The following is a 71,765-nucleotide window of genomic DNA, read 5'->3' as shown; positions in this document are numbered from 1 at the left end:
TCAAAGATCATAAGTTGTATGCAAAATTCTCCAAGTATGAATTCTGGCTGAATACTATTGCTTTCTTGGGGCATATTGTGTCTAGTGAGGAGATTTGGGTTGATCCCCAAAAGGTTGAGGCAGTGAGGAAATGGCCCAGACCCACGAATCCAATCGATATTCGGAGCTTCTTAGGTTTGGCGGGTTATTACAGAAGATATGTAGAGATTTTTTCTTCCATAGCTGCACCACTTACTAAGTTGACTTAGAAAAAGGTAAAGTTTTTGTGGTCTGACTCTTGTGAGAGTAGTTTTGAGAAACTGAAAGACAAGTTGACTACTACTCCTTTTTTGACTCTTTTGGAGGGTATAAAAGGTTTTGTTGTATACTGTGATGCGTCCTGAGTGGGACTTGGGTGTGTTCTTATGCAGCACGATAAGGTAGTGGCTTATGCATCTAGGCAGTTGAAGGTGCATGAGCGGAACTACCCCACTCATGACTTGTAATTAGCGATTGTGGTTTTTGTACTTAAGATTTGGCGACACTATTTATATGGGGTGCATATTGATATATTTACTGACCACAAGAGTTTACAGTATGTTTTCTCACAGAAAGAGTTGAATCTCAGATAGAGACGATGGTTGAAACTTTTAAAGGACTATGACATGAGCCTGCACTATCATCCGAGTAAGGCAAATATGGTAGCCGACGCCCTCAGCAGATTGTCTATGGGTAGCCTCTCTCATGTTGAGGAAGGAAAGAGAGAAATGGTGAAAGATGTTCGTCGACTTGCAACTCTTAGAATGCGACTCTTAGATTTCGAAGATGGAGGGTTGGTGGTGCATGAGATAGCTAAATCATCCCTTTGTGCAAAAGTTAAATAAAAGCAAGTCGAAGATCCCATCTTGATGCAGATAAAGAGGGATGTGGGTCAGCAGAAGGTGATGTCGTTTGAGATTGGTGGTGATGGCATTTTGAGATATCAGGGTAGGTTGTGCGCCAAATATAGATGGTCTGAGGCAGAGAATCCTTGACGAAGCTCACACTTCGAGGTATGTTGTTCACCTAGGCTCTACTAAGATGTACCCTGATCTGAAATCTATGTATTGGTGGAATAATATGAAGCGTGATGTGGCTGACTTTGTTTCCAACTGTTTGAATTGTCAATAAGTTAAAGTATAGCATTTGAGGCCAGGTGGTTCTTCCCAAGAGATAGGTTTACCCTTGTGGAAGTAGGAAATGATTAATATGGACTTTATTACAGGGCTTCCGAGGTCCTGAAACCAGTATGATTCCATTTAGGTAATTGTAGATAGGCTGACCAAGTCAGCCCACTTTTTACCTGTCAGGACTAACTACTCGGGAGAGGATTATGCCAAGCTGTTCATTGCTGAAATAGTTTATTTGCATGGGGCACCTGTGTCCATCATATTCGATCGAGGTACACAGTTTTCTTCTCAGTTTTGGAGATCTTTTCAGAGAGGCTTAGGAACCCAAGTGAACCTAAGCACTGCTTTCCACCCTCAGACTGATGGGCAGGATGATCACACCATTTATACCTTTGAAGACATATTGAGGTCCTGTGTGATTGATTTTAAAGGAAGTTGGGTGAAGCACTTGCCCCTAATAGAGTTTGCGTATAATGATAGTTTTCATTCCAGTATTAAGATGGCACCATTTGAGGCGTTGTATGGAAGAAGATGTAGATCACAATAGGGTGGTATAAAGTGGGTGAGACACAGATGTTTGGGCTTGATCTTGTTCATCAAGCAATGGAGGATGTGAAAGTCATTAGAGAATGACTTAAGACAACCAAAAATCATCAGAAGTCCTACGTCGATATTAGGAAAAGAGGTTTAGAGTTTGAGGTTGGAGATTGGGTGTTTCTCAAGTTTTCTCCCATGAAGGGAGTCATGCGGTTCGAGAAGAAAGATAGGTTGAGTCCTCGCTACATAGGACCATATTAGATTTTGAGAAGGGTAGGTGCAGTCGCATATGAGTTAGAATTGCCTGTCAGTTTGGGTTTCGTTCATCCAGTATTTCATATATCTATGTTAAAAAAGTGTATTGGAGACAATTCTTTAGTGTTGCCTGTCGAAGAAATTAAAGTGATAGACTCTTATCCTATGAAGAAGACCCTGTAGAAATTTTGGATCGCCAAGTTAGAAAATTGAGAAACAAAGAGATTGCCTCAGTTAAAGTGTTGTGGAGAAACCAAAAAATTGAAGAAGTAACTTGGGAATCCGAAGTTGACATGAGATCTAGGTACCCAAACCTTTTTGACTTAGCGGATGACGAAATAGAAGGTACAATCCTTGCCTTATTCTTTCTATGCCTTAGTATGCTTGAAGTCATGCTTGTCTATGTTCCGCGTTAACATTTGGGGACGAATGTTCCCAAGAGGGGATATTGTAACGCCCCAAAAGTTTCCAAGCTAAAATTTATCCCTAAAAGTATCAGGGATTGGCTTCTAGAGTGAATTGTACTCAACTCCCTATAGAATTCTTTAAACTTTAACTTTTCATTACGTAGGTAACTGAATAAGCTTTCCGTTGATATAAGATTCATCCAAAATGAACACCCGATAAGGGAGTTATGGCTATTTTATATGCTAGTCGTAAAATATCGCCATTCAGGTGTTTACCGCGTTGCGGAGGATCCCAATTTTGTATTCATCAATTTTCAGTGAGACTTCGCAATCGTGGTGCATCGTGGAGTGAGATAATTTCTCAATTGGCGATTTTCAGTGAGCCACCGCAATTGTGGAGCATCGCGGTGACCCATAAAATCGGGCACCAGTTATATTTTTACTCCTTCTCATTAAGGGTAAAAATGGTACTTCTCCAACCCCTCATCATCTCTAACACGAGATTTAATCCCAAGAACACCAAAACAAGTTTATTTTCATCAAAATCTCTCAAGAAACTCCATTAGGGTTTCAGACTAAAAATTCTCATAGCTCAAGATTTAACCGTGGATTTTTTAGGATAATTGGAGATTTGGAATCATCGCATCGTAGGCTCCAAGAATCATCCATTTACTTTCTGAAATAGAGGTACGTGGGGTTGTCCCAAATTTCCTGGGCATGATTTTTGAAAAGAATTTACACAAGACCTTACATCCATACGTATACATATGTTTTTACAAGTGGGGTTTTGTTTTAATATCAATAACATGTTTTGTGATATAGTTTTGAAAGAAATATTGAAATATTATGAGGTTGTTGGCATGCATATATTTCAATTGTTGAATTATGAACATGTGATCTGAATTTCGAAAAGGTGCGATGTATTTGAATTGTGAATTTTATAAATCCCCCATGATAATGTTTTATACCCCACACTATACTTATGTTAAACCATCGAGAGCATGAGTTTTTGCAATTGACATGATATTACTCATAAATGATAAAGTTTCTTGAAACTATTACATATTGAGAACCATGGTGCATGTGTTTGATGTGTGTGAAAGTTTTATATATGTGCATGTTATAAATGGCATGAAAAGTTGGAGAATTGATATGGTACTGTAACTTGCAAGTCAATGGTATGACGATACCATATAAATGTATGCCATGACAGAGTTAGAGTTTGATTTAAGAGAGTTAGATGGTTACCCGAAGAAAGTACGAGTTGAAAGACTCTATGCTAGGAACCGTGATTTGTCGACACGGGATTATGGTACCATGCTTTGTGATCTTGTGTACTTTGATTCATGTCGTCCAAAATTGGGACTATGGTGAGGTGCCCTGCTTTATGATCTTGTGCACTACCATGACATGTTGACTTGATTAGGGATTTTGGCACCCTGTTGTATGATCTTGCGTGTCCCCCTTATAGATACTCAAATCCTTGCGGCAAACTTAGATTGGGGGCTTGACCGCCAAGTTAAGGGCGGATTCCATATAGCCCATGGAATTACAGACTGTAGGGTGTAACATCTAGCTAAAAAGTAAGACAAAGAGCGAATCATGGTTTCAAAGAAATATTTCAAAGTTTAAAATACCCATGTGATTTCTTACTATATGATATGTTTATGAACTATTTTAAATTGCTCTCATATATGTTGATTATAAATGACTATTTTGGATTAGCTCTACGTACCAGTATATATGTATTGACCCTCCTCCCCCTCCAACCTCTCAGGTTCTGAGGCATAGTCTAGGGGTCAAGATAAGTAGTAGATAATTCAGACAACAGAAGAGATTATCCAGTGGTGAGCCTTCTATATTCTGGAAGGCCCAATGTCTTACATATATTCATTATTCTATAGTTTTGGTTTACTGGGGGCATTGTCCCAGACTTCAGATATATTGTTTTGAGATTTAGTAGAGATTTCGCAGACTGAGTCAGATGTTATTTAGATATTGTTGGATTTTTCCTTCATTGTTAAACTAATTTCAGAGTATGACCATGTTTCTGTATTCGATTTATAATTTCGTATTTTTTTTATTACATTAATGTTGTGCACGATAACAGATAGAGTGGGACATCCGGGCCTTTATGGATCAAATGTCCGTCACAGCCGGGCCCTAGTTCGGGTTGTGACATTTATGGGGTAGTCTGATGTATTGCATAGTATAGGTGGGGATGACATTGAGAGTGGCCTTGGCTAGAACAACTCGACCAGTCATGTTTAGGAATTCAGTCTTTTTATGAGCTAATTTGGAATTCACGGAGTCAATGAGGTATTGGAAGTCACAGTTCTTGGGTTTACTGTGAAAGATGGGAAAACCCAGGTACTTTTCAAAGTTAGTGCTGGGGTGGATATTGAGAATGTGTGAGCATAAATTAGCGTGGGAGGAGGGGCAGTTCTTTGAGAAGATGACTTTGGATTTGCTGTGGTTGATGGTTTGACCACATAAAAGACTGAAAGTAGCCACGATGTTGGTAATGGCATGACAACTTTTAGTGTTAGCTTTGGCTAGGAGGGTTAGGTCATCAGCAAAGAAGAGATGAGACAACTTTGGACCTCTGGTGGAAATGCTAATAGGATCCCAGTGACTATCCCTAACAACAGATTCTATGCCCTTAGAAAGCCTCTCTATATACATAATGAAGATGTACGGGGAAATGGGGTCCCCTTATCTTATACCTCTAGTGGGATTAAAGAAAGGAGTTCTTCTATCATTCACAAGGATATTTATGGTAGATGAGCTAATGTAGGACATGATAAGCTTACTTAGGTTGGGAGGGAAACCAAAGAATATGAGCGTATCTTTGATAAAGGACCATTCGAGCTTATCAAAGGCTTTTTCCAGGTCAATCTTTAGGATCATGTTTGCTTGTTTTCCCTTTATCTTAGCAAAGTGAGTGATGTATTCTTGGATGATGATGGCCTGGTCAGCAGCCCTTCTATTGGAAAGGAAGCTAGCCTGGGAGGGGCTAATGAAGTCCTTGAAGATTGGCTTAATTCTGTTAACAATAATCTTGGTGATGATTTTATAAGAAGTATTACATGGTCCAATGGGTCTGGAATTTCTCAGATTGGAGGCATTCCTACATTTTGGTATGAGGCATAAGAGGGTGGTATTATGGATAGCAGGGATCTCAGAAGTAGAGAAGACATTCCTGCAAAAAAAGATGACTTTGGGACCCACCTCATTCCAGAACTTTTGGTAGAAGAGATGATGGAACCCATCAGGTCTAGGTTCTTTAAGAGGCTTAAAACCCTGGATGGCTAAGTAGATTTCAGAGTCTCTGAATGGGGCATCCAGAATTTGGTAGGCTTCAGCTTGAATAACATTATTAGCATGGCTGGGACTGAAGTGGGTATTGGCACTCTGATTGTGGCTAGAGGTGAAGAGTTTGGTGAAGTGGTGTATGATGAGATTTGTGAGGGGTTCTCCCCCCTGACTACTTGGCCCACATCATCAACAAGCTTAGTGATTTTATTCTTTCTTCTTCTTTATAGGGTGCTTGCATGGTAGAAAGCAGTGTTAGCATCACCATCAGTGAGCCAACTGATTCTGAATTTAGTTTTCCAGAAGTTTTCTTCACATTTCAGAAGGGCTTCACACTCATAGAGAAGGTCATTCTCTAATTTGTAAAGGAAGGTGCTAGAGTGGTAATGATTGGACTTTTGCAGTCCATCTAGTCTAGCAGTAATGGTTCTAAGCTTTTTGAAGAAATTGCCAAAGACAATGTGGTTCCAGAGGGTAGCATTTATCTAATAAGAGTGGATGGCTTGGGTGAGGCTGATGTCAGGAGAGAAATTTTTGTGGACTAGGTATGGAAAGGTATGGTGGTTACACCACATAGGCTCAAACTTGAAAGGCTTAGGGTTGAAGCCTTGGTCGTTGAGAGTTAGGGTAAGGAGGAGATGACAGTGGTCAGATTTAGTTTTGGGTAGGTGGGTGACTATTGCCTCTGGAAATCAATTTATCCAGGAGGTATTGGCGATGCACCTATCCAGTCTTTCCTGAATGAGGCTAGTCTTGTTATGGTGCCTTTTATTAGTTCAAATGTATTTGCAACTTTATAACCAGGGTCCACCATATTCCATTTGCTAAGGTAGTCCCAGAGTTAGTTGACCCTTTGGGTATTGATGAGAGACCCTCCTAATTTCTCATTGGCTCTGAGAACTTTATTAAAGTCACCACCTATTATCCAATCCCCTTTGAAGGTAGTTGAGATTTGACACAACTCCTCCTACAGGGTGGCTCGAATACTGGGGTCTGGGCTAGCATAAATAACAGAGAAAAGCCAAGTGTTAGGATGGGTATTTACCTTAATAGTAGTGTGAACTCCTTGAGAGAAGATGGAGAAGTTCTGAAGTTTGACCAGATTCTCTTTCTATATCACCATAATACCACATCTCCTACCATCAGCACTAGACTCCAGATGTGAATCAAACTTGAAGATTTCAGCAAGATTCTTGTGGTTGACTATTTTAGTCTCAAGTAGCACTAAAACGGTAGGGTTGTGAGTCTTGATGAGAGCAACACATTGGCATTTGAAACTGGTGCTATTTTCACCCCTCGTATTCCAGATGATAAGATTCATAGTGTCAGCAGGGATGAGGGGGTTGAGAACTGGGCTCTTGCCCTTGTTTTTTATTTGTGTCTGTCCCTACGTGATATAAGGGCTCAGGAGCACTGCTGCATTCACCCCCTCTGATATACTCCTCAAAGATAGCTTGAAAGTTTTCATCACCTGTGGACAAAGCACTATATTAGCTGTGCTGCAGTGCTCTACAAATTCTTTTCGAATGGGTTTTTTGAGCATGAAGTAGTCGATGTTGGCTTCCATGAATGTTGCCAAGAATTTCTCTATCTCCTGGTTTTATAGCTAAAGTTCCGCTAGAATAGTTGGTTTGGTTCCTTCTTGGACGCCTACCGGTGTTTTGTCGACTTGAGGCTGAAGGGGAGACAGAGTGGTTGGGGTCACAAAAAGTAGAGTGGTCGGCGGTGCTAAAACTGAGGGAGTTGGAGGGTTCCAGGGGACAAATGTTAAGAAATGTTGGGGTAGCATGGTAGACTTTTGAACATGTGGTTCGCTAGGGAGTTGAACTCGTTGGAGTTCATGTTGTTTAAGGACCCTAGCATTTGCACATGTAGCCATGCTTGAGTCCAGAGCTGTTCACTTAGTCCCTTGGTTATTTTGTCCATTCCCTCCTTGATTATTTCGGCCATTCATACTGTATCCTCGATCACTAGAACAATTGGTTGGTCCCCCACCATGATGCAATGCGTTATAGTTTTCCCCATGAGTGCCAGTTCCGCCTATGATGTTGGGAGTCTGTTGGGGGGATGAGGTGTTGATATAAGGATCATTGGTTCTTTGAAAGTTGGGGGGAATGAAGCCGTTGTATTTGCCATTTGGTTTCTGGGCTTCAATTGAGTTGGTTAGATTGGTAAGTGAGTGATTATGGTGTTGATGGGTTGTTAAAGAGGGAGTTGAGAGAGAGCTAATTAACATAACCACATCAGTCATATCAATCGTCTCAGGGTGATCATTAGCTCTAGTCTCAGCTATCGTTAACGCCACAGAAGATGCAGAGGCGGAGGCTTCTATTGAAGCCTCGTTGGTGAGAGAGAAAAGAGGGGTTTGGCAAGAGCTGGCCAAATGAAATAGAGGCTAGTCAGCTGGCCCGCTTGGAGTAGGTGGCAATAGTTTTGTTGCCTTGTTGGCTTCTGGGCCCTATTTCCATTTTCCCTTTTCGCTTTTGCTCCCCAATTTTATTAGAAATGTTTTTATTCTTTTCCAAATCAGTATTAGAGTTATTAATGACGTGGGGTAGGGGTTGTTATTGTTGAGGTAAGGGCATACCTGTGTCATCCATAGCGACACTTACCTGACTGTGTTTTTCTCTTGGTAAATTCTTGCTGTTGTGATTCTGAGAGTACTGCTTCTGTGAGGATCTCCTCTTAGGAAAAGACATCACTTGCCAGTCTTCGGCTTTGATTGCCTTTTGGTGTGTAGATGTGGATGTGGTCGGGGCCTCTAATTCCGTCGTTGTAGTGGCTCTGATGTGGGTACAGTTCCTGATTGTATGTCCCAGTCTTTCGCAACCCGTGCATAAAATACCTTCCCCTTCGTAGGTAACCTTTTGGTGATGGGTGTCAATGGTTACATGGGATTTTAGTGGAGTATCCAGTGGGACTTGGATGCAAATTCGAGCATATCGACCCCGAAATGTGGCGGATGTGCAGGTGTCTATTTTGAGGAGGGTGCCTAATTTTGACCCGATCCGTTCCAGAATAGACTGATCATAGAATTATATTGGCAATTGGGGTAGACGGAGCCAAATGGCGGTGTGGATTTGGGTTGCTTATTGTGGAATAAAATTTGGTTCCCACTGCCTAACTGATAGAAAATGACCTTACGAACCAAGGGCCGCCTTGTAATGCTCTTGCCATGTTTTCTTGCTTACTGAATTTAGCAGTGTAGAAGCCGTTGCCCAAATCTATGAGTATAAGGGATTCCGTTGGCTTCCACGTATCTTGAAGTTTCAATTTGAAGTAATTGTGTGTTAGCCTTTTATTGAAGAGTTTAACAATGACAGAGTATTGCCATGGTTGATAGATTCGAGCTTTGTCTTCTTCAGATAAGTCGACAGTACCATTAGCTTCCTCTTCTCCAATAGGGCTTTAACCCACTCTAGAGTTGTAGTTGTAAAAGTTGTTCAACGAGCTTTCTTTATTAAGGAGTTTATCCTTGAAACTGATTGGTTGAATTGGATTGGGGATGGGGAGATGATGCTCGATTGACATCATGTCAAGTGGTTCCGGCGGTTCCCGAAGATGGGGCGAGGGTGATTCTGGTGAAAGGGAGGCTGAGAGCATATTGATCCTTTGTTTGCCCATTTGTCATCTCCCTCTTTTACTCTCACTCACCTGTATATGTAAATTATGAAATATTTATAATTCCATTGATTTGCAAAGACTAGAAGAATGGATTCTTGGAAAATCGTAAGCTAATTTGGAAAATTATGAGGCAACTACTTATTTCCTTTTTTTTGGGGGGGGGGGGGGGGGTTCTCACTTGGTATTCGGTAGCCCATTCTGAGGTTGGCGCTCTCAATAATTTTTTTTCCATATTCAGAGCTCGAACCCGAGATCTCTGATTAAGGGTAGAGTAGCCCCACCACTACACCACAACCCATGTTGGTAGACAACTACTTATTTCAATACTAGAGAAAACGATCGGTGTTAACACGGGCTCAATATTACTAAAATAAAAGTTATTAATATATTTTTCTTAATAATAATTAGGATAAAAATAGAGAAAGTATGCATAATCCATTTTTGACACAAATATATACATAGTTTATTTACATGCTAATTAAATTTTAAATTCTCAATTATTTAGGAGTACAATAAGCATTGGAGAAAGATGTTTTTTAACATTACAAGTGATTTTATGCGCGTCGCGAAATTTTAGAAATCAATATAATAAATCGGATTGGATCACATCGGACTATTTATTATATTTCCTTACTTAAAATTGTAGATAAGGCAAGGTTTTAGGGTTTACAAAAAAAAAAAAAATCAAAGTAGACGAATAAATTTCTATGGGCAAAATATATTTTACATTTTAAGTTTGAACCAATAAAACATTTAAATGTTTGCTTTGAATTTGGAATGATGTAAATAACTACAAGCCACCAGATAATGGTAAAAATTTATTCGTACCAAGTGTATACATCAAACTCATGTAATTTACCATGATCAAGTGACCAAATAAATTAAAATAATATTAAATAAATTAAAATAATATTAATTAATCATAATTAAGTAATATAAATTTTAAATTCAAATACATGGCATGCATATATTGGCATGGTGTATACATAGTGTGTAGGTAATTTTTTTCCTAATTAACACTCAAATTATAAATTACAAAAATGATTATTTCATCTCTATAAAAACCAACACAATTCTATCATTGCTAGTAATCATGAATAACTCATAGGAACAGTATATTAATTATTAGTTATAATTAATTAATATGAATAATTATTTTATTAAATATATTAAATTTAAATAATTTACTTTAAAAAGAGATGGTATGTAATTACACTTACCATATTCAAAATAAACTTAAATGGAAAATATATGAAAGATGTAGGGCCCACTGCTTATGTAATTTATAGTGACAAGTTGAAAAGTAAAATGAGACTCACCCCCTATCCTTTAATGATATCTGTGTACAGAGGATGGTAGGGGCATGATGGTAATAGAATAGGGGGGTGTTTGGTATGATAGAAAATGTTTTGTGGAAAATATTTTCTTATTTTTTCTTGTTCGATTGTAGTAAAATATTGGAAAAATATTTTTCAAAATAATTCATTTTTCTCTATTTGAGGGAAAATGACTTTCCTCATGGACCAAAGGAAGTTATTTTTCGAAAAATGATAAATGTGGCTTATGCCCCCATCCCTACCCCTTTTCCCCATCCCAACAACACTCATATTTACATAACTCAAAAAATTCACATTTCTAAAAAATTTACATTACTCAAAAATATTTTTCACTGTGTTTTGCTTCAAATTTTTACTGTTTGAAATAAAAAATAGTGAAGCCCGAATTTGGTTGAATGTTCGTTGAATGTATTGTTATTTTTATATGCATCTTTTGCTAATTGCATATTTCATTTTATCATCGATGTAACTTGTTTCATGAGATTAAATAAGCTTGTTTTCCATTATATTTCTATTGATTGTAGTATCTTGAGATTGTCCTGACAAAATGTTGAAAAATGTCTCCTATATTTGCTAATTAGTAGTTGCTTAAATTTAGTGATTGCAATATTTTAGTATTCGATATTGATAGTCTTTGTTATGCTTAAATTAGTTCTTACAAATTTTTGAGTTGTTAGAGATACTGATATACTAGTTCACAGTTAGTAGTATTTTTAAAAAAATATTTTTTCACTCGCCAATCAAACACTCTTCACCAATCAAACACCATAAAATATTTTTCAAAAAATATTTTTCACTCACCAACCAAACATGAGAAAATAAGTAGAAAATCAACTTATTTTCAAGGGAAACATTTTCCATCATACCAAACACACCCTAGAAGAAGTGTGGTTTTCTCTATGGACATAATATGTAATTAAATAAAAAAAGGTGGACTTTTTATAAAGCTTTTAATAGAGTATAAATAACACAACAGAAAGATAATTTTTATAAGCAAATTGATTCTTGTAAATTTCATTTAATGACCTTAATACCCTTAGACTTTTATTTAATATCTACAAACAGACATGTTGAAGCTCTCATTTCTAGGAATACTATAAAGATAAAGAAAATACAACACGATATCAAAACTTATGAACTTTAACCACAACCAAAAAGAAAGATATTAGATTGAGAAATGTTCTATGTGAAGAGCTTTCAAGAAAAATCAACTGCTATAACTAAAGAACTTGATTCTATCAAGATATATCTATATTGCTTTTGAGTTATCTATGGTTTCAAAATGAGATTTTGATTACATTTTTAGTCGATTATTATTGTGTTTTGTAAATGAATTTTACTGTTTGAATATAGTCATCAAAGAATTGATAATTAGGAAATAAAGACGGACACATGTGTGTGAATGAGGTGCACGTGCACCCATTAAATTTTCAATATGTCGCATTTCATTTATTTTTTTATTTTAATTTAAAGAGCTTAAATATAACAAAAGCTACACGTTTGGAATCCCTGCTTCAATTTCCATATTATGCACAACTTTTGTCATTGAATTACCACTCTTAATTGTCTTGACAAAGTTAAACTTCAATCATTAGCTCAGAATCCATTCTTAACTTATATACTTGTATTTTACCATTGCGGACGTCACTAGTGACAGACAAGCCATTATCCTTCAGTAGTCATTTAAAATTCCGCTAATCTTGAAATTCTGACGTCGCCTCTATTTGCAAAAATTACAGTAGGCAGAGACTTGGGTGTTGGGAACAATTCCTTAGATGTATAAAAGGAGTTTGTAACCTTGAATTTCTTACTTTTGAGTTAAGAAAATTCCTTCTGTAATTTTCTGCTTCGTTTGAGCAAGAATTTTTTCATGTAAAAATATCTACGTTAGTTTTAACAATTCATACTTTATCTTCTCGTATTATTTCTGAAAGAACATGAATATTACGAACAATAGTCTTCAATTACTTATCAATTACACATTCAAATTTAAAAAAGTGATTCTAACCAAAAAGTGATTCTAACCATGTTATTGAAAAGAAAAACCTCACAAAAGTTCATCATTTCTTCAAATAAAATACTTATTCCAGCACAAGTTCTAATTCAAATATCATTTTTACAACTTTATTTTTTCAAAACACCACCAAAAAAGGAAAACCAAAATCCAAATATGGTAAGATGAAAAAGCTAAGTAGTACACCATAATTCATTTTTTCTTCCAAAATGAATGTTTAAGAATACTATATAAGTGGAATCTTATAAGGGACAGAGACTGTTTCGCGTGTTGGGTTCTCCCTCTCATTTCCATCAGTAGTAGGAAAAAAAAAGAAGCCTTTTTCAGCAGCAGAGGCAGAGAGGCGGGAAAACGTGAAAAAACAGAGAGAAAATGAAGGGGAGAGCAGACAAAGGCAGAGAAGAAGAAGAGGCGCCGCAGTCGGTGGAGGAGCGTTATACGCAGTGGAAATCACTCGTTCCCGTTCTCTACGATTGGCTTGCTAATCATAACCTCGTTTGGCCTTCCCTCTCTTGTCGGTTCGTATATATATATAAGCACATTTACTCATGTTCCTTTAATAATTTCTATCTATGTATCTAGGGTTTTGTTAACTTGTGCTGTCTTTTGTTCGGTGCGCGCTTGGCTTATTGAATTGCTCGTTGTTAGTTTTGGTCGACTCGTACTATTTATGGTTCGGTGCGTTTGGCTTGTTGAATTGCTCATTGTTAGTTTTGGCCTACTCGTACTATTTATGGTTCGGTTGGTTTTTTGAATTGCTCGTTGTTAGTTTTGTCCTACTCGTACTATTTATGGTTCGGTGCGTTTGGCTTTTTGAATTGCTCGTTGTTAGTTTTGGTGCATTTATTACTTTGTTTGTTTTTCTGATTTTGGCTTGCGTTTAAGAGATTAAACAGGTTTCTGGCCATGTTTGATTGTGAATTAGAAAAAAAAAATAGTCCTTGTTTTCAAAGTGAAATATGATATTTGAAAATTGGAGTTGTGTTTGGCCTTCCCTCTCTTGTCAATTCGTATATATATACTTGCATCCTCATTCCTCTGTTTTTCCTTAATTTCAATGTATCTAGGGTTTTGTTAACTCGTGCTTTTCTATTGTTCGGTGTGTTTAGCTTGTTGAGTTGCTCATTGATAGTTTTGGTGCATTTATTGTTTTCTTTGTTTGGTTTGACTTGACACATCTCTTCTTTTAAGAGATTAAGTATCTATTTGGCCATGTTTCGTTTTCAAAGTGAAAATAATATTGGAAATTGGAGTTGTTTGTCCATGAAATAAATTAGAGTTGTTTTTGAATTTTCGTGAGTAATTCAGAGTGGAAAAACTGAAAAAAGCTTTTGTTGTTTTTGGAACTTTTGAAAATAGTGGAAAAAAGTAAAAAACAGAACTTTTTGGAATTTTATGGCCAACTGTGTTTTCCGGAGTTTGATTCGGGAAAAAAGTGAAAAGTTTTCACGGCCAAACAAGCAAGAAACTTTTGAATCGCGCGGTCTTAAATTAAAAATATGCAGAATGTAATAAATTGTCCTTTAAAGAGTTAACAAAAAGAGAAATATACATTCTTTTTGAAATGGTCTAAAAAGGAAAGTAACACAAATAAATTGAAACAGAGGGAGGAATACTTGGTCTATAGTGAATTGTGTTTTTTTGGCGCGAAGTACTAATTGGTTTCATTAATGGCATCAAAGGGATGCAAATAAGCTACTCCCCTATGTTTTAATTTGTTTGTATGATTTTTATTTGACACAAAGTTTAAAGTAAATAGGGCTTTTGAATCTTGTGGTCCTAAACTAAAGATATGCAGAATGTACCAAAATGTCATTTAATCTCGTGGTCTTAATTTGAAAAGTTGGCATAAAAGGAAAGAGACATTTTTTTTTGATATGGACTAGAAAGGAAAATAAGACAAACAAACTGAAACAGACGGAATACAAAATATAGAAGCAAAAAGTAAAATGTTTGTTGGTTCCTTTCACAAAAGATCATCTAAAGACCGGAGAGCTAATGAAGATTAGGAGAATCTACTGGGGATACATTGGCCCAGCTATATAGATATAGGAGGCGTTTAGCCTTAGGAGTGTGGTTCGTAGTTGATAGACAAAATGTCTTTTATTCCTTTCAATTCATATGTTCGTAGTTGAACATGAACATTTAAAATACTTTTTTAAAAGGTTAAACACACAGATATTTTGTTTTTTGTTTCTATGTTTGTAGATTAATTTTCAGAAACAGCCTCCCCATCTCCAAGAGGTAGGAGCAAAGTTCATACACTCTGCCCTCTCCACACACTACTTTGTGGGATTTCCAATGGGTATCTTGTTGTATTTTGTAACTTATTTGCATCTACTTGATGCCATTAACGAAACCAATTGGTACTTTGCACAAAAAAAACCCACAAATTTTCACTATAGAGATTAGGGCAAGAGTATTAATTATTAACAAATATATCAAATTAAAATAATGAGCAGTTCAAAACGCTAAATACAACGAACAACAGGGAGTGCGAGTTGACAAAAACCCTAGATATGGAGATATAGAGGAATGGGGATGTGAGTGAGTATAAAAATACGAACTGGCAAGAGAGGGAAGGCCGAACGAGGCTATGGTTAGTAAACTAATCGTAGATAACAGGAACCAAAGATTTCCACTGAGTGTAATCTTCGTCTACCGATGGCGGCGCTTTTTCTCCGCCTTTCTTCACTCTCTTTTTCATTTCTCAGTTTCACGTTTTCTTACCTCTCTATTCTGCTCTTATTTAGTACTCACTGCTAAAGAGACTTTTCCTTACTACTACTATTAAAATGAGGGACAACCCAACACGCGGAACAGTATGTGCCTTCTAGGATTCCACTTAAATATAGTAGCTCCGGTACTAGATACACTTATTTTACAACCTAGGGTTTCCTATTCCTCATCAGATTGGATTTTTCTCCTTGCCGTATTTAGAATTTTTGGTGATATTTTGAAAGAAAATTAAAGGTGTTGTATTTTAATAAAATTAATATCATGTGACAACATCGCGTGTACAAGACTGGACTTGCACGTGAAATGCACGTGCCCAGAGACTAGGGGCTTATTAAATAGAAACTCATTACTACATAACATTTGTATAAGAAAGGAAAAAATAAAATGAACATGAATATTTAGAATGATTATTTTAAAAGAACAAATATATATATTGCTTTTTGCTTCTTGCTTCTATACTTCGTAACTTATTTTCGGAAACAACCTCTTTATCTCCAAGAGGTAGCAATAACGGTTGTCCCTCATTCTAACAGTAATAGTAAGGAAAAGTCTCTTTAGCAGTGAGTACTAAATAAAAGAGCAGTGTAGAGAGGTAGGAAAACGTGAAACGGAGAAATGAAGAAGAGAGCGAAGAAAGGCAGAGAAAAAGCGCCGCCATTGGTAGACGAAGATTACACTTAGTGGAAGTCTTTGGTTCCTGTTATCTACGATTGATTTACTAACCATAGCCTCGTTTGACCTTCCCTTTCTTGTCGGTTCGTATTTTTATACTCACTCACATCCTCATTCCTCTACATCTCCATATCTAGGGTTTTTGTTAACTCGCACTCCCTGTTGTTCGCTGCATTTAGCGTTTTGAACTGCTTATTATTTTAATTTGGTGCATTTGTTAATAATTATTACTCTTGTCCTAATCTCTATAGTGAAAATTTGTGTATTTTTGGTGCAAAGTACCAATTGGTTTCGTTAATGGCATCAAGTAGATGCAAACAAGTTACAAAATACAACAACATATCCATTGGAAATCCCACAGAGTAGTGTGTGGGGAGGGCAGAGTGTATGCAAACTCTGCTCCTACCTCTTGGAGATGGGGAGGCTGTTTCTGAAAATTAATCTACAAACATAGAAATAAAAAGCAAAATATCTATGTATTTAACCTTTTAAAAAATTATTCTAAATGTTCATGTTCAGACTCCCCCCCCCATACTATTGTTCTTCTGTAGTACTGTATCCTTAATTCTCTCATCTCTTGAACCTACTCGTCGCAGACCCAAAATGATCCCCTAATTTTTCTCGATTGTGAGACACATTAAATTTGAATCTAAGTCCCCAAAGAAAATGCAGATCAAATAAAGCCGCTTCCACTCTTTTCTTTTTCTAAAAGACAAGGAGGATTAAGAAGGCCATCATTAAGGAAAACAAGGCAATAGCTAAGGTTAAAGCAAATCCCAAAATAGCATAACCAAATAATTGTTTTTCATAATTCTAATTATGTTCAGCCAAGATAAGCAAGGTGTCCCTTCACATTGATTATGAATATGCTCGTAAACAATTCACTTCTGAGACATAATCATAATAGCATCCAAACAACACCCAAAGAGCTTGTTTTCAAAGTCAACTCTTCTTAAGTGAGTTGTTAGAAATATATGCTGAGGAGGTTTGGTAAGTAACTGATAGTTAAGGTAAAATTAGCCAATTTACTAACCTCAAAGTTGGGTAGATCAAAAAGTTTCATGATTTATAGACTTTAGCAGAAGGTACAATTACTTTATCACGATTATAATAAACTTAGCTCGAACTACCACAACACGAACAAGAAACGGTATCATTGTTTTGTAATGGTTCAAGTACTAATATTGTTTGAATAAAGAGAAGTGACAAAGTATCATGATAAAATCTAGTCCTAACATATTTAGTTAAAGATCAATGTGTTACTTTACAAAAACAAAATAATTAGTGTATAATGAATTTTGAAGATAACAAATGACAATAAAATCATAATAAAGAGGATGTTATGCATCATCTTTCCTACATGTACATACCCTTTCTAAGCTTATCTGTTTGAATCATATATTAACGAGAGTTTCAACTTTGCCCCCTCTTTCCATTTTTGGGTGTTTTAGGTGTCTGTGAGTTCATGGGGGGTGGGGGTGGCGGTAGTTCTTTGAGAAGCTACTTTTTGAAAAACTTGCGTTTAGATATTTCCTATCACGCTAGACATCCATGTGAAAATCATAATTAAGGGTTTACAAATGATACACTCAGATTTTACTTATCCAAGTAGTCTTCTCTACATCTGTTTTGTGTGAGGACAGGAGAGGATGTGGGTAGACATCAGTTAAGCTTCTAGTATTTTCTCGATGTTTGTCAAGTGACATCAAATTTAATCAAACTCGGGCCAATCTTGTCATTAAGTTTGACAGTGAAGTTACTCGCAGAATATTGGTTCATTTATTGCTCGGATGTAGGTTGTCTGGCGTATTTGATTGCTGATTCTTTGACAATTGGTTTAGAATTTTATATTTTTCTCAGCACCCAAGGGTGTGGCCTAGTGGTTCAATGAAGTTGGGATGAGCACCATGAGGTCTCAGGTTCAATTCCCAGCAAAGACAAAACACTAGGTGTTTTCTTCCCATCTGTTCTAGTCTTGGTGGACAGAGTTACCTGGTACCTGTTGCTGGTGGGAGGTGGCAGGTATCCGTGGATTTCGTCGAGGTGCGCTCAAGCTGGCCCGGACACCACGGTTATCAATTTTTTTTTTTTTTTTTTTATATTTTTCTCTTTATTTATGAGTCTTTTTTTTCTTCAGAGATTTAACTGTTTTACTGATGCTTCGGCCTTTTCTTGCTGATGGTATTGCTTCTTTGCTTGTTTATCTGTGCATGCTAATAACTGAGATTACTGATTTTTCTCCTTCAGATGGGGCCCCCAGTTTGAGCAAGCAACTTACAAAAGCCGCCAGCGCCTCTACCTTTCCGAGCAGGCAAGATGATCATTTCGTGTCCTTTAATTTTTTAGAATTGTTTTCGGTTTTTCGCCAGGTTTGGACTTGAAGTGCATAATGATCTTTTCTTAGCAAAAATTCGGTACTTTGTCAAAATATGTTGCACTACCATTAGGGAATTTTTCCATGTTGATGGTGGTTCATGGAACATTGGAGAGAAGGATTGATTAGTCTTATTCATGCCAAAGATTTGCCGAGACCTCAGCTATACATGACCAGGAAGTGGGATTCAAGATAGAGTCAATGCCTTGAAAAATGCAAATCAAACTGGGCAGTTTCTATTTGACATTTATATGCTATGTTTTTGTGATGGTAAACATGGTAGATTAGCCAATATTCTTGTTAGGTTGCTAGTAAAGAGCTTGGATGTATCAAGAATATCTGTTTGTTCAGTTTTTACTTTAAATTCCATAGTGAATGTGGTAGTTATTGTTATCACATCCTTACAGTTCAGTCATCTCATGTTTCTCTTACATCACTGCTAAGACCTCAACTTTCATCATAATCCTTTTTTTCCCCTTCCTGCAGACTGATGGTAGCTGTCCAAATACGCTTGTCATAGCTAATTGTGAAATTGTAAAACCTAGGGTTGCAGCAGCACAACACATATCTCAGGTGTTCTTCATGTGCATAGATGCAAGCTTTTTCCTATTTCTTCCTGTTGTTCTTTCTACTTTTTCACGTTTTATGATATTGATTGCCTATTTTTCAGTTCAATGAAGAATCACGTTCGCCTTTTGTAAAAAAGTTCAAGACTATTATTCATCCTGGCGAGGTACATCTTTCTTTGCCCTATCTTACTAAAGGATCCAAAAATGAATTTTTCTCTTTTTTGGCTAAGTTGTGCAGACTCTTCATATTCGATGCCGCACCCGTGTCGTATTCTCCAAAATTACATTACGTTTGGAGAATCCGACACACACCTATTGATATTTTTGAAGAATCCAAGCAACATAGCTTTTTGGTTTATTTCATAATTAGATTTTATTGTTTAGATGTTGTACAACAACAACATATCAAAATCCGTTGAAAAGAAAATAAAGAAGTGAAAAAAAGTCAAAAACAATGTACAAAAGATAATGGAGACAACAAAAACAACAACAAATAATACGATAACTTGAAAAAAAGATAATTTATAGATTATGGGTGTAGATGTTATAGAGGTAATTTTTCATAGGGTGTACCGTTACAATGATGGATATTACCTTGTTGTGTCAAAATTAGCCTAAACCTGCCAACCCGTTTATGTTTGGGCGGGTTACGAATCCACTTATTTTATTAACTGGGCTCATTTTGACCTGCTTGGTTCCGCCCATTTTAAAACTTGGTTCATATGCAGCCCAAAATTGACCCATGAGAAATTTTATCTTAGTATTTCTTTTGAGGATGTTAACAGTTAGTCTATATATATCCACAGAGGCACTACATCCAAAAGATGTAGTACCTATTCAAAAGTATTACATACTACATCCGTTCTTCCTTCTCTATTTATTACATGTAGTCTAAGACATCAAAATGTCTTCGGTTTGCACTAATATATATTGTTTACACCAAAAATAAAATAGAGCTAAGCATTTCATCTTCACACTCTTAATGCCATTTTGCTTGTCTTCAACAGGTGAACTAGAAATATTCTCTGATGCTACCTGGTTTCACCCAGGTAGCAATAAGGGTTGTCCCAGTATGCATTTGGTGGACAATCCTAACTACTACTATTAGAATGAGTGACAACCCTTATTGCTACCTTTTGGAGAAATAAGGAAGATAAACTGGGTGAAACCAAGAATATTTCTATGTCCCAGCATGCATTTGGTGGACAGTGTGGACAGTCCTTCCACACTGTCCACCAAATGCATGCTGGGACATAGAAATATTCTCAGATGCTACCTGGTTTCACCCAGTTTATCTAACTTAGGCAAATAAATAACGACAACAACAACATACCCAGTATATTCTCACATAGTGGTGTCTGGGGAGGGTAAAATATACGCAGTCCATACCACTACCTCCGACGGGGGTAAAGAGGCTGTTTCCGATAGACCCCCGGCTCAGGACCAAGGACTCTAGACCAACAGGCAAGCAAAATGATAAAATAACATAGCACCAATATCCACAAAAATAAAGTATAATTAACCAAAAGGCAAGCATTATGTTAAAGTAACAAAGAATCAACATTCACAAACAAGACGTATAGTTAACCCACCAAGGACCCTCCGTCCCCCAAACCTAGAGCTACCAACCAAGCTACCCTTAACCCTCCTATCTACAGACTACGACTCGACCCCACTCCTTAGCCCTCTAGCTTAATATTCTTCTTCCAAACCTTCCTATCGAAGGTCATGTCCTCAGTAAGCTGTAACTGTTCCATGTCACGTCTAATCAATCCTCTCCAGTACAACTTAGGTCTACCCCTACCCCGCTTGAAACCCTCCAATGCCAACTTCTCACACCTACGAACTGGGGCATCCGTGACCCTTCTCATGACATGGCCAAACCATCTCAACCTCACTTCCCACAACTTATCCTCTACCGAAACTACTCCCATCTTCTCCCGAATAGTCTCATTCCTGACCCTGTCAGCCCTCGTAAATCCACACATCCAACGCAATATTCTCATTTCCACCACCTTCAACCTTTGGACGTGAGAACTCTTAACCGGCCAGCACTCAGCCCCATATAGCATGGCCGGTCGGACCGCAGCTCTATAAAATTTACCTTTAAGCTTAAGAGGCACCTTATTATCGCACAAAATTCCTGAGGCAAGCCTCTATTTCATCCAACCTGCCCCAATACGGTGGGAGACATCCTCATCAACCTTACCATTCCCCTGTATCATAGATCCATGATACCTAAAACTCTCTCTCTTACAAAAAGCCTGTGACTCCAACTTCACCACTACCTCGTCTTCTTGCCTCGCATCACTAAACTTGCTCTCCAAGTATTCTGTTTTGGTCCTACTCAACCTGAATCCTTTAGATTCCAGGGTCTGTCTCCAAACCTCCAGCTTATTATTAACACCTCGGCGCGACTCATCAATCAAAACTACATCATCTGCAAAGAACATACACTAGGGAACCTCCCCTTGTATATCAGGCGTTAACACATCTATCACTAAGACGAATAAAAATGGACTAAGAGTCGAACCCTGGTGCAGCCCTGTCAAGACCGAAAAATGCTCGGAGTCCCCTCCCACCGTCCTTACCCGGGTCTTCGCCCTCATACATGTCCTTAATCGACCGAATATACGCCACAGGGATCCCTTTCGCCTTCAAGCATCTCCACAGAACCTCCCTAGGGACCTTGTCATAAACCTTTTCCAAGTCGATAAACACCATGTGCAGATCCCTCTTCCTCTCTCTATACTGTTTTACCGGCCTTCTCACTAGGTGAATTGCCTCAGTCGTTGAGCGACTAGGCATAAATCCAAATTGATTCTCCGAAATAGGCACTATCTTTCTCAACCTCTGTTCCACCACCCTCTCCCAAATCTTCATCGTATGACTCAACAACTTAATACCACGGTAGCTGTTGCAACTCTGAACGTCTCCTTTGTTCTTATATAAAGGAATCATCGTGCTCCATCTCCACGCCTTGGGCATCTTAGCGGTCCATTTGCAATGTAAAAAGAGATGCTTGATTGTCTCCCTTTGCTCTCCACACAGAAAAAGTATCTTGAGCACAAATGGAATCCTCTTTTGTTGAAATTCTCATGTGTCAAGACAACTTCCTTTGCCAGTAACCAGGTGAAACAATTCACTTTGTATGAAATTTTGGTCTTCTAGATCATTTCCATGGCCGATTCTCTTCTCTGTGGCTTGATAAGTTTAGTGACTTATATGCTGATCCAACAGTGAAAATTCCTGGCCCTTCTTCCTTTCGTACCTTCGTATCCCTTTCGTCATTCAGATTGTTAAATGCTACCATTGTGGAGTAGAAAGTTGCTACTCTACCCACTTCTCAATCGTTTAGATATCTTCTAAAATTTAGGTTCCAACGTTGCCCAGTCCACATTTTAGCTTGTTGTTGTAAACATAAATTGAAAGATCTGGACTCGACCTATCCAATTATCATGCCAGAAGGAAACCTTCTGTCCATCCTTGTAGTTGATCTTTGCTTTCATCACAGGCCACAGGTTCCTGATAGCTCTCCACACTATGCAACTATATGAAATATTTACCATGTTAGTTGCCCAGTTGTCTCCTAACCCTTACTTTGCACAAATCACATCCTTCCATAACATGTTGTCACTTGTCCCAAACTTTCACAACCATTTCATCATGAGACTCTGGTTCTGCAACTTCATATTTTTCATCCCCACCTCTTCGACCTTCTTTCCCACCATCAACTCCTCCCATTTCATTAAGTGGAATTTATTCTTGTCTTCAGTACCTTCCCAGAACAAAGTTTCTTCTAATTCTATCAATCATCTTGATCACACTAGGAGGGACAAGGAAAATAGACATCATATAGGCAGGTGGTGCATCTAGTACACTATTTGCGAAAATCAGTCTACCTCCCCTGTATGAATATTGGCTTTTCCAGCTTGTTAACTACTTCTCACATTTTTCAATGACCCTGTTCCATATCCCTATGGACTTGGTGTTTGCTCCCAATGGCATGCCAAGATAAGTTGTTGGAAGTTCCCGTACTGTCCCACCAAGCTTTGTTGCCACACTTTCTAGTTCCAACACTTCATTATGGGGTAGATGAAACTCTTATTCCACTTGATGAGGAGAAAGGAAACTGCTTTAAAAATTATAAATATGGACCTCAGTATCAAAATGTTCTCTTCCACCGCTCCAGAGAAAATCTGAGTGTCATCTGCATATTGTAGGTGAGTGATTTTGTACGATGTTGTCATCATAGAAAAGGTTTTAAAAAGATAAATTTGGATTCAGGCTGGGGAGAGATTCAATAGGGAGTATTAGCAGAGGCTCCAATATCTGGTTAGATTAACTGAACTTCTGCCAACACCATCTTCCACATAGTCAGTTTCCAATGTAATTGTGCAGCTGTTTTATTCGTCATGATTCTTTCGGTGTCAGTTGGACTTTCTCTTGTGAAGATGAAATTGTTCATCGAACTCTTGCTGAATCCTTTCAATTATCTTAATTGTTCTCCTCCTTTATTCTCACTATAAAAATGGAATGCTGGAGCTGTGTTGCTTAATAATATCAATTACAGATGCACTCATAACATGGAAAGACAATAATCTGCTTTAACAAATCAGTTGACATTCTGTAATATGATTTCAGGTGAATCGAATCAGGGAACTGCCTCAGGATAGCAAGATAGTGGCCACACACACCGACAGTCCTGATGTAAGCATTTGCTTCTGAATATTTCAATTTCATTTTATAGTCCTATCGTACACATTTGTTTCCACCCTGGTGGTTGCTGTTTCTTTTTGACGTCCATATCAGTGTTTAGTTCCATTGAGATCTTTAAAGTGACCTTGAAATTTTTTGGAATCAGGTTCTTATTTGGAATGTTGAGTCTCAACCTAATCGTAATGCTACCTTGGGAGTAAATAATTATTCTCGACCAGACTTGGTGGGTTTTCTAAACAATAGGTTCAGTTTGTCAACTTTGTATTCTTATAAGTAGTAACTGATAGTCCATATTTACTTGCAGGTATTGACAGGACATCAAGACAATGCTGAATTTGCGCTTGCAATGGGCCATTCTGAGCCTTTTGTGCTCTCTGGAGGTTGACCGACCTGTCATTGAATGTTATCTTCTTTCAAGGATTTTGTGGTTAATTTTATTCCAATTATCATCTCATTGTTAGCTGGGCGCTATTAACGGATAATGTATTGTTTTATAACTTGTAGCCAGTTGGTCATACTTCCGATGCAATCTTCAGAACTTTTCTATTTCATTTTAACTTTTCCCCTTAATGGCATGTTCTGATCGTTTGTGGCGGGTGGTGGAGTATGTTTTTTGCAGCTCATTCCTTGGATAGCAATTTTCAGCTACCTGGGTAACCCATATTATTCGTTACAAAACAATCTCTTCTTTTTTGATGCCTGAGCGGATTTAGTGTTGTATTGCTTCTGGCTAGGTAAAATGGGACCTGTATAATGGACACCTTCATCCCCGTAATCGTTCAAAAAGTAACAATATATGCCACAACCTAATTGACACAAAATCAAATCAAGGTTTGATGAAGAACATCATGCTATTATCTAAAGTTGAATTATTAAATGAATGTGCAGTTTCCGAAATATTTAAGAGTTATATGGTGTATTTTGTTTCTAGAAGAGTGTCACATGAACTGTGTTGAAGGGACTATAGTCTCTTCCTTAATGGAGATCTGTAGTGACCTAGGGAAACTTTTGGAACACATCAGAGTTCCGCCTCTTACCATCGTTAATGCCTGCAGTCAGTTGTTATGACTTCCTTTAGTTCTTACCTCAGATATGTGAACTTTTCCAAGCTTGTGTATAATAAAGCTAATGCAGTCATGGATTCATTTTTGCAGGGAAGGATAAATCGGTCGTTCTGTGGAGCATTCATGATCATGTGTCTACTTTGGCAGCAGACCAGGGTGATGCAAAGTCTCCTGGATCTGGAGCAAGTAACCCGAAACCTTCTGCCGATGGCCCTACTGTTCAAGCTCGAGGTATTTTCCAAGGACATGATGATACTGTTGAAGATGTTCAGTTTTGCCCTTTCAGGTAGCTATCACATCTCCCACATTGTATAAGATGTTTAATTTAGTCCTTCAGTTTTTTTGTTAGGAGTTGTGATACTTGATGTTGCTTGGGTTAAAAATCCTTCATGTAACGTGAGCTTGACTGAAGATGAGCTAATACTCGTATGAGCTGTCACGTCACATGTCAGACTTCTTTTTCTTCTCAATCATGTCTTAGAAATTTCAATCTTATGCCATTCTAGTCCTCTATTCCTCTTTTTTACCTGGATGAAGTGGTTTACTTGCCACTTTTCATATAAAAGATACAGGGAAAAAATCGAAGAAGACAGAAGAAAGAAAAGCAATTTATTCATAGCTTATCCTGGCTTAACACATCCTTACTGGATTCTTCTTTTTGGATAAAAGTGCACAGGAGTTTTGTAGTGTTGGAGATGATTCCTGCCTAATACTGTGGGATGCAAGAACTGGTTGGTCTCCTGTTGTCAAGGTTGTATTCGTATCTTTTACTCAAGCACTTGGTAACTTATCTTGTTTTATACCTTTTCTTTGTGGATATGCGGAGAACTTCACTTATTTGTGTTGTGTAGTAAATCTTGGCGATATTTGGTAATTAAGCTTGAGTATAGTAAATCTTGGCGATATGTGGTGGTGAATAGAGCAGGATTTAAGGAGAAATGGCGATGCATAATTGTTAATTATGAGGGGTAGTGATAATTCATATACTTTTTTTGTATAGCCCTTTCAGAAGAAAACCACATAATGCCAAAGCTAGGTACTTGTTGACTTCTGTATTCTATTCCGTCCATCCAATTTAATAATTAGTTTGACTTGGCACACTTATTTAGGGAAGAGTTGGAAATAGGAGTTTAGTATTTGATAGGAGAGCTATTGGCCTGTACATTAGATTTTAATCTTTTCGGAGAATAGATTTGAGAAAATGTTGTATTGCAAAGACTATAATGGGTCCCATGTAATTTTCTTGGTATAGAAAATGTTTGCAACCCATTAAGTTATTGACTCTTCCACTTATCATCAGTCTTTCCATTTAATTATGCTGAAATGTCTCCCTTCTTTTTTTTCTTATCATTTTTATTTCTATGATCATTACTATATTATTTGCTGCTTCTTTTAGTCATTATCATGTCTCTAATTGGACTTGCGCGAACTGAAAATTTTCCCTGCAGGTAGAAAAGGCTCACAATGCTGATCTTCATTGTGTTGATTGGAATCCTCACGATGTAAATTATATTTTGACTGGGTAATGATTGTAACTGTTCATCATGTTGAACTATATAAAGGTGTTTTAAGTAGGTTGATCCTTGAAAATGCAATTAAGCTTTCTGTAATGTTTATGTGATGTTTATCCTTGTTTTTTCCCTGTGTGTGTATGTCTGGTTCCATGATTCCATGGAAGCTTTTCAATTTTTATGGAAGCCTTAAGATTATAGCTATGCCTCCTTCAGGTCAGCAGACAACACCGTCCGCTTGTTTGATCGACGAAACCTAACTTCTGGGGGTGTGGGATCTCCTATACATATCTTTGAGGCCCATACTGCTGCTGTGCTTTGTGTACAGGTTTGAGAGTTACTGACATGTTTGCTTGGGTTTGCTGTTCACCCTTATTTACGTTGATAAGGGTAGCCTATTTGCATGCGACCTGCACTGATGTTTGATAAAAATTGTCTGTTTCAGTGGTCCCCAGATAAATCATCAGTCTTTGGAAGTTCGGCAGAAGATGGTATCCTGAACATCTGGGATCATGAAAGGGTTAGAGATCCTTATCTTCTTATTTCTTTTTTGCTTACCTTTCCATATGGACCATATACTGAGGAAGTTCTTCTCGTTAATGGTGAAAATCTAGTTGTTTGTAATTCTTTCAACAGACACTTTCATGACTTGCATAAAGTAATCTATTCATATTATCCAATTATTTTGAAAACCAGAGTTTTTATGAATAAAACCGAAGAGGCTCTAAATTGATTGCTACTTTTTTTTTTTGGGTATTATTTAAGCACCCTTCTGTTCCTAGTAAGGCGACATTATTTGTTAGGCTTCACGATATTAATAAGCCTTTTCTTTGATCTATCTATTGTCTGTCAATATTTACATGGTTATAGCGTATCATTTGCTTCATTCAAGTGCTGACTTTGTTATGATTTAAGGACTTTGTTCCTATCTAATTGTCAAAAGAAATTATACTTCACTGTCAGTAGTTTTTATGAAAATTATTTTCTCCCAGATTGGTAAGATGGAGAGCTCTGCTGGTACAAAACGCAAAACATCTCCTCCTGGCTTATTCTTTTGTCATGCTGGACATAGGTATAAATTTTCTGTACCATTTTATACCAAATTTTGTTTTTATGGTTCCAGTTCTCTTTTCCTTCTATATCCTTAATGCGTTTGTGGGGATGCTTCTGATTGACTTAGTAAGCGTCTGGCCATGAACCAAAAAAATTTGGAGTTGAGTTGGAGTTGTGTTTGGCCATGAATATAAATTGGAGTTGTTTTTGAGTTTATGTGAGAAATGAGATGGAGAACTTTTTCAAATACAATTCCAAATTGTATTTGGAATTCTCATGGCCAAACCCTACTATTTCACTAAAGTCAAATAATTTTTAGGAAAAAGGTGAAAAGTTCTCATGGCCAAACGCCCTATTATTATGAAAGCACCCACCCTGGGTCTCCAAAAGAAAAGAAAAAAGTGAAAATAGTGGGGTGGTGGGTGTCAGGTGGCAAGTTCTATATAACGAAAAGAGTAATTCCACGCCAGTGATATTTTTATTGTTGTGTGTCAACAAACAATCATTTCATTGACCTTGCACCAAGATGGTGTCTAATTTTTATGGTCGTACATGTACTATAGATGCCCTGCTGCATAGATAAACATCTCTGGTGCAGGCTTCCCTAACAACCTCTGTAGCCATAAGTAGCAATTGCATTCTAGGGATATTTCTCGGCCATGTAAACGGTAAATCCATTGGCACTGTGCAGTGCATCAGGATATTGGCAATCTCCTGCGATCCAGATTGGAAGCTATAAATCCCCTCCGCAAGGCTCGATAAATCGTCCATGACCGAGAAATCATTCTATTCACTTGAATAGGATCTCTTGACCCAGAAGTTCGTAACTGCTCATTCTTCATTCTTTCAATTCTCTTCAAAGTGAAAACTGGAGGAGTTGATTTTCCTCCTCCTTGAGACACAGCTAACCATGCCTGCTTCTGAAGATCGGTATTGTCTTCAATAACACACCTTCCTATTCAAATATAAACTGCTACCCATCCACAAACAATCCTTTCTTGTGTATGGAATGGATTTGTAGCGTTAGAGTTGACTGACAATGATTTGGGTAGTTAAGAAATGTCTTACATATATTCCATTTGGAATAAAACCATCTTGATGCCTTCTGTATTTGTACATTGTGATTATCAAGCTTCAATAACTGTGGTAAAAACATAAAGCCTTCAGTGACAGGCATAGTAGGCTAACACAGTTGTTTAGAGATAAAATCATCTCTGTAGATATAGTAAACTAAGTGCATATGGGGAATCCTCTAATTGAACATTTGGGAAGGTCTGATAAGCGAAACATTGAGGGTAGAGACGAACCCAGGATTTGAAGATGAGGGGGGGCACGACTATCTTTAACATAGTCATGCCAATTACTAGCTACAAAGTTTGGTGTGCAGCTCTCATAAAACCTAAAACTTACTACATAGTCATGCCAATTACTAGCTACAAAGTTTGGTGTGCAGCTCTCATAAAACCTAAAACTTACTATAAATTATGAGCAAAGTAAAAATTCAAAATGATTGAATATCATTAATCTATGTAACAAAAGTACATCGTCCATTGATAGTTGACTTTGATGCACTTTCATATTTTGAAAGCGGTTGGTGGTAATACCTTTGCTTATCTTGTCAAATATGTCCTTGATGCTACAAGCTAAACAATCATTTAAAAATGCATTACTAATACTGCCTCGCAATTCATTCTCGATATGCTTCGTGGATGAGATTGCAGTATACTGCTACGGGTAAAATTAATGTCAACTCCACAAGTACACAAGTGGATTAATTAAAAGCAGAGTAGATTCTCTTTTCTCTTTTGTTAGGGGAGCTCAGAGAGTTCTCACTTATATTTATGCCTGCTTATTTTGAAAAAGAAAACTACGTAAATTAATGCCTACATTCATTTATACTCTATGGATGGAGTTCTAACTTTGTGAATGTAAATAGGGATAAGGTGGTCGATTTCCACTGGAATGTGTCAGATCCATGGACGATCGTTAGTGTCTCAGATGATGGTGAAAAAACTGGTGGAGGTGGTACATTACAGGTAACATCCTAACTTGTTTATTATGCTGGTTAGTTGCTTTTTATCCTTCATACTAAGTCGACCTACATATACATATTATAATTTTCAGTATCTGATGGTTACTGATTAAATTAGTGTTTGAATTCTATGCTGCGTTTATTAAATTTTAAATGATGGTTGGCGCACAATAAATTCAATGAGGGAGCCTGATAAAGTTTGAATGACATCTGGTTCTCTGTGAAAATTTGTTGCTTTTGTCATTTATGTAAAGCCCAAATATGATATGTGGTCGTGCATTGGAATCTTTAGTTGATGTTTCTTAGAGCTGACTGTCCAATCTTTTGCAGATATGGCGAATGATTGATCTCATTTACAGACCACATGATGAGGTTCTAAGTGAACTGGAGAAGTTCAAGTCTCACCTGCTTACTTGTACTTAATATCTCCAGATATGTGATGTCACAGATGTTCAAGCCATGTTAATGGGAAGAACAACACCAAGCTAGAAATTTGCTGACTCTATCAAATGACTAGCTTTTGAGATTTATGTATTGAATGAGTTTATTTAGTTTTATCATTGACTTTAAAAGATTTATGAAAACACATTCTAGACTTTAAATCTTCTCGTTGACTTTATTTGGCGTTTGGTTAAAATATACTGTGGATCTTTCTTTCCACAGTTCTAATCCGAACACTAGGGCTCGTTTGGTTAGGGTAACAAGTGTTAATCCCAAGATTGTTATCCCCTCCTCAATGTTGGACAAAAATAATACTTACTATTATTCCAGCATAACTTGTCACGGGTAGAGTCATCTCATGATTTTATCCCAACTTAACTTAGGATAATTGATACAAGAAAGGCACAAAAACATACACCAAAATAGTCAACGATTTGAAGAACCGAGGATCCCTTTGATGACCTCTCTCGGATTCATAAGAAGAATAAGAAAGGAAGTGACATCAAGAGTAATACACACTAAAAACAATAAAAACACTTGATGAACAAGATGCAATAACAACAACACAAGAACACAAATGGATTACATTAGATATAGACAAACGATTACAAGAAAGTGAAGATAGATAGATAGACAAATGAAGATGTAATATTAACAATCCAAAAGCTTATTTCACTTTTGGACCTTTAATATCACACACAACCTAAACCTATCTCTTACGTGACCTCAAGGGAACCGGAACCCCCAAGCGATTTCCGTTTCTAAGCAAATCATCAACACAAGGATAAAGAGGCTCTCAAAAAAGGCTACAAATATCATCAAAAATCTCTCCTTAAGATGAAGGCAAACTAGCTATTTATAGGCCATGGGTCTTTATTACACAATGGACCCAAAAGTGACCCTAAAAGATATTGGGCCCAAAAGTGACTCAAAGCCCAAAATAATGTTATGGGTGTCCATGCTCTCTCGAAGCCCACACTATCTTCCAAACACGTCGTGGCTCAATGCTCCCGTGGATGACATCATCAAATGTAGCTTCTCCCGCGCTCCAAGCTATCATCCACACACGTATTTGTTCCCCCAAAACAACTAAATCTTGGATCCATAGATGTGATCCTTGAAGCATCGATCCCAAAGGAGTGGAGCCCATTGGTCTTGTATCAATAATTCATCCTAAATCAATCTCGAGGTAAGTTATCTTTTATCCCTCGTACGAGACGAGCCCTAAGGTCCAAGCATAGAAGTGTGGGATTTCAATGGCTAGAAAATAGTTAAAAACTAATCAGTGAGTGATAGAAGGTTTTATTAATCAAATTCTTATCTCTATAATCCTTTTAATATGCTTATTGCGGGGCAAGACTACTTTTCTATTTACTTGATCGCGCATCCTTTTATTAGATTTTCTAAAATGAACATAAGCTTAGTAATATCGCGTGGTATTTTCATTAAATTTTCTGTATATATATAAATTCCATAATTTCTTGCAGCCACTGCGGACTACTATTTTTATTTTTTATTTTTCCAAACAAAGCGGCAGTTATTGCAAGTTACACCCAGTAGCAAGTAATAATTGCAACATTACTGATATATCTTCTGTAAAGAAGATCAAATTGATGAAAGTGTTTCTATTTTAGCTCGAGTAGTTATTGGCTTAATATTTTTTTTCATCTAAATATGGTTGATTCACTTAGACCAGCTTAGTTGGGTTCAAATTCTGTGTCTAACTAAACTTTTCTCGGAAACTCGGATAAGAAATTATCATAAATACCTTGTGAGCTTCCATAATGCAAATGCTTAATGCCAAATGTTGTTTTTTTGATACTAAAATAATGCAAATAACAACGTGAAAGTTGATAATTTAATTCGTATATCTTAGGTTACTTTAAATATTAATTGTAGGATCGAAATCATTACATATTCACTGTAATTTCATTAGTGGAGTATGAGAAAATTGAATGTAAGTAGATCTCATTTATATCTTACAGGCCACAGAGAGTCTGTTTCCAAATATATGATTGAAAAATTAATTTAATAAGAATGTCATATTAATGTTTAAGATACAATTTAAAATAATCGACTAACTTATTATAGAAATAAAAAATTACAAAAGGCTTATAAAATAAATTACTTTCATGTTATTGACGATTATTGATCTCCTATATTATAATCTTCTCTCGCATTTCTCTTACCTCAAATTTCTTTTAATTAAAAATAAATCTATTAGTAATAGAAAAATGTTGAATTACTTGGTAAACATATCATAAGGGCAAAAGAATGAGATAAACGGATAGAGCAACATGAATAAAGAAACACAAAAAAAGAGAATTAAATAGAAAAACCTGTAAATAGAAATACTACTACTTATAAAATACTGTAGTTTTCGTTTTCGTTGCATAAAAGAAAAAGGCTGGGTGTGTAGCTCCATTGTTCACAGTTGAGTGATGAAGATGGATAATCAAAGATCATTGTGGTGGCTCATTGGCATCTTCATTTCTCTGTTATCTTCAGCTCACTCCTTTTATCTTCCTGGTGTTGATCCTCGAGATTTTCAAACTGTATGTTCACGACACTCAATCTTTTTTATTTTTTTGTAAGACAAAAATATATGAGTCTTTTTTTGTTGGATTATGGTGTTAATAACAATATTTTGAATGATTAGGGGTTTTTGATAATCTTGGGGTTTTAGTAATTTATGTGTTAAAGTCCCGCATCGAAAACGGATCAGTAGCAATCCTCCTCATGAGCTAGATTTTGAGGTTGAGTTAGGCTCAAGATTCATTCTTAACATGATATCAGAGTCAGACTCATTCTAAATCTTTGTTCACCGTTGTTGGTGGGCCCCTATATTATATTGTGTTCACGCTCCAGTTAGGTTTGGGCCTCATATTATATTGTGTTCACGTCCTAGATCTTTGTTCACCGATGTTGGGCCCCCATATTATATTGTGTTCATGCTCCAGTCAATGAGGTTTGGGCGTGGTGGGAGTGTTAAGTATTTCACATCGAAAAAGGGTTGACTATCTCACATCGAAAAAGGGATAGGAGTTAGCACATTTGATTGATACTTAAGCTTTGCTTTCCAGCTTAAGCTAACAGAATTTTATCATTTCTAGTAGTAATCATAGATAACTCATAGGAATAACATATTAATTAGTTATAATTAATTAATATGAACGATCATTTTATTAAATTAATTAAATATACTAAATTTAAATAATTTACTTTAAAAAAAAGAAGGTAAGTAATTATACTTACCATATTCAAATTAAACTTAAATGGGAAATATATGAAAGATGTAGGATCCACCACTCATGTAATTTGTGGCAAATTGAAAAGTAAAATGAGACTTATCCCCCTATCCTTTAGGAGTCGTTTGGTAGAGTTTATAAGAACAATGTAGAATATAGTGTATTAATTATGCTTGTATTAGTTATGCTGATATTGTTTCTTATACGTTATTTGGTTTGATGTATTAGAGATAATATATCTTACATAATTTTAATAAAAGAAATGTTTGTTTACAAAAATACCCTTCTTTGACTTTGTACACTTTTTTGCAACAAAGTTCTTTTGCCATCCCAAACATAATTAGTATTATTGAATTAGTATATAGAGGTTTAGGATTAATTGCAAGACCCTTCGTCTTTGCGAATGAAATGTTATGCCGGCGGATTAGCATAGTTGGAACAAAAATTGAATACAAGATGTAAAATTAAGAAATAGTCTCAATTTTTTTTTAATCTTTTACAAAAACCCTCGAAGCAAAGCAAAAATTTATTGGAGTTATTTAAACCAACTATTCATCTTTGTAAATTAAAATGGTGGGAAAAGGAATTGTGAAATGTTTTGAGAAAATTCACTTTTGCAAATTAAAATGGTGGGAAAAGAAATTGAAATATTTTGAAAGGGAAATTGAGGGGTATTAAGGTCATTTAATAAGTCAATGCGTGTGTTTAAAGTCTTTGTATTACTAATAGTAGGAAATGATGTGTATTAGTAGTACATACCTCAATACACAATAGAGTGTATAACTAATGTTTGCATTAGTTATACCTAGGCAAAAAGATGTATCAAATAAGGTACTAGCAGTACACATTAATTAATGCATGCATTATATTTTTCAGTACACTCTACCAAACGACCCCTTAATGATATTTGTGTTCATATTGTAGGGGCATGATGGTAATAAAATAGAAAAAGAGAGGTTTTCTATATTGTTTTCGAGTTATCTGGCGTTTCAAAATGAGATTTTGATTACATTTTTAGTCGATTATTATTGTGTTCTGCAAATGAATTTTACTGATTGAGTATAGTCATCGTAGAGTTGACAATTAAGAAATAAAGATGGACCCATGTGTATGAATGGGGTGCACCTGCACCCATTAAATTTTCAATTTGTCGCATTTCATTTATTTTTCTGTTTTAATTTAAAAAGCTTAAATATAACAAAAGCTACAAGTTCGGGATCCCAACCCGCATCAATTTCCATATTATGCACGACTTTTATCATTGAATTACCACTCTTAATTGTCTTGACAAAGTTAAACTTCAATTATTAGCTCAGAATCCATCCTTAACTTATATACTTGTATTTTACCATTGCCGACGTCACTAGTGACCCCTCAAACACGATATTATCCTTCAGTAGTCATTTAAAATTTCGCTAATCTTCAAATTCTGACTTCGCCTCTATTAGGAAAAATCACAGTAGGCAGAGAGACCTGGGTGTTGGGAACAATCCTTAGATGTATAAAAGGAATTTGTAACCATGAATTTCTCGTGTTTATTGTAGAGTTAGGAAAAATCCTTCAGTAATTTTCTGTTTCGTTTGAGCAAGAATTTTTTCACGTAAAAATACCTACGTTACTTTTAACAATTCATACTTTATCTTCTCGTATTATTTCTGAAAGAACATGAATATTGCGAGCGATAGACTACAATTACTTACCAGTTACACATTCAAATTTGGAAAAGTGATTCTAACTATCTTATCGAAAGGAAAAACCTCACAAAAGTTCAACATTTCTTCAAATAAAATACTTATTCCAACACAACTTCAATATTCAAATATCATTATCAGAACTTAATTTTTTCAAAACATCACCAAAAAAGGAAAACCAAAATCCAAATATGGTAAGATGAAAAACCTAGAGGAATAGAAAAACCTAAGTAGTACACAAAAATTCATTTTTTCTTCCAACATGAATGTGTAAGAGTACTATATATATAAGTGGAATCTTATAAGGGGCACAGACTGTTTTGCGTGTTGGGTTCTCCCTCTCATTTCCATTAGTAGTAGAAAAAAAAAAAAGCCTTTTCAGCAGCAGAGGCAGAGAGGCGGGAAAAGGGAAAAAACAGAGAGAAAATGAATGGAAGAACAGACAAAGGCAGAGGAGGAGAAGAAGAAGAGGCGCTGCAGTCGGTGGAGGAGCGTTATACGGAGTGGAAATCACTCATTCCTGTTCTCTACGATTGGCTTGCTAATCATAACCTCGTTTGGCCTTCCCTCTCTTGTCGGTTCGTATATATATATGTACATTCACTCATGTTCCTTTAATTTCTATCCATGTATCTAGGGTTTTGTTGACTTGTGCTGTCTTTTGGTCGGTGCGTTTGGCTTGTTGAATTGGCTATTGTTAGTTTTGGTCTACTCGTAGTATTTATGATTTTGGTGCGTTTGGCTTGTTGAATTGCTCATTTTTAGTTTTGGCCTACTTGTACAATTTATGGTTCGGTGCGTTTGGTTTGTTGAATTGCTTGTTGCTAGTTTTGGCCTACTCATACTATTTATGGTTCGGTGCGTTTGGTTTGTTGAATTGCTCGTTGTTAGTTTTGGCCTACTCCTACTATTTATGGTTCGGTGCGATTGGCTTGTTGGATTGTTCGTTGTTGGTTTTGGCCTACTCGTACTATTTATGGTTCGGTGCGTTTGGTTTGTTGAATTGCTTGTTGTTAGTTTTGGCCTACTCGTACTATTTAAGGTCCGGTAAATCTGGCTTGTTGAATTGCTCATTATTAGTTTTGCCCTTCCCTCTGTTGTCTGTTCGTATATATACACACACACACACTTACATCCTCATTCCTCTATTTGTCCTTAATTTCTATGTATCTAGGGTTTTTTCAACTCGTATTTTTTTATTGTTCGGTGTGTTTAGCTTGTTGGGTTGCTCATTATAAGTTTTGGTGCATTTATTGTTTTGTTTGTTTGGTTTGACTTGACACATCGGTTAAGAGATTAAGTATCTATTCGGCCATGTTTCATTTTCAAAGTGAAAATAATATTGAAAATTGGAGTTGTGTTTGTCCATGAAATAAATTAGAGTTGTTTTTGAATTTTCGTGAGTAATTTGTAGTGGAAAAATTGAAAACAGGCTTTTGTTGTTTTTGGGACTTTTGAAAATAGTGAAAAAAAGTAAAAAACAGAACTTTTTGGAATATTATGGCCAACTGTTTTTTCCACGGCCAAACAGGCAAGAAACTTTTGAATCAGCGGTCTTAAACATAAAATACGTAGAATGTAACAAAATGTCCTTTAAAAGTCACCAAAAAGAGAAATATTCATTCATTTTGAAATGGTCTAAAAAGGAAAGTAACACAAATAAATTGAAACAAAGGGAGTAATACTTGGTCTATAGTGAAAAATTCTATTTTTTGGCGCGAAGTACTAATTGGTTTCATTAATGGCATCAAAAGGGATGCAAATAAGCTACTCCCCTATGTTTTAATTTGTTTGTATGATTTTGATTTGACATAAAGTTTAACGTAAATACGGCTTTTGAATCTTGTGGTATTAAACTAAAGATATGCAGAATGTACCAAACTGTCCCTTAATCTCGTGGTCTTAATTTGAAAAGTTGGCAAAAAAGGAAAGAGACATTCTTTTTGAAATAGACTAGAAAGGAAAATAAAGACAAACAAACTAAAATAGACGGAATACAAAATATAGAAGCAAAAATTAAAATGCCTGTTTGTTCCTTTCAATTCATATGCTCCAGAAAAATTATTGTAGGTACCAACTTCCATATTTTCTAATAGTAGTAGTTGTAGGTAAAAGGCCTTTTTAGCAGGCCTAATCAGTGAGTACTAAATAAGAGCAGAAAGAGAGGCGGGAAAACGTGATAGTAGGAGGAAGAGAGAATGAAAGAGAGAATGGTGAAAGGCAGAGAAGAGGCGCTGTCGGTGGATGGATGTTACACATGATGGAAGTTTATGATTCCTGTTATCTACGATTGGCTTGCTAACCATAAGCTTCTTTGGTCTTCTCTCTCTTGTCGATTTGTATTTATATATATATATATATATTCACTCACATCCTAATTCCTTTGTCTATCTCACTCTATTTATCTCTATATGGGGTTTTGTAAACTCACACTCCCTATTGTTTTGTGCATTTAGCATTTTGAACTGCTCATTGTTAGTTTAGTGCATTTGTTATTAATACTCTTGCTCTACAGTGATAATTTTGTATTTTTTTGGTGCGAAGTACTAATTCGTTTCATTAATGGCATCAAGTTGAACTTAATAAGTTACACAATACAACAACAACAACATACTCATTGGAAATCCCACAAAGTGGTGTGTGGGGAGTGTAGAGTGTAAACAAACTTTATTGCTACCTCTTGGAGATAGAGAGGTTGTTTCTGAAAATAAGTTACGAAGTATAGAAGCACGAAGCAAAAAGCAAAATATGTATTTGTTCTTTTAAAATAATCATTCTGAATCTTCATGTTCATTTTATTTTTTCCTTTCTTATACAAATGTTCTGTAGTAATGAGTTTCTATTTAATAAGCCCCTAGTCTCTGGGCACGTGCGTTTCACGTGCAAGTCCAGTCTTGTACACACGATTTTGTCACGTGATATTAATTTTATTAAAATACAACACCTTTAATTTTCTTTCAAAATATCACCAAAAATTCTAAATATGGCAAGGAGAAAAATCCAATCTGATGAGGAATAGGAAACCCTAGGTTGTAAAATAAGTGTATTTATTACCAGAGCTACTATATTTAAGTGGAATCCTAGAAGGCACAAACTGTTCTGCGTGTTGGGTTGACCCTCATTCTAATAGTAGCAGTAAGGAAAAGTCACTTTAGCAGTAAGTACTAAATAAGAGCAGAGTAGAGAGGCAGGAAAACGTGAAACCGAGAAATGAAAAGGAGAGCGCAGAAAGGCGGAGAAAAAGCGCCATTGATAGACGAAGATTACACTCGGTGGAAGTCTTCGATTGCTGTTATTTACGATTGGTTTACTAACCATAGCCTCGTTTGGCCTTCCCTCTCTTGTCGGTTCGTATTTATATACTCACTCACATCCCCATTCCTCTATATCTCCATATCTAGGGTTTTTGTTAACTCGCACTCCCTGTTGTTCGCTGCATTTTGCGTTTTGAATTGCTCATTGTTTTAATTTGGTGCATTTGTTAATAATTAATACTCTTTCCCTAATCTCTATTGGGAATTTTTTTTTTTTTTTTTTTTTTTTTGTGCAAAGTACCAATTGGTTTCGTTAATGGCATCAAGTAGATGCAATCAAGTTACAAAATGCAACAACAACATACCCATTGGAAATCCCACAAAGTAGTGTGTGGGGAGGGCAGAGTGTGCAAACTTTGCTCCTACCCCTTGGAGATGGGGAGGCTGTTTCTGAAAATTAATCTACAAACATAGAAACAAAAAGCAAAATAACCTTTTAAAAAATTATTTTAAATGTTCATGTTCAGACCATCCCCCCACAACATGAACAAGAAAAGGTATCATTGTTTTGTAATGATTCAAGTACTAATATTGTTTGAATAAAGATAAATGACAATGTATCATGATAAAATCTAGTCCTAACATATTCATGTGTTACTTTACAAAAACAAAATAATTAGTGTATAATGAATTTTGAAGATAACAAATGACAATAAAATCACAGTAAAGAGGATGTTATGCGTCATCTTTCCTACATGTACATACCCTTTCTAAGCTTATCTGTTTGAATTGTACATTAACGAGAGTTTTAACTTTGCCCCCTCTTTCCATTTTTGGGTGTTTTAGGTGTCTGTGAGTGCATGAGGGGTGGGGGTGGCGGTAGTTCTTGAGAAGCTACCCCTTGAAAAACTCGTGTTTAAATATTTCCTATCACCCTAGACATCCATGTGAAAATCATAATGAAGGGTCTACAAATGATACACTCGGATTTTACTTACTTATCCAAGTAGTCTTCTCTACATCTGTTTTGTGTGAGGACAGGAGAGGATGTGGGTAGACATCAGTTAAGATTCTAGTATTTTCTTGCTGTTTGTCAAGGGACATCAAATTTAATCAAATTCAGCCCTACAATCTTGTCATTAAGTTTGACAGTGAGTTACTTGCAGAATATTGGTTCATTTATTGTTCGGATGCAGGTTGTCTGGCGTATTTGATTGCAGATTCTTTGACAATTGGTTTTGACTTTTATATTTTTCTCTTTATTTATGAGTCTGTTTTTTGTCTCTTCAGAGATTCAACTGTTTTACTGATGCTTCAGCCTTTTCATGCTGATGGTATTGCTTCCTTGCTTGTTTGTCTGTGCATAATAATAACTGAGATTACTGATTTTTCTCCTTTAGATGGGGTCCCCAGTTTGAGCAAGCAACTTACAAAAACCGCCAGCGCCTCTACCTTTCCGAGCAGGCAAGATGATCATTTCATGTCCTTTAATTTTTTAGAATTGTTTTCGGTTTTGTATCCATTATGCACATATAGGCTTCTTTCTTCGGGTTTGGACTTGAAGTGCATAATGATCTTTCCTTAGCAAAAATTCGGTACTTTGTCAAAATATGTTGCACTACCATGAGGGAATTTTTCCATGTTGATGGTGGTTAATGGAACATTGGAGAGAAGGATGGATTAGTCTTATTCATGCCAAAGATTTGACGAGACCTCAGCCTAAACATGACCAGGAATTGGGATTCAAGATAGAGTCAATGCCTTGAAAAATGCAATTCAAACTGGGCCTGTTTCTCTTTGACATTTATATGCTATGTTTCGTGATGGTAAACACGGTAGATTAGCCAATATTCTTGTTAGGTTGCTAGTAAAGAGCTTGGATCTATCAAGAATATCTGTCTGTTCAGTTTTTGCTTTAAATTCCATAGTGAATGTGGTAGTTTTTGTTATCACATCCTTACAGGTCAGTCATCTCATTTCTCTTACATCACTGCTAAAACCTCAACTTTCATCATAATCCTTTTTTTTGCCCTTCCTGCAGACTGATGGTAGCTGTCCAAATACGCTTGTCATAGCTAATTGTGAAATTGTAAAGCCTAGGGTTGCAGCAGCACTACACATATCTCAGGTGTTCTCCATGTGCATAGATGCAAGCTTTTTCCTATTTCTTCCTGTTGTTCTTTCCACTTTTTCACTTTTTATGATATTGATTGCCTATTTTTCAGTTCAACGAAGAATCACGTTCGCCTTTTGTAAAAATGTTCAAGACTATTATTCATCCTGGTGAGGTACATCTTTCTTTGCTCCATCTTACTAAAGGATCCAAACATGAATTTGTCTCTTTTTGGTCAAGTTGTGCGGACTCTTCACATTCGATGCTACACCTGTGTCAGATTCTCCAAAAATACATTACTTTTGGAGAATTCGACACACATATTGATAGTTTTGAAGAATCCAAGCAACATAGCTTTTTGGTTTATTTCGTAATTAGATTTTATTGTTAAGAAGTTGTACAACAACATACCCAATACGATTTCACAAATGAGGTCCGAAGAGGATGGTGTATATGCATCCTTACTCGTACCTTATGAAGGTAGAGAGATTGTTTTCGATATACCCCCGGCTCAAGTAAGACATATCAAAATCCGTTGAAAAGAAAATAAAGAAGTGAAAAAAGTCAAAAACGCTATACAAAAGATAATGGAAACAACAAAATCAACAACAAATAATACGATAACTTGAACAAAAGATAATTAGTAGATTATGGGAGTAGGTGTTATAGAAGTAATTTTTCATAGGGTGTACCGTTACAATGATGGATATTACCTAGATGTGGCAAAATCAGCCTAAACCTGCCAACCCATTTATGTTTGGGCGGGTTACTAATCCACTTTATTGACTGGGCTCATTTTGACCCTCTTGGTTCCGCCCATTTTAAAACTTGGTTCATATGCAACCCAAAATTGACCCATGAGAAATTTTATCTTAATATTTTTTTTGAGGATGGTAACAGTTAGTCTATATATATCCACAGAGGCGCTACATCCAAAAGATATAGTACCTTTTCAAAAGTATTACATACTACATCAGTCCTTCCTTCTTTATTTCTTACAAGTAGTCTAAGACATCAAAAATGTCTTCGGTTTGCACTAGTATATCCTGTTTACATCCAAAATAAAACAAAGCTAAGCATTTCAGCTTCAAACTCTTAATGCCGTTCTGCTTGTCTTCAAAACATCTCTGATTCCTCTCCTTCCACACTATCCACCAAATGCATGCTAGGACAGTATTCTATCTCTCCTCCTTAGAACTTGCATTGCCATTATTATTCCAGGAACTCAAAACACCTCTGATGCTACCTGGTTTCACCCAATTTATCTTCCTTAGGCAAATAAATATTCTCCATAATTGATCTGTCCATTTGCAATGTAAAAAGAGATGGTTGATTGTCTCCCTTTGCACTCCACATAGAAAAAGCATCTTGAGCACAAATGAAATCCTCTTTTGTTGAATTCTCATGTGTCGAGACAACTTCCTTTGCCAGTAACCAGGTGAAACAATTCACTTTGTATGGAATTTTGGTCTTCTAGATCATTTTCCATGGCCGATTCTCTCCTCTGTGACTTGATAAGTTTAGTGACTTATATGCTTATCCAATAATGAAAATTCCTGACCCTTCTTCCTTTCTTACCTTGGTATCCCTTTCTTCATTCAAATTGTTAAATGCTACCGTTGTGGAGTAGAAAGTTGCTACTACCCACTTCTCAATCGTTTAGATATCTTCTAAAATTTAGGTTCCAACGTTGCCTAGTCCACATTTCAGCTTCTTGTTGTAAACATAAATTGTAGAGATCTGGACACGACCTATCCAATTATCATGTGTTTCCAACATAATTTAAATTCATGGAAAATAAACTTCAATCACTAATAAAAATATGAAGAAACAATAATTTTTATTGATAAATGATGTGAGTACAAATCCGTTCCTCCCTTGATTCTTCTCTCTTGATTTTCTCCATAATTCGAGGGTTGTCAGTGGCGTATTTCTTGAACGTAGAATTTGATATGAATTTCTTCGTAATTTGAGGGTCTCTCTTGATTTTCTCCATAATTCGAGGGCTATCAGTTGCGTATTTCTCGAACGTATGATTTGATATGGATTTCTCCGTAATTCGAGGGTCGTTAGTGGCGTATTTCTCGAATGTAGGAGTATTTGGATTTAATCTCCATGAAAGGAGGTTTTGTGGATCTTCTTGATGTATTTGATTATCAAGAAGAAAGGGTTTTGATCTATAAATATCCCATGAATTTATTGGGACTTTGAAGATCGTTTATCTCTTTGTGAATATCCCGTGAATTTGTGGGATACTGGAGATGCCTTTTGAAAAGGATATTTGCCCTTTTATATAAGCGTAATTTAGGGTTTAGGTAGAGTAGCCATCAAGCTAGATTTAGGGTAAAGTAGCCCCTAAGAACTCTAACCAAAATTGAACTCTTTTTGTAGAGTCCACAAAATTTCAATGTCTACAAATGCTCCTACTTCAAGGCTTGTCGGAATATAAACTTGATGAAACTCAAAGACGAGTCTTGAAGTACCGCTTCCATCTTTATGATCCTCCGGCTACAGATTTGCATATTTGATTTATGAGAGAAAAGATTAAGGACAAATTTGGTCCCACTGGGTGTGCCAAAATTTGTTTGCAACAAATTTTTGTCCTTTGAAGATTGAATGCATATTTGGAGTCCTTTGAAGATGTCATCTTTAAAGCAAAAGGATTCTTCATTATTTCCCAAGCAATGTAGTCTTCTCGGCAAGTAAAAAAACTCGTGGTACTTTGAATATTGCTCTAGTCCGGCCTTCACCAAATTATAGAAGTGATGTGTCCCAAAACTTGAAGTAAAAGAAGAAATTCATGAAGTATCCAAATCTGAAGAGACGTAGAGTATTACAAGATTTAGGCTGTAACTCAAAAATTTACCCGCAAAGATATAGAGATTTTTTGCTGATAGATTTCACATGTAACGTAGATTTGCGAGTCTACTTTCCAATGCAAAAAACGGCACCTGATTCTGATACTTCCACGTCGAGATATGGAATTTATCGTGACGCTGCGCAAAGCTGAATTAACTTGCGAACCAAGATTAGAACGCTGTTTGTAGAGCGATATCTGGCATGATTCGGATGCAACCTGATTGTGATTTCTGCGTGAGATGTATCCTTATGAATCTACTTTCCAATGCAAAAAACGACACTTGATTCCGATACTTCCACGTCGAGATATGTAATTTATCGTGACACTGCGCAAAGCTGAAATAACTAGCGAACCAACATTAAAAGGCTGTTTGCGGAGTGATATCTGGGATGATTCGGATGCAACCTGATTGTGATTTCTGCGTGAGATGTATCTCTGTGAATCTACTTTCCAATGCAAAAAATGGCACCTAATTCCAATACTTCCACGTCGAGATATGGAATTTATTGTGACGCTGCACAAAGCTAAAATAACTAGAAAACCAAGATTAGAAGGCTGTCTTTGGAGCGATATTTGGGACGATTCAGATGCAATTTGATTATGGTTTTCGTGTTAGACGTAGCTCAACGAATCTACTTTCCAATGCAAAAAACGGAACCTGATTCCGATACTTCCACGTCAAGATATGAAATTTATCGCGACGCTGCGCAAAGCTGAAATAACTAACGAACCAAGATTAGAAGGCCGTTTTTGGAGCGATATCTGGGACGATTCAGATGCAATTTGATGCTGGTTCCCACGTGAGATAGATCTACGAGTTTAGTTTCCAACGGAAAAAATGACTCCTGATTTTGATGTTCCTATGTCAAGATATGATAGTTTTCGTGAGACTGCGCAAAACAAGTAAAAAGTGACAAAATAGAACTGCAGGTCTGATTTTGAAACGATACCTGGACAGATTTGGAGATAAATTGAGCGTGGTTTTTGCGTAGAACGTGGCCTCGCGAGTATGCTTGCCAATACTACAAGTCGTTCGTGATTCAGACACCTCCACGATATGTTATGAAGCTTCTTCCACAGACGCCCCAAAGTGCCCGAAAGCTCAATTGTGAAAAAAAAGCAAAAAGAGGAGAAGAACGGGGGTTGAATTTCTGCTCAGGCTGAATTGCAATGACTTGATGGGGCGGTGATGTCCTTTTATAGACTTTGAAAGGCCCCAGTTTGATTTCGAAAAGGAATTTACTGAACAAGTTGTCTTCAAGAAGAACTGGGACATCTAAGTGTCCAAAACAATTCAAATTCCTAATTCTTTTCGAAGTAGGATAACGTCATTATTTAATCCTATTAAAATTCGATATAAGACTAATAGCCAAATCTTACAAGGTTTGGATATATTTAGTTTTAAACAGAATTTTACACTCCTAAGGAAGAGATTCACGCTATTCTACCCGAATTATGATGACTTCGAGGAGTCGGATTCGACAAAGTGCTCAAGCCTTGCAAAAAAACAAAAAAAAAAGAGGCTCCACAAATACTTCAAATCTCGTCTCTAACAGGTCCGACAAATCAAACATCTTGACGAGCTTTGAAGTAGGGGGCATCTGTAGACACGTAAAATTTATTGGGTCAAATTCATATAAAAATTGGATTTGACCCATATTTTATTGGGCCTAAGATTATTTTGGGCTATTAAAATAATAAGCCCATTTTATTCCTCATCAAAGACTTCAAGATCCATCTCATCTTGAGGCCCAAACTTATGCCACGTGTCAAGTGACATGGCATCCCACTCAAATTAAAGACCAATGAAGCAAAACCACACACATCAAATGATGTGGCAATCCAAGTCAAGTTCAAGAGCCAATGAAATGTCGCCAAGTGTCCCAAATGACATGTTTTTGGCCAATCACAATTAACCTTGTCACGTAACATTTGTGATAAGCTTGAAAATTGAATAGAACAATCAGAATGAGACAGAAGAGGTCATTTACACTTGAACTGCTTACCCCCTACAACTATAAATAGGAGGGTTACACAATTTTCTGAGGTCATTCTGCAAGCATTGAAGGAAACTTCTGCATTGACTACATGACTCTTCAACGAATTGACTAACGGAGTTCTGCCCAGAGATTAACTCGACAAAACGAAGTGCTGTCAAACAATTTCTGGAGAGAGAAGAATCAAGAGAATCACAGAATTGTACTCACAGATTCTTATAAATAAAGTTGTTATTTTTTCTTTTCATTTATTTTTGCTTGCAGTTAATTTTCAGCATAATTAAAATTTATTGCAAACATCATGCCTGAAGGAAACCTTCTATCCATCCTTGTAGTTGATCTTTGCTTTTTTCGCAGGCCACAAGTTCCCGATTTCAATTTTCTGCTGAATGCCTCTCAATATTGAGAGTCTTGTCATTAAATAGAAAATATTCAATGATTACATTCCTAAAGATCTGTCTTCCTAGCCCTAAAGATCAGTTTTTCTATCCCTCTAAATTCGTTATTCTATCCCACCAAATTTGCTCTTACTAAGATCACTATTATTCTCTTTAACTACTAAATCAAATCTATGTAATTACAGTAATATACAACAATATATGATTACATTAATATACAATATTTACATCATGCTAACACCCCACCCCCCCTCAAATTGATGCTGGTAGATCAAGAAGCATCAATTTGCGGACAAGAAACTGATGTCGTTGTCGCGCCATTGATTTTGTAAATGCATCAGCTATTTGAAGATCACTGGACACGTGCGGAAGAGTAATGGCACCTTTATCTACAACTTCTCGTATATAATGACAGTTTACTTTGATGCGTTTGGTCCGCTCATGATAAACCGGATTAGTAGCAATCTGAATAGCACTTGTATTGTCAGCATGGAGAGGAGTAGGATTAGATTGAGGAAATCCAATCTCAGCAAGTAGTCCACGAAGCCACACAATCTCGGAGCAAGCAGTAGACATTGCTCAATATTTAGTCTCTGTTGAAGATTTTGATACGCGGTCTTGCTTCTTACTCTTCCAAGATATCAAAGACTCTCCAAGAAACATGCACCAACCAGTAACCGAACGACGAGTGTCAGAACATCCCGCCCAATCAGAATCACTAAAAGCATTAAGACGAATAGGCGAACCACTAGGAAAGAATAATCCACGATTAGATATTCCTCGGAGGTATCGAATGATGCGACGGACAGCCACCAAATGAAGATGACGGGTAGCTTGCATGAACTGACTAACTCGTTGAACTGCAAAAGAGATATCAGGCCTGGTAATAGAAAGGTAATTTAAGCTCCCAACTAATTGTCGAAATATAGTTGGATCAGGAAGAAGATCGCCTTCCTCCCGGCGATACTTTACATTCAATTCTAATCGAGTATCCACAGAGGAATCCTGAAGACCTGCCAAAGAAATCAAATCTTGGGTATAGTTGTGTTGATTTAGAAACACACTGGATGAATCACGATGAACTTCCAAACCAAAGAAATATGTAAGAGTACCGAGATCTTTCATATGAAAAGAATCCTTAAGTTGCTGTTGCAGGCTAGTGATTAGTGAAGAATCCGTTCCTGTAATAATAATGTCATCGACATGTACATGTACCAAAAGAAGAACATAACTTGTGGATGTTTTCCGAAGAAACAAAGATGAGTCATAGTTGCTCTACTCAAAAGAGAATTATAGCAAAGTAGATCGAAATTTGTCAAACCAAGCTCTGGGAGCTTGTTTTAATCCATACAAAGACCGCTTCAACTTGCATACATCTGATGTAGGCAATGAGAACAAACCTGGTGGAGGTTTCATATAAATATCCTCTTTGAGATCACCATGAAGAAAAGCATTTTTGACATCCATTTGATGAAAAGTCCAGTTTTGTTAAGCAGCAATGGCAACAATAGTTCTCACCGTTGTCATTTTTGCTACCGGTGTAAAAGTCTCTTCATAGTTCACACCATACTCCTGCTTGTTACCAAGAACAACCAACCGAGCTTTGTATCGATCAAGAGTTCCGTCAAAATGAAATTTAATTGAATAAACCCATTTACATCCAATTGGATGGACATTTGAAGGACATGAAACAATATCCAATGTGTCATTTTCTTTGAGAGCCAAAAGTTCTTCCTCCATTGCCTTCTGCCAACATTCATGCTTAGAAGCTTGTGAGTAACAAGTTGGAACATAAATGGTGGATAAAGTAGATGAAAAGCCATACCAAGTAGGAGTACGAGATACTCTCGTAGATCGTCGAGTGGGCTCAAGAGGAGCAGGCCTTGAAGAATTCTCAGATTCTAGTTGTGGTGTAGTTTCAGGTGGCGGATAAATATCAAGAGGGGGTAAAGTTAGCCGCCGACGTTCGTACACAAATCCGGGTTTGAACCTCTTAGAAGAAGATGACAAATCTTCAAAAGTAGGGAGAAGAAGAGAAGCAGGAGATGACTCAAAATGAGTAGGAAAAAAAATACTGATTCTCAAAGAAAACAATATTTCTAGAAACATAAAATTTATTAGAACATGGATCATAACAGAGAAAACCTTTCTGTGAAGTATTATAACCCATAAAAACACATTTAGTAGACTGAACAAAAAGTTTATTATGCTGAGAAGGAGGAAGATGCACAAAACAAATACAACCAAATGTATGAAAATTATCATGGCTTGGATTTTTGTGATAAAGACGGAAAGATGGAGACTCAAGATTTAACACTTCAGACGGCAGCCTGTTAATTAAATAGACATCAGTAGACAAAGCTTCAACCCAATATTTAGATGGGACAAAGGACTCAATCAATAAAGTACAAGTGACATCTAAAAGATGCCGATTTTTACGCTCAGCGACCCCATTTTGTTGTGGAGTATATGGACAAGAGCGTTGTGAGACAATTTCTTTGTCAAGCAAAAAATTTTTGAATTCATTTGACATATATTCTCCACCATAATCAGATCTTAATAATTTGATACACGTAGAAAATTGAGTCTCAATGTAAGCCAAAAATATCTTGAACATGGAAAATACTTCAGATTTGGTACGAAGAAAATACACTCACGTCAATCGACTATAATCATCTATGAATGTCACAAAGTACTTGAACTGAGCATGAGAAACAATTGGTGAAATACCCCAAACATCACTATGAACAATATCAAAACACTTTGTAGCACGACTACCCAAATTAGGAAAAGGAAGAATTTTACTTTTGCCTAATTTACAAGTAGAACAATCAAATGAAACAGGGAAAAATTGATTTTTACTTCCTAATAAACCAGAATTTGATAAATGAGGTAACACAACAAAATTTGAATGTCCTAGACGCTTATGCCAAAGCTCAGTCTTATTAGCCGTAGAAGTACAAGTAAAAGATATAATAGGAGGAATGGAAAATTGTATAGGAAACAATCTTCCAACTTTAGGCTCTTTCGCGATTATCGTCCCCGACATCTGATCCTGGACAAGACAACCATTACGAGAAAAATTTACATCACAATTGTCATCAACCAATTGTCCAACTGAAATAAGACTAGTTGAGAGCTTCGGTGAAACAAAAACATTTTTGAAAGTTGGAGCAATATCCCCAACCTTGGTAATGGGTAAATTACTGCCATTAGCAACCTGTATTTGTGATGAACCTTGATACTTACGAACATTTTTTAGCATACTTGTTGAGTTGGTCATATGATTGGAAGCACCAGAATCAACAACCCAAAAATTAGATTTAACATCAATACCATCCCAATGCTGAAAAGGCTGATACGATCATTTGTTGTACCATTTTAGGAGTAAGAACTTGTCCTGAAGGTCCTGAAGATGAGTTCTCAAGAGTGGAACCATTTATTGCTGCATGAAAATTATTTACCTTACGATTCTGAGGGCGTGTGGGACACTCTTTGATAATGTGTCCTTGTTGTTTACAATAATTACAGAACTTCTTGCCACAATTTCTAGTAATATGGCCATATTCCTTGCAATTGTAGCATTGAGTTCTATTCATATCCCTACTCATACCTTTACCTTGAGCAGCAAACGTAACAGTGACATCATTTCCTCTTCTGAAAGCATTTTGTGTGACATAACGTTGCTCTTCATGAAGCAATTTCCTAAAACAAACATCCAGGGAGGGAAACGGGTCACGATTCATCAAGTTAGAGCGAACACTCTCAAACTCAGAGCGTAACTTCATCAAAAATTGATCTCGCTTGCTTTGCTCATGAACTTGTTGAATTACAGAGAGAGATTCAGAAGGTATTTTGGCATAAATAATATCTGTAAATTCAGCCCATAAGTTCTGAAATTCAGAATAATAATCCTGAATAGAAAGACTTCCTTGAGAGTATTTAACAATTTCATACTCTAAGTGAAAGCGCCGGGCACTATTATCTTGGTTGTAAACCTTTTGTAAATAATCCCACATGACCTTAGCTGTCTTGTAAGGCCTAAGATTAGAAACAATAAGAGGATCAATTGACCCTAAAAGCCATGTCATCACCCGAGCATCTTTAATCTTCCATTCACCTAACTTTTTAGGATCAGTAGGAGCAGGATCGGCTCCATCTATATGACCCCATAGTTCTTTTCCGGTGACAAATAACTGAAACTGAAACTCCCATAACGAAAAAAATTTTCCAGTAAAATGAACACTGAATGATTCAAATTGATATGAACTCATAATTATGAAAACTAGAAACACTAACTCAAAAAGAACAACCAAAATGACCAAGATCAAAGTCCTAAGTTAGAGCGAGTAAAAGTCCCACATTGTTTGGGGAATGGACTGGTGGTTTGCTTATATGGACTTGGGTAATCCTCACCTCTTGAGCTAGCTTTTGAGGTTGAGTTAGACCCAAGGTCTATTTCTTGACATGGTATCAGAGCCAGGTCCATCCCCGTTTTAGGCTTCCGGTCCACGCCCCAGTACCAGTTGGGCCTAGGCGTGAGGGGGGTGTTAGAGTGGGTAAAAGTCCCACATTGGTTGGGGAATGGACTAGTGGTTTGCTTATATGGACTTGGGTAATCCTCACCTCTTGAGCTAGCTTTTGAGGTTGAGTTAGTCCCAAGGTCCATTTCTTGACACCCGATAGCTTTCCACACTGTGCAACTATATGGAATATTTACCATGTTAGTTGCCCAGTTGTCTCCTAACCCTTACTTTGCACAAATCATATCCTTTCATAACATATTGTCACTTGTCCCAAACTTTCACAACCATTTCATCGTGAGACTCTGGTTTTGCAACTTCATATTTTTCATCCCCACCCCTTCTACCTTCTTTCCCACGGTCAATTCCTCCTATTTCACTAAGTGGAATTTATTTTTGTCTTCAGTACCTTTCCAGAACAAAGTTTCTTCTAATTCTATCAATCCTTTTTATCACACTAGCAGGGACAAGGAAAATAGACATCATATTGGCTGGTAGTGCATCTAGTATATTGTTTGCGAAATTCAGTCTACCTCCCCTGTATGAATATTGGTTTTTCCCGCTTGTTAACTACTACTCACATTTTTCAATGACCTCGTTCTATATCCTTATGGACTTGGTGTTTGCTCCCAATGGCATGCCAAGATAAGTTGTTGGAAGTTGCCCTACTGTCCCACCAAGCTTTGTTGCCAAACTGTCCAGTTCCAACACCTCATTATGGGGTAGATGAAACTCCTACTCCAGTTGATGAGGAGACAGGAAACTGCTTTAAAAATTATAAATATGGACCTCAGTATCAAAATGTTCTCTTCCATTGCTTCAGAGAAAATCAGTGTGTCATCTGCATATTGCAGGTGAGTGATTTCTACGATGTTGTCATCATAGAAAAGGTTTTAGAAAGATAAATTTGGATTCAGACTGGGAAGAGATTCAATAGGGAGTATTAGCAGGCTCTAATATTTGGTTAGATTAACTGAATTTCTGCCAATACCATCTTCCACATAGTCAGTTTCCAATGTAATTGTGTAGCTGTTTTATTCATCATGATTCTTTCGGTGTTAGTTGGACTTTCTCTTGTGAAGATGAAATTGTTCATCAAACTCTTGCTGAAACCTTTCAGTTATGTTAATTGTTCTCTTTATTCTCACTACAAGATGGGAATGTTGGAGCTGTGTTGCTTAAAAATATCAATTACAGAAGCACTCATAACATGGAAAGACAATAATCTGCTTTAACAAATCAACTGGCATTCTGTAATATGATTTCAGGTGAATCGAATTAGGGAACTGCCTCAGGATAGCAACATAGTGGCCACACACACGGACAGTCCTGATGTAAGCATCTGCTTCTAAATATTTCAATTTCATTTTGTAGCCCTATCGTACACATTTGTTTCCTCCCTGGTGGTTGTTGTTTCTTTTTGGAGTCCATATCAGTAGTTAGTTCCATTGAAATCTTTAAAGTGACCTTGGAAATTTTTGGAATCAGGTTCTTATTTGGAATGTTGAGTCTCAGCCTAATCGTAATGCTACCTTGGAAGTAAATAATTTTTCTCGACCAGACTTGGTGGGTTTTCTAAACAACAGATTCAGTTTGTCAACTTTGTATTCTTATAAGTAGTAACTGATAGTCCATATTTACTTGCAGGTGTTGACTGGACATCAAGACAATGCTGAATTTGCGCTTGCAATAGGCCATTCTGAGCCTTTTGTGCTCTCTGGAGGTTGACCGACCTATCATTGAATGTTATCTTCTTTCAAGGATTTTGTGATTAATTTTATTCCAATTATCAGCTCATTGTTAGCTGCACGCTATTAACAGATAATGTATTGTTTTATAACTGGTAGCCAGTTGGTCATACTTACGATGCAATCTTCAGAAAATTTCTATTTCTTTTTAACTGTTCCCCTTAATGACATGTTCTGATCGTTGGTGGTGGGTGGTGGAATATGTTTTTTGCAGCTTATTCCTTGGATAGCAATTTTCAGCTACCTGGGTAACCCATATTCGTTACAAAACAATCCCTTATTTTTTTACGCCTGAGCAGATTTAGTGTTGTATTGCTTCTGGCTAGGTAAAATGGGACCAATATAATGGACACCTTCATCCCCATAATCGTTCAAAAAGTAACAATATATGCCACAACCTAATTGACGCAATTTCAAATCAAGGTTTGACGAAGAACATCATGCTATGGCCTAAAGTTAAATTATTGAATGAATGTGCAGTTTCCGTAATATTTAAGAGTTATATGGTATATTCTGTTTCTAGAAGAGTGTCACATGAACTGTGTTGAAGGGAGTGTCACATGAACTGTGTTGAAGGGACTATAGTCTCTTCCTTAATGGAGATCTGTAGTGACCTAGGGAAACTTTTGGAACACATCAGAGTTCAGCCTCTTACTATCGTTAATGCCTGCAGTCAGTTATTATTACCTCCTTTAGTTCTTACCTCAGATATGTGAACTTTTCCAAGCTTGTGTATAATAAAGCTAATGCAATCATGGATTCATATTTTCAGGGAAGGATAAATCGGTTGTTCTATGGAGCATTTGTGATCATGTGTCTACTTTGGCAGCAGACCAGGGTGATGCAAAGTCTCCTGGATCTGGAGCAAGTAACCCGAAACCTTCTGCAGAAGGCCCTACTGTTCAAGCTCGAGGTATTTTCCAAGGACATGATGATACTGTAGAAGATGTTCAGTTTTGCCCTTCCAGGTAGCTATCACCTCTCCCACATTGTATAAGATGTTGAGTTTAGTCCTTCAGGTTTTTTGTTAGGAGTTTGTGATACTTGATGTTGCTTGGGTTAATAAACCTTCGTGTAACGTGAGCTTGACTGAAGATGAGCTAATACTCGTATGAGCTGTCATGTCACATGTCAAACTTTTTTTTCTTCCGAATCATGTCTTAGAAATCTCAACCTTAAGCCATTCTATTCCTCTTTTCCTCTTTTTTGCCTGGATGAAGTAGTTTACTTACCACTTTTCAAATAAAAGAGGGAAAAAGTTGAAGAAGACAGAAGAAAGGCAATTTATTCATCGCTTATCCTGGCTTAAACACATCCTTACTGGATTCTTCTTTTTGGATAAAAGTGCACAGGAGTTTTGTAGTGTTGGAGATGATTCCTGCCTAATACTGTGGGATGCAAGAACTGGTTGTTCTCCTGTTGTCAAGGTTGTATTCGTATCTTTTACTCAAGCACTTAGTAACCTATCTTGTTCTATACCTTTTCTTTGTGGATAAGCGGAGAACTTCACTTATTTGTGCTGTATAGTAAATCTTGGCTATATGCGGTAATTACGCTTGAGTATAGTAAATCTTGGCGATATGTGGTTGTGAATAGCAGCAGGATTTAAGGAAAAAATGTCGATGCATAATTGTTAATTATGAGGGTTAGTGATAATTCATATACTTTTTGTGTATAGCCCTTTCAGAAGTAAACCACACAATGCCAAAGCTAGGTACTTGTTGACTTCTGGATTCTACTCCGTCCATCCAATTTAATAATTTGTTTGACATGGGACACTTATTTAGGGAAGAGTTGGTAATAGGAGTTCAGTCTTTGATAGGAGAACATATTGGCCTGTACATTAGATTTTAATCTTTTCGGAGAATAGATTAGAGAAAACGTTGTATTGCAAAGACTATAATGTGTCCCATCTGATTTTCTTGGCAACCCATGAAGTTCTTGACTCTTCCACTTATCATCAGTCTTTCCATTAAATTATACTGAAATGTCTCCCTTCTTTTTTTCTTATCATTTTTATTTCTACGATCATTACTATATTATTTGCTACTTCTTTTGGTGATTATCATGTCTCTAATTGGACTTGCGCGATCTGAAAATTTTCCCTGCAGGTAGAAAAGGCTCACAATGCTGATCTTCATTGTGTTGATTGGAATCCTCACGATGTAAATTATATTTTGACTGGGTAATGATTGTAACTGTTCATCCTGTTGAACTAAATAAAGGTGTTTTAAGTAGGTTGATCCTTGATAAATGCAATTAAGCTTTCAGTAATGTTTATGTTATGTTTATCCTTGTTTTTTCCCTGTGTGTGTATGTCTGGTTCCATGATTCCATGGAATCTTTTCAATTTTATGGAAGCCTTAATTATAGCTATGCCTCCTTCAGGTCGGCAGACAACACCATCCGCATGTTTGATCGACGAAATCTCACTTCTGGGGGTGTGGGATCGCCTATACATATCTTTGAGGCCCATACTGCTGCTGTGCTTTGTGTACAGGTTTGAGAGTTACTGACATGTTTGCTTGGGTTTGCTGTTTACGTTGATAAGGGTAGCCTATTTGCACCTGCACTGGTGTTTGATAAGAATTGTCTGTTTCAGTGGTCCCCAGATAAATCATCAGTCTTTGGAAGTTCGGCAGAAGATGGTGTCCTGAACATCTGGGATCATGAAAGGGTTAGGGATCCTTATCTTCTTATTTCTTTTTTGTTTACCTTTCCATATGGACCATATACTGAGGAAATTCTTCTAGTTAATGGTGAAAATCTAGTAGTTTAATTCTTTCAAAAGACACTTTCATGACTTGCATAAAGTAATGTATTTATATTATCCAATGATTTTGAAAACCAGAGTTTTTATGAATAAAACCGAAGAGGCTCTAAATTGATTGCTGCTTTTTTTTTTTTTTGGTATTATTTAAGCACCTTTCTGTTCCTAGTAAGGCGACATTATTTGTTAGGCTTCACGATATTAATAAGCCCTTTCTTTGATCTATCTATTGTCTAACATTGTTTACATGGTTATAGCGTATCATTTGCTTCATTCAAGTGGTGACATTGTTATGATTTAAGGACTTTGTTCCTATCTAATTGTCAAAAGAAATTATACTTCACTGTCAGTAGTTTCAATGAAAATTATTTTCTCCCAGATTGGTAAGATGGAGAGCTCTGCTGTTACAGAACGCGAAACATCTCCTCCTGGCTTATTCTTTTGTCATGCTGGACATAGGTATAAATTTTCTGTTCGATCATTTTATACCAAATTTTTTTTGTATGGTTCCAGTTCTCTTTTCCTTCTGTATCCTTAATGCGATAGTGGGGATGCTTCTGATCGACTTAGTAGGCGTTTGTCCATGAACCAAAAATTTTTTGGAGTTGGAGTTGTGTTTGGCCATGAATATAAATTGGAGTTGTTTTTGAGTTTATGTGAGAGAAATGAGATGGAAAAACGTGAAAACATGTTTTACTTCTTTTCGCTTTTCCAAATACAAAACATGTTTTACTTCTTTTCGCTTTTCCAAATACAATTCCAAATTGTATCTGGAATTCGTATGGGCAAACACTACTATTTTCTCTAAAATGAAATAATTTTCCGGAAAAAGGTGAAAAATTCTCATGGCCAAACGCCCAAGTATTATGTAAGCACCCTGTGTCTCCAAAAGAAAAAAAAAACGAGAAAATAGTGGGGCGGTGGGTGTTGGGTGGCAAGTTCAAAATAAGGAACAGTGAACTCCACAGCAGTGATATTTTTATTGTTGTGTATGTCAACAGACGATCATTTCGTTGACCTTGCACCAAGATGGTGTCTAATTTTTATGGTCGTGCATGTACTATAGATGCCCTGCTGCATAGATAAACATCTCTTATGCAGGCTTCCGTAACAACCTCTGTAGCCATAAGGATCAATTGCATTCTCAGGATATTTCTTGGCCGTGTAGACGGTAAATCCATTGGCACTGTGTAGTGCATCAGGTTATTGACAATCTCCTGCAATTCAGGTTGGAAGCTATAAATCCCCTCCGCAAGGCTCGATAAATCGTCCCTGTCCGAGAATCATTCTATTCACTTGAATAGGATCTCTTGACCCAGAAGTTTTTTACTGCTCATTCTTCTTTCATTCAATTCTCTTCAAAATGAAAGCTGGAGGAGTTGGTTTTCCTCCTCCCTGAGACACAACTAACCATGCCTGCTTCTGAAGATCGGTATTGTCTTCAATAACACACCTTCCTATTCAAATATAAACTGCTACCCATCCACAAACAATCTTTTCTTGTCTATGGAATGGTTTAATTTTCTTTATTTGCCATAACCCTGGTTTTCTATCCACACCAAGCTCAATAGTTAATTGGATAATCTTTAGGTAGTCTTGCCTACTCTGTATTTGAATATGCCTCTTCGGTCAATTCTATAGCCGGTCCTCTAATTGAAGAAATTCTTAGACTATCAGCTCTAATCTCTGTAAATACAACCAAAAACAAGCTTTTAACCAATAAAATCATCAGAAGGCAACTGGCGTACGCCAATTTGCTCCCGTTTATTCAACATATATTTGCTATGAATTATGATAACCTTCCAATACCAGCATACACCATTAAAAGTGATGTTCCACCAATTGATTCAACCATCTTTCCTAACTAATCTTTCTTGCACTACTGCAAATCTTTAATTTCAAAGACTCAATGTCTCCACCATAAATCTCTTCAATCAACCCAAGTTAAAACTATTTCAATTAATCCAACAAACCTAGCTGAACTTTCCCTAAATCACCACAGAAGAGACAAAGGGTACCAAGTGGTGATGCATATTACAACTTTTGAATATGGATTTGTAGCGTTAGAATTGACTGGCAATGATTTGAGTAGTTAAGAAATGATATACCATTTGGAATAAAACCAACATCTTGATGCCTTCTGTTTTTATACATTGTGATTTTCAAGCTTCAATAACCGTGGTAAAAACATAAAGCCTTTAGTGACATAGGCATAATAGGATAACACAATTGTTTAGAGATAGAATCATCTCTTTAGATATAGTAAACTGAGTGAATATGGGGGATCCTCTAATTGAACATTTAGGTAGGTCTAATAAGTGAAACATCGAGGGCAGAGGTGACCCCAGGATTTGAAGACAAGGGGGGCACCACTATCTTTAATATTGTCATGCCAATCACGAGCTACAAAGTTTTGTGTGCAGCTCTCTTAAAATTTAAGACTTACTATAAATTATGAGCACATTATAAATTCAAAAGAATTGAATATCATTAAGTTATATAACAAAAGTACATCATCCGTTCATAGTTGACTTTGACGTGCTTTCATATTTTGAAAGCGGTAAGTGATTGTACCTTTGCTTATATTTTCAAATATGTCCTTGATGTAACAAACTAAACAATCATTTGAAAATGCATTACTACTGCTAAACAATATATTCTTGATATGCTTCATGGATGAGATTGCAGTATACTGCAACAGGTAAAATTACTGTCAACTTCACAAGTACACAATTGGATTAACTAAATGCAGAGTCGATTCTCCTTTTTCTCTTTTGTTAGGGGATCTCTGAGGGTTATCGCCTATCTTTATGCCCTCCTTATTTAAAAAGAACTACGTATATCAATGCCTTTGAAGTTAAGCAGAGTGCATCGACACTCATTTATACTCTATAGATGGAGTTCTAATTTTGTGAATGAAAATAGGGATAAGGTGGTCGACTTCCACTGGAATGTGTCAGATCCATGGACGATTGTTAGTGTCTCAGATGATGGTGAAAAAACTGGTGGAGGTGGTACATTACAGGTAACATCCAAACTTGTTTATTATGCTGGTTAGTTGCTTTTTATCCATCACACTAAGTCGACCTACATATACATGTTATAATTTTCAGTATCTGATGGTTACCGATTACATTTGACATTTGAATTCTATGCTGCGTTTATTCAATTGTAATGATGATTGCCGCACAAAATTCAATGAGGCTTTGGTCTCAGCCTGATAAAGTTTGAGTGACATCTGGTTCTCTATGAAGATTTGTTGCTTTTGTCATTTATGTAAAACCCAAATATGATATGTGGTCGTGCATTAGAATCTTTAGTCGATGTTTCTTGGACCTCATTGTTCAATCTTTTGCAGATATGGCGAATGATTGATCTCATTTACAGACCAGATGATGAGGTTCTAAGTGAAATGGAGAGGTTCAAGTCTCACCTGCCTACTTGTACTTAATATCTCTAGATATGCGATGTCACAGATGTTCGAGCCATGTTAATGGGAAGAACAACACCAAGCTAGAAATTTGCTGACTCTATCAAATGACTAGCTTTTGAGATTTATGTATTTAATGAGTTTATTTAGTTTTATCATTTGACTTTAAAAGATTATGAAAACACATTCTAGACTTTTAAATCTTATGTTTGGTTGAATAAGTATTCTGTGGATCTTTCTTTCCCCAGTTCTAATCCGAACACTAGGGCTCGTTTGGTTAGGATAACAAGTGTTAATCCCAAGATTGTTATCCCCTCCTCAATGTTGGACAAAAATAATTCCAGCATAACTTATCATATCACGGGTTGAGTCATCCTATGATTCTATCCCAACTAAACATGGGATAAACTCATCCATACCAAATCAGTCTCGAGATAAGTTATCCTCTATCCAGTCCTAAGGCCTAAGAATAGAAGTGTGGGATTTCAATGGCCCGAAAATAATTGAAAACTAATTAGTGAGTGATGAAGGTTTATCAGCCAAATTCTTATCTCTATAATCCTTTTAATATGCTTCTTGCCTGCAAGAAAGACTGCTTTTCTATTTGCTTGCCTGCCTGCTCATTCTTTTTTTAGATTTCCGAAATGAACACAAGTCTTAGTAATATCACCTTGTAAAATTGCATGGTATTTTCATTAAATTTTATGTCTATATTAAAATTCCATAATTTCTTGTAGCCACTGCGGACTACTATTTATTTTTTTTCAAACAAAGCGGCATTTAACTGAATTCAAACTGTGTCCTAGCTATATGAACACATGACAAATAGGCCAGGATCTGCACAGGAATCACATTTTGCTTACTAGAGAAAATTCTCACATCCGGTGTCCGGTACCCACGTTGGAGCCCCGACTAATGCGGATCGTGCAATGTAGAGCCTATTTTGGGGGTGACGCTCCCAACAAGATTTTCTCCATACCCAAGGCTCGAACGGAGACCTCTAGTTAAGGATACCCAGAGCTCGAACGGAAACCTCTAGTTAAGGATGGAGTAGTCTCAACACTACGCAGCAACCCATGCTGGTAGTTCAGATATTGTTGATATAAGCATATAGCTCCTTCTGGTTGGTGTCAAAATTCATGGTATTTCTTTAATAATTCTTAGGAGAAGGTTATGATACATATGGTGGTGGGTGGAGGAAAAGTGATATGCAAGTCACACCCAGTAGCCAATTTCTTCAAAGTAATAATTGCAACATTACTGTTATATATATATCTTCTATAAAGAAGATCAAATTGATAAAAGATGTTTCTATTTTAGCTCGAGTAGCTATTGGCTTAATATATATTTTTTTCTCCTCCTTTATTCGCTTAACAGATTGTCATCTAAATACGGTTGATTCACTAGACCAGCTTAGTTGGGTTCCAATTCTGTGTCTAACTTATTTTAGAAACTTGGATTAGAAATTATCATCAGTATCTTGTCAGGTTCAATAATGCAAATGCTTAATGCCAAATGTTGCTTTTTGATACTAAAATAATGCACATAACATTGTGGAAGTTGTTAATTTAATTCGTATATCTTAAGTTACTTTAAATATCAATGGTAGGATCGAAATAACTACATATTCAGTATCATTTCATTAGGGGAGAATGTAAGTAGACCGTATCTGTATTGTACGTTCTTATGGGTCAGGGAGGTTGTTTCCAAATATATGATTGAAAAATTAATTTAATAAGAACATCATATTAAAGTTTAAGATATCACTTAAACAGAGAGCGTCGAAATAAAAAGTTATTGAAGGCATATAAAATAAATTTATAAGAGAGAATTCTCAGTTGCTTCAATAGTTAACTATCTAAACTTTCATGTTATTATTGGCGATCGATTCGATTTCCTATATTATAATCCACTCTCCCATTTCTTTTAATTAAAAATAAATTTATTAGTAATAGAAAAATGTTGAATTACTTGGTAAACATATCATAAGGGCAAAAGAATGTGATAAACGGATAGAGAAACATAAATAAAGAAACAGAAAAAGAGAATTAAATAGAAAACACTGTCTACTTATAAAATAGTTTTCGTTTTCGTTGCATTGTTCACAGTTGAGTGATGAAGATGGATAAACGAAGATCGATGTTGTTGCTCATTGGCATTTTCATTTCTCTGTTATCTTCTGCTCACTCCTTTTATCTTCCTGGCGTTGCTCCTCGCAATTTTCAAACTGTATGTTCACGACACTCAAATCTTTTTTATTTTTTTGGAAGACAAAAAAATATGAGTCTTTTTTTGTTGGATTATAGTGTTGAGAACAATATTTTGAAGGATTTAAACCCTTTTAGAATCTTGGGGTCTTGAGTTCTTGTGATTGTAAAGGGTTTGGATCTGTTGATTTTGACCGACGGGTGAGGTTTTGAGAGAGAGAGAGTATATTCCATTTTGATCTGGGGTTTAGTCTTTTTGATTTGGGGTTTTGGTTTTTTACCCCATTGGGTAATGGGTATGATCTATTTTTGTTGATAGAGCAATGCCATTCACTCAGAATGTATTAGGAATTAATTAGCGCATTTGATTGATACTTAAGCTTTGGTTTCCAGCTTAGGTGAACTAAACTGAGAAATGTAGTGTGTGTTTTAGCTTTGAATTCGCGTTGCGAGAGAGGAAGAGGTTTTGAGGATGTCGTTCTTAAGAAAATGGTGATTTGGCGGTTGAGTTTGATTGACACGAAGATTGAAGTTGTTTGACGAGCTTTTCTGATGGTTTAAGCGCATAATGTTATGGAAATTGTTTAAAAGAAATTATTGGGTACTCTTTGACTATGTCGCTCGGACTCTGCACAAATGTTGCCCCACCCGTGTCGAATCCTTCAAAAATGCACTACTTTTGGAGGATCGGACATGTATTGTCAACATGTTTGAATAGTTTGAGCATCATAGCTCTTTGGACTGGTTGCTTGGGGTAGAAAATATATATAAGAAAAAGTATCGGTTGAAAGATATAATTTTGCTATTTTGAGCATCTCTCTTTCGGATTTCTATCTACTGTTTGATTGTTCCTCCTTTCGAAAATGAAGATTTTCTGATAACTCTGCATCCTGCTTGCTTCTGTGTCATGTTTAATTGTTTCTCACTGTCTCTCTTTTTCGACTTTTTTCTTCTTTTTTTAACAGGGTGATCCTCTTAATATCAAAGTGAACAAGCTGTCATCTACAAAAACACAGCTTCCCTATGACTACTACTTCTTGAAGTACTGCAGACCTGCCAAGATTGTGAATAGTGCGGAGAATTTGGGGGAGGTTCTTCGAGGTGACCGCATAGAGAATTCAGTTTATACTGTAAGGACATTTTTCTTTCTATCTAGTTTGATAATTGCAGAAGGAAAAAGAAGAAAGATTCTTTTTCTTAAAAAAACTAATATGTCCTTATGTTTAAACTTGCTGAGTGAATCTATCCTTTTGAATCATTTTACAGTTTCAAATGAGACAAGAACAACCATGCCAAGTGATTTGTAAGCAAAAGCTCGATGCTGAATCTGCAAAGAAATTCAAGGAGATGATTGATGATGAATACAGAGTTAACTTGTAAGATTTTTGCTCTTGTCCACTAAATCTACTTTAATCCTCATGAACTTGATATTTGACTATGTTTTGCGCATCAATTGAACTACAGAGTTGATGTGTAAGGATAAATTTAGTTTCTCTTTTCCCCTGAGAATTTAGTTTAGTCCTACTGTGCATTATTACTTCCTCGTGCTTTGACACCTGAATTAAAATTCATCATTAAATGTTCATCTGATGGTGCAGGATTCTGGATAATCTTCCAGTTGCAGTTCTTAGACAAAGGCGGGATGGTATCCAATCAATTACTTATGAGCATGGTTTCCGTATTGGGTTCAAGGGCAATTATGCTGGGGTTTGTGCAGTCTTTGAATTGCTATAGAGTATAGACTGATGGCTTAGTCCTCGCAAATTTAGTCTTAACTGTTTTTGCATTCACTTTCTGGTAGAGCAAAGAGGAGAAATATTTCATCAACAACCACTTGAGCTTCCGAGTCATGTACCACAAGGATCCTGAAACCGATACTGCTCGTATTGTTGGGTTTGAAGTAACACCAAACAGGTTTCAGTGCTTTACACCTATGCCTCGCGTGTTTCTTTTTTCTTTGCTCTTCCTCTTTATCTCCCGGTGTGTGGGAGGGGACTATTATCCTTGTTCTTCATTTCTCACGTGCTTTTGTTGATAGCATCAATCATGAGTACAAGGAGTGGGATGAAAAGAACCCTCAGGTGACAACATGCAATGAGAATACAAAAAATTTAGTTCCAGGTAGCACTGTTCCCCAAGAAGTAGAGAAGGATAAAGAAGTCATATTCACCTATGACGTTTCTTTCCAGGTATTCTCTTATTGAACTTTGTCCTTCCTACGTCTGGCTTGAAGCAGTTATTCTTCGTCTTCATCTGAAGATATCTTAGTTACTATTGTTGTTCTTACTTAGGAAAGCAATGTAAAATGGGCTTCTCGTTGGGATACATACCTGCTCATGAATGATGATCAGATTCACTGGTTTTCCATCATAAATTCCCTTATGATTGTCCTATTCCTTTCTGGTATGGTTGCGATGATCATGATGAGAACTTTGTACAGAGATATCGCAAACTATAATCAATTGGAAACCCAAGATGAGGCTCAGGAAGAAACAGGATGGAAACTTGTTCATGGGGATGTTTTCCGTGCTCCAACTAATTCTGGGTTACTTTGTGTTTATGTCGGAACTGGTGTCCAAATATTTGGTATGACACTTGTGACGATGATTTTTGCTCTGCTTGGTTTCTTATCACCTTCGAACCGTGGTGGGCTTATGACTGCTATGGTTCTACTATGGGTATTCATGGGCTTGTTGGCTGGCTATTCTTCTGCTCGTTTCTACAAAATGTTTAAAGGAACAGAGTGGAAAAGGATTACCTTGAAAACTGCTTTCATGTTCCCCGGAATACTTTTTGCCATCTTCTTTGTGCTGAATGCTCTTATCTGGGAAGAGCATTCCTCTGGAGCATTGCCATTCAGTACTATGCTGGCTCTAGTGTGCTTGTGGTTTGGGATTTCAGTACCTTTAGTCTTTGTTGGCAGCTACCTTGGTTACAAAAAACCAGCCATTGAAGACCCAGTCAAGACGAACAAAATCCCTAGACAAGTACCAGAGCAAGCATGGTACATGAAACCAGCCTTTTCAATACTCATTGGGGGCATCCTTCCTTTTGGAGCTGTTTTCATCGAGTTATTCTTTATCTTGACGTCCATATGGCTGAACCAGTTCTACTACATCTTTGGCTTCCTCTTCATAGTTTTCCTGATCTTGATAATCACATGTGCAGAGATAACTGTTGTGCTCTGCTACTTCCAGTTGTGCAGTGAAGACTATAATTGGTGGTGGAGGGCTTATCTGACTGCTGGATCCTCCGCTTTATACCTTTTTCTCTACTCTGTATTCTATTTCTTCACCAAGTTGGAGATCAGCAAGCTGGTTTCAGGCATATTGTACTTTGGTTATATGTTGATCGCGTCATATGCCTTCTTTGTGTTAACTGGAACAATCGGCTTCTATGCTTGCTTCTGGTTCGTTCGGAAGATCTACTCTTCAGTGAAGATTGATTGATCAAAGGAGAGCTCATAGTTTGTCGTTAGTATAGTGAAAAGGGTCTGTAATCTGAGTTCTGATGATGCCGAGATTTGGAAAAAAGGCACTAAAAATTTTCACCCCGTAGCACATTGGCCGAAGTGTAAGTTGCAGCCTGTATAACAGTTCAGTCCTCTGGAATTAGCTTAGGCTTTGGCTTGCAACTTTCTTATCTTCTTTTCCTTTACACTGTTGCTATCTTACTTTTAAGCAATTCATCTGGTAGATCCTGATAAAAGAAGTTTGTCCCAAAGTTATATGATCCTTGATTGATAAGATTTTTCAACAAAATCTCTCTCATAAGCTCATTCCTAGAGACAACTTAAAGTTGGATCAACTTAGAATATGTTATTATTATGAGAGAACATTTGTATGAAATATCCTTCTTAACACAATTCAACTCAAACATCACGTTCATGTTAGTATAAAGAGAAGTACATCCCTGTTATATTTGCTCGGATATTGAGTCGAATTATTCCAAAAGACACTTGTGTTATGGGAAAAATTTCAATACGTTTGTTGGTAAGATATCAAATCAAGTTTGAAATTGTGCATAGTAGTCACTTGAGTATAAGAAGTATCCAAACTAAGTTCAACACCTAGGACAAATTTTAGTTATCATGTGAGAAAGATTTCTTCCTTCGGAATACAGAAAAACAGGCCTCAAATTCATCCTTGAAGTGCACACATTATGAGCAAGTTTTATCCCATAGGAAATGAAACGAAGAAAGATCAGCTATAACTGTCGTTAGCATATATAGATAGACCCTCAAAAACCACAATGTTAAATGTGGCTATTATTCGGTCCAAAATCAACCCAAGAAACAACAGGCACCTAATGAAAAAAAAATTCCTGTAGTAGGTATGACTTTGGTATCAAGATGTACATACTGCCATTGGTCAAAATTCACCAACTAAAGCTAATAAATAAATCCTCAGCCGGAGTGCGTTTTCGTTCTCCCGTTCCTCTGCCTGCAATTAAAAATGATACTTAGTTAGCAGTGTCAACAAAATGAAATGTTGGGGATGATAGGGAGAGGGGGAGCAATAGTTGATGAAGAGAAGGTAGCACTGACCAAAAAGCATCTTTCTTTTCTTGTGCTAACAACTCTTCAAACGAGATATCAGGCAACTCAGCTTCTGTGTTTTCGATTAATTCAGAGGATTTTGCTTTCATTTCCATGTCCGCACCAATTTCAAGCATCTTCCAAAAGAGAGAAGAAGAGGTCAATAAGAAGTGGCGAAGTACAGACTCAAGGAATAAACTTTGCAAGAAGAGATTCTAACACGGTGCAAGGGGAAAAGGATCAAAATGGAGATCGGAAGATTAAAAGGACAGAATTTTCATGTTGAATTCGCGACGTGATAGTATAGTATGATTTTATACCTTCTTGTATGCTGGCGAAAGCTTCAGCTGTTGCTGCAGCCAATTATATACAAAAGCATCCTCTTCCAATCGCTTCTGTTCTAATTCTAGCTTGTATATCTTGCAGTCATAAAAAACTCAGTTAACATTTATTGGGAATGAATGAAAACAAATTTTCAACTCAAGAAAGATCGATAGAAGGGAGATGTCCAATACCTGCTGCCTTAGGCGAACAAAGGAAGATCTGTCAGCCTTAAAGAGTAAGGCCTTTGTTATTGTGAATCTTCGTTGAATAACCTCAGACCTGTTGAGGAAGAACACATCTAATTACTAATGCAGACGATACACACTCTCTCTCAACTATTTTTTTTTTCTTTTTGCGGGGGAAGAAGAGGCGGAGGGAAGGGGGTGGGGAGGGATCAGGAATGTGATAAGGAGAAAGTATAGGAACAGAAGGCTAAGAATTCCAAAATATAGAATAGAAGCACATTGACATAAAACCCATAGCAGAACTATTCATGCGATAAAATTTGCAAGTCATTGAAGTAAACCTAAGAGAAAACAGAAGGTCTGGAATCTGGATGGAGAAGAAAGGGGTGAGGGTGGCAAAATAAAGTATCTTTGACAAAGGTTAAAGTTGCATGTGTGCCTGAAAAGGCCATTTGAGAACTGGAAAAAACTCTTGGAAAAGAAATGTCAAAAATATAAGAGGTACAACTTTGTAAGTAGCTATATCTTAGACTTGTGGATCTTTTGTAAATCTGACTCCCAGCACAGAATTTTGTGCTGATGAATATCATGTTACACCATTGTCAAAAATGAAAAATAAAAATTATAAGCAGTTATAAATTAAAAGAGCAGATGAATCAAGTTGTTGATCCTGATAAAAGAGCAGATGTGGAAAAGGAAATATTCAGCATAATATAGTACTTATCCAAAAAAAAATATTGAACGTACTTGTGCTGTAGCTCATTCCTTGCTTCAACCAAGCAATTAACAAATTGACCAACCTGCATCATAGTACAACAATTACGAATCTCAAAAATCTGCACGAGCAAAGCCAATCCAAATATCTAAACAAAAGAATGAAAACCCTAACAGAATATGACTAGGGAGAATAATGTTACCTTTGTAAAAAAAAAATGATTAGGGAGAATGAAACTCACTAAGTTGAGCTGGATTATATTCCATTATTTATTCTTAACGAAATAAAATTTTAGCTTTGCATTTGAATTGACAGAAGTAGGAGAACAATGATGAATAACATTATGACCTCCATACATAACTATAATAAATCCCAAATGGGAACTTCACTCTTTAGAAGTACACATCATACACTAGAATATCAGGATAACTATGCTAATAGATTTGTCCTGATTTGTGTAACTTCAATGCACTACTGGGAAGTTCTAACTTCTCAAGAGCATTCATGACATAGCTTTAGGCAGAATATTCCACAAGAAGGTTGGTATCACAGAACTTCTCGCTCATGCACTTGGAACAAAATGGCCACGGACTGCCAAACCTAAACCGACCCATTTTTTATCTGCCTTGCACTCTGGTGAACAGATGTTTGATTCCACTAATCCATCCAATAGAAACATCAAATGATTGACCAAAGTTACATCTCAGTATTTTCATCTAATGAATGCTTTCTGCCTGTTAAGCAATTCCTCTAATGTGCATAGAAAAATCAGTTAAAAGAGAAGCATGGATCATCAGTCCCACCCAATAAATATCATCACCTGCAACCAAGCCTTGACTGAAGTTTATAATTGTCGATCAGCTAATTAACTACATAATATATCTCTGCTTCATTGATCACCTCCAAGCATAATTTTCAGGCATGCCTCTCTGCCCTACCTTTGTGGGGTAAGGTCGTACACCCCGCCCTCCCCAGAGCCCACTTGTGGAACTATACCGGGTTTGTTGGTGCTGGTGTTGTTACACTGATAAGTCTTGGATCCACAACAGATTTTACAAGCTGATAGTGGATAAAAGCATGGGGAACATAAAAGTGTTCTTGCTGAGCACTTGACGCACATCCCTACTTCCTAACATTCCACTTAGATAAGCAACTAGCTCGCACAAACTTCAAACTGATTCCCATCTACTTGCTAAGGTATCCAAGGTATAACTCAAAAATCCTGATGCAGAATCATACACCCAAGGCAGAGAAATTCGGAGGGACCAAGCCTATTGTTGGCCTTCGGTCTTGAAGGTCATAAGGAGCATTGTCTTAAAATACATTCTCAAGGGGTAACTTGAGCCCGCTTGCAGGTTGAGGCGTTTGCCCCTATGCTTGAGGCACACCTTCTCTGAGGATATGCTAATAGACGCAAGGGGTACCTTAAGCCTGCTCGCAGGTCGAGGTGTTTGCCCTGTGCTTCAGGCACACCTTCTCTATGTATGATAGAATAGCTACACAAGAGAGATGCATCATTATTCTTATCTATGGATGCGGCTACCAATATGCTTACCCCCAGTGAAAAGCTAATACTTCACAAAGTTCCACGAAGTCAATTTCTTGATTCCTACCTAAGGTGGATACTCACTCAATGCAGACACCTGAAACATCGAGGTAATTTTATTAACAATCATACCAAGACTGTGCTGACAGATAACCCAAAAAGTGCAGATCTGCCCCCTTCAATAGGTTTGATAAGATCAAGGCTTTGCACACTTTTGTAATTTTTAACGCACTGTCGTCTACCTTGGTGCTTTTTATACAGTTTATAAAATATCATTTCTTATCAAGAAAACAAGACCATTATGTATGCCATATCATCTACAACGTTTCTCCTAATCCAGAAGTGCAGATTTAATTTTTTTTCACAGATAACCCCAAGGTATAGTTTTTGGAGACAACTAGGCTTTACAAAATGTAATGTGTTCTTCTTTCCCTTCTAAACACGTGTTGTTCATTTATGACAAATTGTCCAAATGATACATGATGAAATTGTCCTCCAGCTTTGACACTGGATTTTATCTATTCTTAGTCCTTTTCAGTTGTTGATTTGTTATCTATTCTTAGTCCTTTTCAATTGTTGATTTGTTATTTCAAGTCATTTGGCATCAACCACTTGACTCCAAAAATACTCATAAACATTGACCAAATTTTTGAATTAATATTTTCCTTCCAATTAATTAATTGGCTCAGTACAAAACTAAACAACTTCTTTCACCTACTCCCTCAAATTAATATTTTCCTTCCAACAAATTATGTAAGACGTGTCTTCGCGAAAACAAAGTGATCAGCCCCAAAAACTGTTACTCTTAAAAAAGACTGGTGTAGCTTAGAAAAATAAACACTCCCCAGGATAATATTTAATTCTTGTCTTAAGGACAAGAAAAGAAATGGTTAAAGGGCGAGGACGCCTTCTATCTAAATTCTAATTGCTGGCAAACATTGAATTGTGTTACACTTTTATCTAGCTCCCAATGTATGACAAGACTTATCCCTATGGAGAGTTAAAATTAAGCTGGACCGATTGTTAAGCTCATGAAACCTTAAAGGAAATACCATTCATGTTCAAGTTAGAAATGCAGATTTCTTCATGATAAAGACAGGTTAAATTGATCAACAATCAAAATCTCGGTACAAACATCACAAGCAGGTAACTGGGTAAGTGATACAGTGATGTCTTTGTATGTACCTTAATTTACTCATACATACAAAGAACAACCTTCCAATTCAACAATGGCCACATCGAGAAGCAACCTTTACTAAATTCAACCTTTATGTACCTTGATTTAGTCATACAAACAAAGAACAACCTCGGCGTAGCTAGTAAAGTTGCTGTCATGTGACCAAGAAGTCACGGCTTCAAGCCATGTAAACAACCTCATAAATGCAAATGCAGGATAAGGCAGCATACAATAGACCCTTGAGGTCCGGCCCTTCCCCAGACCCCACACATAGCGCAAGCTTAGCTCACCGAGCTGGCCTTTATACATAGAACAGCCTTCCAATTCAACAATAACCACATAAAGACTCGACCTTTACTAGTTTCAAACATTGGGTTTATGTTATATTACACAATTAACAATCAAGCAAAGAACAGAAAGAGTAAAAAAAAAAAAACCTGAGCCAAAGTCAATCCATTAGACTCATGAGACCTAACAAGCTCATCATAATGCTGCTTAATTTTCCTCTGAGTAGCACTCGACGACTTCGTAAAAGGGTATAAACACACCAATTCCTCCTTCTCCTTCACAACCCCAGTATCCTTCTTCCCTTCCTCTTCACTATTCGAATCGGGTCGTTTCTTCTTGACCCGTTTCTTCTTCTTCGTCTTCTCCTTATCCTTGTCACCCGCATCGCAGCCCGATTCAATCTCACCCGGGTCATCACCCAATTCATTAGCAAACAATTTCGCCCATTTAGGTGAATTAGAAGGTAAGATCTCAAGAAGAACCGAATGGGTCAAATGGGTTAAATGGGTCGGGTCAGATTTCTGCTCCGATTGCTCCTTATCTTCATTAACTTTAATTAACTGTTGATGGGTGTTGTTGTTGTTAATTTTCTTGTTCTTAGTGAGTTTAGAGTAAAGGGAAACAATGAGAATGGTGAGAGAACAAAAAGAGAAAGTGAAGAAGAAAAGTATGAAAGGAGATAACAGTGATTGTTGTTGTTGATGATGATGAATGTGACAGTAAGGTGGAGAAAAAGGGGAGAAAAATAAGAGAAAATTAGGAGTAGCCGCCATGGGAATGCGTCATTTACAGAAGATAAAGAACAGAGAGACGTACAGTAGATAGAACCTGCAGTTTTTTAGGGAGAGATAAAGGACTTTCTTGTATACAATATATACACTGACTCCATATTTGTTAAAGTCTATCTATAAAATATTACTCCCTCTCACCCATTTTATCTGTTTCAAATTGGGATAAAAAATAATCATCGGTAAGATAACTTTATCATTTTATCCCTCTTAATTATATCTTATTGTTAGTTTCAATATTAATGGATGGCTAATATCAAAACACAATTTATATTCTTAATGGTGTACTCTTAATGGTACTCCTCTTTGTAACATTTTTTTAAGAATATTAATAATAAGAAATAATCAATTACACTAAGGATATAATAAAAAAATTATCTTGTCTTGATAAGTGAAAAAGGATAAGTAAAATGAAACAATAAATTAGAAAATTTAGGACGAGCAAAATGGGACGGAGGGAGTATGTTGGTTTTGTTTTCTTTGGTTTTCTTTGTTGTTACTTCCAATTTTGAGCTTGAAAATAATTACTTATAAAATATTTTTGAATAATTTTAATCTGAAGATAAGTTTTAATCATAAAAGTAAATATAAACACAATCTAAATAGAGCATTTAAAAAGGAACAAAGGGAGTACTAAGCAAGTCATAAGCTTTATCTAGATGGGTCAATCCTTTGTTGCACACAATAAAAAATAAATTTCGTTCTTATGTAATAGCCCGCAAATTATAAAAAAGAGGTAAATCCCACTAGGTAAGTTGGTACTACGAGCTCCACCTAAAAGGCCAATCGTTATGAAAGTTCCAAGCCAAACCACATAATCCTTTATTGTTAGTCTTATTTGTTAATTTATGTTTTACACTCTGTTTTTAGTCTATTAAAGAAGAATATTGTATTTTTGTATTTAAAAATAATTTAAGTTAAAGTTCTTTACTCAATTCTTAATAAGATAATCCCACAAATGCTCAAGAAATATTTTAGACCACACCACCAAAGTATATGGTATATTGATTGAAGTTGCTCCTCTCTTAATCAAAGATCTCAGATTCGAGTCTTGGATATGAAAAAATTCTTGGGGAGCACTTTTCCTAATAGGCAGTACGCAGTGCGAATTCGAATTAGTCGGATTTCAATACGAATGTTAAATACCAGATGGTAAATCAAAAAAAAAAATTTAGACCTTAAATTTCAAAAAAAGATTGTTTTTAAAGTTTATGTGGATTTATATTAAACATGAGTAACATATACTAGGAATTGAAGGTTCTGTTTTTAATAGGAGAGGTAATTTGGAATCTAGATTTCCGGTACTGTGTTTAATTTTTCTATTCTGAAATTTAAGATGCTTCGTAGCTCAACTTACAATGCACTTATTAACTTAAATAACCATCTAATATTAAAAAGGTTAATTGACTTCTGAGTTGAGATTTTACTCAACAAGTTTTCTTGAGCTTTAAATAAAATTAATCTTAAAAGAGGATATTATTAAAATTTAAATAATAGAAGGAAGGTTTAAAAGAAAGTTTTATAAAACAAGAAAGAATAAAGAAGAATAATAGAGAGAATAGAGAGAGTGATTCTTATTGATGATTTTATTAAAAACATTACAAGGAAAACCAGTGGGACAAAACCTCATAAGAAAAAAAGAGTACAGCGCGTATTAGCTTCCCTTAATAAGAACTTCCTTGAACCTTTGCATTCCGATCTTGTTCACCATCTTCTTGAAAGTTGCAGTTGGAAGAGACTTGGTGAATAAGTCAGTCACATTGTCACTTGAACGAATCTTTTGTATGTCAATATCACCATTCTTTTGGAGTTCATGTGTATAGAAGAGTTTTGGCGAAATGTGCTTCGTTCTATCTCCTTTTATGAATCCTCCTTTAAGTTGTGTTTTGCATGCTGCATTATCTTCATATAAAATTATGGTTACTTTGTCACATTTCAAGCCATATTTTTCTCGAATGAGATGTATTATGGACCTTAACCACACACACTCTTGGCTTGCTTCATGAAAAGCTATACCCTCAGCGTGATTTGATGAAGTGGCTACAATAGACTGCTTTGTTGATCTCCATATGACAGTACCCCCACATATGAATACATAACCTGTTTGAGACCGAACTTTATGTGGGTCGGATAAGTACCCAGCATCAGCATAACC

General features: G+C 36.6%; 4 protein-coding genes and 1 long non-coding RNA gene across 6 annotated transcripts; 4 read left to right on the top strand and 1 right to left on the bottom strand.

The window, feature by feature from the left end:
- The first annotated feature begins 12,697 nt into the window (after positions 1 to 12,697).
- Positions 12,698 to 29,972, top strand: LOC107861736 (WD-40 repeat-containing protein MSI4). Its single transcript, XM_016707087.2, has 15 exons — positions 12,698 to 13,155; positions 18,296 to 18,359; positions 18,909 to 18,995; positions 19,093 to 19,155; positions 23,636 to 23,701; positions 23,856 to 23,933; positions 24,015 to 24,090; positions 24,865 to 25,060; positions 25,444 to 25,525; positions 26,223 to 26,296; positions 26,502 to 26,613; positions 26,731 to 26,805; positions 27,278 to 27,357; positions 29,275 to 29,374; positions 29,701 to 29,972. Exons 1-15 carry the CDS (start codon positions 13,010 to 13,012, stop codon positions 29,791 to 29,793), a joined length of 1,392 nt encoding a protein of 463 aa, XP_016562573.1. The 5' UTR covers positions 12,698 to 13,009; the 3' UTR covers positions 29,794 to 29,972.
- Positions 29,973 to 34,783: 4,811 nt separating this feature from the next.
- Positions 34,784 to 58,064, top strand: LOC107861738 (WD-40 repeat-containing protein MSI4). Of its 2 annotated transcripts, none has more exons than XM_016707089.2 (15): positions 34,784 to 35,328; positions 39,405 to 39,468; positions 40,046 to 40,132; positions 40,230 to 40,292; positions 51,164 to 51,229; positions 51,384 to 51,461; positions 51,543 to 51,618; positions 52,416 to 52,611; positions 52,989 to 53,070; positions 53,755 to 53,828; positions 54,032 to 54,143; positions 54,246 to 54,320; positions 54,793 to 54,872; positions 57,339 to 57,438; positions 57,772 to 58,064. In XM_016707089.2, exons 1-15 carry the CDS (start codon positions 35,177 to 35,179, stop codon positions 57,862 to 57,864), a joined length of 1,398 nt encoding a protein of 465 aa, XP_016562575.2. In that variant the 5' UTR covers positions 34,784 to 35,176; the 3' UTR covers positions 57,865 to 58,064. The 2 variants fall into 2 exon arrangements, with proteins under 2 accessions (XP_016562575.2, XP_016562576.2); XM_016707090.2 differs by lacking the exon at positions 34,784 to 35,328 and adding an exon at positions 37,946 to 38,097.
- Positions 58,065 to 59,780: 1,716 nt separating this feature from the next.
- Positions 59,781 to 63,811, top strand: LOC107861737 (transmembrane 9 superfamily member 7). The gene is made up of 7 exons (XM_016707088.2): positions 59,781 to 60,072; positions 61,016 to 61,180; positions 61,317 to 61,426; positions 61,649 to 61,757; positions 61,852 to 61,964; positions 62,089 to 62,239; positions 62,342 to 63,811. Exons 1-7 carry the CDS (start codon positions 59,959 to 59,961, stop codon positions 63,497 to 63,499), a joined length of 1,920 nt encoding a protein of 639 aa, XP_016562574.2. The 5' UTR covers positions 59,781 to 59,958; the 3' UTR covers positions 63,500 to 63,811.
- A 441-nt stretch (positions 63,812 to 64,252) lies between these two features.
- On the bottom strand, positions 64,253 to 69,724 carry LOC107861739. Its single transcript, XM_016707091.2, has 6 exons — positions 68,972 to 69,724; positions 65,844 to 65,896; positions 65,103 to 65,190; positions 64,908 to 65,006; positions 64,597 to 64,724; positions 64,253 to 64,492 (listed from the first exon to the last, which is right to left on the bottom strand). The coding sequence occupies exons 1-6, from the start codon at positions 69,593 to 69,595 to the stop codon at positions 64,456 to 64,458; spliced, it is 1,029 nt and encodes a 342-aa protein (XP_016562577.2). The 5' UTR covers positions 69,596 to 69,724; the 3' UTR covers positions 64,253 to 64,455.
- LOC124897266 lies at positions 64,723 to 65,231 on the top strand. Its single transcript, XR_007054003.1, has 2 exons — positions 64,723 to 64,893; positions 65,014 to 65,231. It is a non-coding gene; the product is annotated as an uncharacterized LOC124897266 (long non-coding RNA).
- Positions 69,725 to 71,765: the final 2,041 nt, after the last annotated feature.

This window comes from Capsicum annuum, chromosome 3 (genome assembly GCF_002878395.1).
Source record: "Capsicum annuum cultivar UCD-10X-F1 chromosome 3, UCD10Xv1.1, whole genome shotgun sequence".
Taxonomy (NCBI): domain Eukaryota; kingdom Viridiplantae; phylum Streptophyta; class Magnoliopsida; order Solanales; family Solanaceae; genus Capsicum; species Capsicum annuum.
Note: the sequence above shows the minus strand (reverse complement) of the source record. Positions and strands in the feature narration are given on the sequence as shown.

Coding starts and splice junctions, on each gene's coding strand:
- LOC107861736 (XM_016707087.2), top strand. CDS start 13,010: ATGAAGGGGAGAGCAGACAAAGGCAGAGAAGAAGAAGAGGCGCCGCAG. Junction 25,061..25,443: donor GTTCAGTTTTGCCCTTTCAG/GTAGCTATCACA, acceptor TTTGGATAAAAG/TGCACAGGAGTTTTGTAGTG. Junction 26,806..27,277: donor ACATCTGGGATCATGAAAGG/GTTAGAGATCCT, acceptor ATTTTCTCCCAG/ATTGGTAAGATGGAGAGCTC.
- LOC107861738 (XM_016707089.2), top strand. CDS start 35,177: ATGAATGGAAGAACAGACAAAGGCAGAGGAGGAGAAGAAGAAGAGGCG. Junction 51,619..52,415: donor GCCTTTTGTGCTCTCTGGAG/GTTGACCGACCT, acceptor TCATATTTTCAG/GGAAGGATAAATCGGTTGTT. Junction 53,071..53,754: donor GTTGTTCTCCTGTTGTCAAG/GTTGTATTCGTA, acceptor TTTTCCCTGCAG/GTAGAAAAGGCTCACAATGC.
- LOC107861737 (XM_016707088.2), top strand. CDS start 59,959: ATGAAGATGGATAAACGAAGATCGATGTTGTTGCTCATTGGCATTTTC. Junction 61,965..62,088: donor TTTGAAGTAACACCAAACAG/GTTTCAGTGCTT, acceptor TTTTGTTGATAG/CATCAATCATGAGTACAAGG. Junction 62,240..62,341: donor CCTATGACGTTTCTTTCCAG/GTATTCTCTTAT, acceptor GTTCTTACTTAG/GAAAGCAATGTAAAATGGGC.
- LOC107861739 (XM_016707091.2), bottom strand. CDS start 69,595: ATGGCGGCTACTCCTAATTTTCTCTTATTTTTCTCCCCTTTTTCTCCA. Junction 65,897..68,971: donor ATGGATTGACTTTGGCTCAG/GTTTTTTTTTTT, acceptor ACTATGATGCAG/GTTGGTCAATTTGTTAATTG. Junction 64,725..64,907: donor TTTCGCCAGCATACAAGAAG/GTATAAAATCAT, acceptor CTCTTTTGGAAG/ATGCTTGAAATTGGTGCGGA.